This window comes from Crocodylus siamensis, chromosome 1, assembly GCF_052110815.1.
Source record: "Crocodylus siamensis isolate JL-2025a chromosome 1, ASM5211081v1, whole genome shotgun sequence".
In the NCBI taxonomy this organism is placed as follows: Eukaryota; Metazoa; Chordata; order Crocodylia; family Crocodylidae; genus Crocodylus; species Crocodylus siamensis.
The window spans coordinates 22,171,992-22,244,080 of record NC_143395.1 but is presented as its reverse complement, the minus strand read 5'-3'; positions in this window follow the sequence as shown (position 1 = coordinate 22,244,080).

Genomic DNA, 72,089 nt, shown 5'->3' with positions numbered 1-72,089 from the left:
CCACTGGCACCCCCCAGCCTAGCCAGGCTACCCAACTCCAATTCTGCAGGCCACTCCAGATACCACCAAAGCTGAAGCAGAGAAAGTAAATACGGGGGGGGGGGGGAGAGGGGGGAAGAGGGTAGTGTAGGTTTGCTAGGGAAGTAAGGACCTAAAAGCCCCTGGCCCCCGAATCCCCCCACAAACCCCATAAGCCCCCCGATCCTGCCAGACCCTCATGGATCCCATCAACACTCCATGGGCTGTAGCTGCCCCTTCATCCCCTGGTTGCTTTCCTGCCTGCCCCTCCACCCCACCCATGCATTGCACCTGACTCCCCAAACCCCTTCTGGGTACTGCATTCCCCCCACCCTTCATGGGTCATGGCTGCCTCCCTCCCCCATGCCCCAGTGGACTCCTGATTCCCTCCCATCTTTCTTGCCACCTGCAACTTCCCCACTAGCCCCTCCCTCCTGATTTACCTGATATCAAGTGGCCAGTTTGAATTGATTTAAAACTCCCCCTAACACCTGCAAATGTCTGTACTTAGCATTATGGATCCATTTGAACTGGATTAAAGGATGCAAGTGTAATCAGCACTAGCACTGTTGGTTAGGAAGAAGGGTAAGAAAGAGAGGTCAGATAATGTACACTGCCTGGATCATTAAGGGTATATTAATATACCCTTAGTCTATTAATATAATTTCCACTGATGTCTCGGAACTAGAGAATGTTTTACATAGATAGAAAGTGGTGATTTGTGCTGCTATGGAGCTTCAAAATCTCTTCAGTGGCATGTGCAAGCTAGCATGTAAGCATGGACCCATGTATTTTAAAGAAAAATCGTTGTCATCTACCTGCCAAGATAAGTCAGATCCTTAGTTTGGTATTTTTTAGAGCTAATATAGAAATACAACATTTCTCTGGTTTAGGTGAGAGTGATGTCAGATGGTTTGAAAAAAATGGAGGTCTTGGATGTGAGCAGGTAAAATGCCTTTGAGTTTAAAAATGTGATGGTGATACAGTATGAAATAGAGGTATCAGTTACACTTGAGATGGGCAGATCTTTCCCATCAGTTTCAACAACAGCACCAGCAGAACCAAATTAGACTTTATGATTCCCATTTGAAAATATTAAGCACTGCTGTGGGCAATCCCAGGTTTACCAAAATAATTTAGAAAAATCAATGCTTCATTGTCTTGTTTTACAGCAAATTAAGAGCATCAGTTAGCTAATATGACGTTTGTTTGAAATGTAAGGCATTAGGAAGAGTGATCTTCTGAAAGGCAATAAGAAGCACATAGATCTCTCACATAGTGGCCTGAATGAAAGAGCTGGTTATGAACCATATTGGTGCCACTGGAGTATTTTGTACAGTAAACGTAGTTTAAAATGACTTAATCATTTTGTTGCCAAGCCACTGTTAAAATGGATAATCAAAATGTACGAAAGATGTTTCTTTTAAAAATATGTGGTTTTGCTCATCCTTCAGTGAGTGGAATAGGAAAGGATATGATAGAGATATAAAATATTAAATGGCCTGGAGAGGGTGAATTAATGATCCTGTTTACCTTCTCGTACTACAAGAGCAAAGGGATGTCCAATAAATTTTAAACATAATATAATAATGATAAAAGGCAATACATAAAAACCCAACTAACCTGTGAAAAACCATGCCACAAAATGTCACCGAGACCAAGAATGTAATGAGGTTAAATATATATATATATTTGCCAGGGTAGTGAAAACATCCAGTTATATTATTCAGCAGTCTTCAGTCAAGGATGATTGTCTTCCATGATTATTTTATCTGTGGGTCTGAAGATGGTTGACAAGGCTGATCTGAGATCAATAGACTCTGTTGCAACTCTGGCACGTGTTTCCATTTGGCATGGGTGGCTTCAGATTCTTGATTTGGTCTGTGACATGGTGTTTTTGCTGCTCACACTTTTCCATCTCCTGTTGTCATCCGTAAGATATCAAAGTACTGAGACCCTTGCAGCAGACTCTTCCTTCATTTGGGGCAGTCCTGGGCAATAGTCTCCCATGAGCTGATGTCTATGTTGCATTTTTTTAAGTTAACCTTGAATATGTTGTTAAAATGCTTTCTCTGCCCACCTCTTCAGCACATGCCTTGACTGAGCCAGGAGACTAAAACTTGCTTTGGGAATTTGGAATTGAACATCCAGATGATGTAGCTAGTCTAGTGAAGTTGATGTCAGATGATCATCACCTTGATGCTCATGGTGTTTGCTTATGAGAAGATACTGATCTTGGTGCGTCTATCTTCCCACTGGATTTGAAGGATCTTCTTTAAGAAGCATTGATGGTATTTCTTCAATATTCCTTAAAGTGTCTCTTGTACACTGTCCATATTTCAACTCCATACTGTAATGTGGGGATCACAACTGCTTGATAAAGCACAAGCTTGGTTTTGGATCTCATGTTGCAATCTCCTACACCCATTTCCTAACATGTCCAAAGGTTGCAGTTGCACATTTGAGGATTTCTTTGTTGATTTTAGCCTTCTGTGGGAGATGGCTTCTAAGGCTCGGGGAATATTTAATTTTCTTCAGAGTTTTGCTGGGTACATCTACATGAGAGGCTTTGCTGAGCAGTAGCATAGTTTACTGTGCAGTAAGCATGTACATCTATATGTGCACACATTTACCACACAGTAAACTTTGCTACTTACGAGTAACATAGCATTTACTCATGGTACTTATGGTGCAGTAACCTATGTGTAGATGCCAACCAGGAGCATATTTTCTCCTGGTCAGCCTTGCCACTAGAGGGCCCTTTAAAAGTCTGAAGGTATTTTGAGCCCTGGGACACAACAGCAGTGAGCTTGTGGGGACCCCACACAGACCATGGACTACCAATGCCAGCCTACTTGCACTGCAGTGCAACTGCATGGCACCTCAGTACGGCACTGCTGTCAGGCCCATGCCATCCAGCCCTGCAGACCGCTGAAGGCTCCTGCCAGGCCTGACAGTACCTGGGCCCAGCAGAAGCTAACTCCTGGCCACTGGAATGAGTACCAGCTAGCTACAGCCAATCCCCTAGCAGCTTGCCTAGACCCTGCAGGTGCTACAGGTCATCATCACCTATAGACACATTTGGATGCTTATCTTGGTGGGATCCTATGATCCCTGCTGACTTCCTGCCCCTGGGGCAGGGGGCTGGACTCGAAGATCCTCTGGGGTCCCTTCCAGCCCAAATGTCTATGAAATCTCTGAAATCTCACCATGTGGCTTCTAGTCCCACTCCGTACCCCTGCTCTGGGCACTGCAGGCAGATGCCCCAGACCCAGCAACACAGATACAGCTGTGTGGAGGCCTGGAGAGCCAGCATGGGAGCCAAGCGCTGCCACCTGGGGCTCCAACTGGTTGTAGGAGGAGACTGGCAAACTTGTGGCACTGTGATCTTGTGGCACTGTGGGGTGAGTTGGAGGTGCACAAACAATTTGCGTAGGGTGGGAGCTCTAACACCCATGTCCGTGAGGGGCTGTCAGGCTGTATGCAGGAGTGAGGGCATGACCAGTAGGGTTGGCAGCACTGCATAAAGCTCAAGGCCTTATGGGCACGGTGAATCGCTGTCACCAACCACAACCATCAGTTGGGGAGTTCCTGTAAGTTTATACTCTTTATATAGCAACTCAACACAATACTAGTGTCCCAGGACCCAGGCTCCACCTATGCTGTATACAGCAGCACAGGCACTGGCCCTGTGCCTTCACCCCCGGCATGAAGTGCCCACTCTGCACCAGGGCTGGCAGGGTCGAGTTGAGGAAGACATGGGCATCATGGGCACTACCTGCTTAGCTGGACTCACACTGTTGAAGGCAACGTGGTCATCAACAATGGCCTGGAGTACAATGGAGTGCAAGCCCCTCCAGCTGTAGCATGAGCAGTGAACATGAGGCAAGAAGGTGATGGAGATGTGGGTCCCATCTAGGGCACCAAATGCTCTTGTGGAATCCTAGGGAAAAGAACCCAGGCACCACCTCCAGGGGGTCATGCATGTGGAGCACGGTGTGCCTCAGCACATCTTGGAGGGTGTTGCGTACCTCCAGGATGGCAGATTTTATCCAATCTTGAATATTGTCACTTCTGCTTCCTTTTGGGAAAGGTGGCTACCCAGGTAAGGGAAATGTTTAACATCTTTCAAGACCAGTCCTCTTATTATAATATGTGGAGGAGCAGGTGGTTGGTTTGGGGTCAGTAGTTAAAGGATCCTGTTTTTGTGAAGTTGAAGGCAAATTGAAGTATTTCAAAAGATTTACACAGCAATCAAAAGAAACCTGGAGCTCTTCAATTGAATAGGCACACATGACACAACTGAAGCCAGTAATGGAGGAGTAGGTTAACTTGGATTTGGAACATAACTGATTTGTTAAAGAGATTTGCATCAATGTGAAACTGGATCCTGACTCCAGATGGAAGTCTATCAGATGGAAGTCTATCATCAATAATCAACATTTAATTTCATTAAAATCACCCCATCTAAAAATAATCTTAAAAAAACCCACAAGCACTCAAATCACACAGATAAATTATTAAATACTGCACTACAAATTAATAATTTCAATTGCATATTTAAGTGGCATAATTAAAAAACCTATAACACTTACATTTTCTTTCTCCTTTTTTTTCCTTTCTTCAACCCTTTAAGAAGGGTGAGTTGCCTTCAAGTCACATTTAAATTATTTCCTCTTTTGGGAAAATCTACTACACTTTACTGTGATTCCAGTCCCAGATGTTGTCATGAGGTACTTGCTTAATTATTTCACTTCAAATGATATGTTAGCCTTAGCACTGCAGAGAACCATGCTACTTATTTTTAGTGCCTAAACATGGTTTTAAGTCTCAGGTTTAGAGCTGCAGCCCTGGCCCTACTGAGATCAGTGAATTTTGTTAATGATTTCAGTTAGGTCAGAATATCTAGATAGCCACATGTTGCAGAGAGCAGCTGGATTTTTCAGGAGACATTCCCTGGATATGTCTTTTCTCTTCTGATTGTATCCATAATGCGTCTCTGTTGGATATCAGCATCTATCATTTTCTACCTGCTTGCCTCCAGAAAGGAGAGTATATTCTGTCCACTCTTATTGTTCTCCCATGTAATTCATCTTTACTATTTTGAGCAACACTGTTCCAATTGACTTGCCCTGGTGTACTATGTCCTAGGAAGGAGAGACAGAGGGAATGGATTCTGGGGTCAACGGTGAACTCAATGTATTCTTGCTTTTCTTTTAGGAACTAGGCCGGGAAAAGAACCCTAAGGAATTATTTGCAGTCTGGGGGCTAGTATTTCATTTAATAGGAGCCAGAGCGGGCTAGGATAGTTGGAAAGACAAGTCTATCTCGCCAGTTCCACAGCTGCAAGTTTTCTGATTCTGTTAAATTTGCAGCTATTAATCTGTTTCCATATTTTTTTCTGTTTAAAAAAATACCATATTATGTGCTGCTTGTGCATCTTGAATAGATAATTATTAACTTGATTATAAAGTTGCAAATGAATGCCCTCATAGGGGCTGCTTTCGGGTTTCCAGAAGTGTCTGTACATTCTCTCTAGAGATAATTTCAAGTGTTATTCCAATAGCATAAAAAAGAAAAAAATAGTACATTTTCCACCAGCAAGTACTAGAACAGCTCTCTAACTGTTCATCTTAGGGTTTTCAGTAGAACCATATTAACATTTCAGATACTTTTTATCCAAGCTTGAGGCATAACTACCCTGAGACAACTTGTGCCTATTTGGCCCATAAAGTGAAAGGTCTCACATATTATTAAAAGCTATTAAATCATCCTCAAAATGGAAAAAAAACAATGTATAGACTGCAGTTAATAATATACTGTAAACATCTGATCTTCTTCAGCCTGCTGCAAAAAAACCCATATTTTTAACTGGTTAATAAGCATTAATAAACTATCATGATTTTATCATTTTGGAAAAAAATATAATTAAGTATGTAATGATAACCAGAAAATTAAAACCACATTTTAAAGTAATTATATAAAACTATTTCTTAGACTGTATAAAAAATACTTTTAAAAACATTCTAATATAGATATCAGTAAATTAGTTGCAACTGACACAGTAATGATCCTTATTAATCAGTAATTGCTAATTAACCTATTCAGAATGACATGAGCTATTTAAACACCACTACTACAATGTTACCACACTACAATGTTAGACAAAGTTTAAAGATTTAACTCAGAAAACTCATGTTTGATTAAGAAGCTCTATTATTCAGTTTAAAGTGGGAGGTTTCCCTGGCAAAAATGTACTGTGGTTACAGAAGATGAAAAAGAATGCTTGCACAGAAAAAAAGCATTTCAAATTCTCAAACTTTCTTTAAATTTAATTCCAGCTTCATGGAAATAAAAATGCTTCCCCGGTAACAGACTGGAGAGCCTATGCAGAATTTGGATAAGGAAGAAGGTGCAAGACCCCTTCCTGAGTACCTGTCACCTGGACAGCTAGAGGGGAAAGACCCAGATTCTGAACCTTACTCCAAAGGTTTTCTTTACTCTTTCATTTTATCCTGTGGCTGTTTAAGGTAAGTATAAAGCGAGTCTCCTGTTCTCTTTTGAAAGCAGTAGCTTATTGCGTATGTCCTGGAGAGGGTACTTGGCTATCAAGCTCACCCTGGTCACATCTAAATGAGACTAACTATGCAGTAGACTTGGGCTACTGAGCAGTCATTTAGTATTTATTTTTACAAGTACTAAATGACTGCACAGTAAAGACTGAACAGTCAGCATCTTGTGTAGAGGTGGCCCCTGACATACATACCTTTGGGCAGCTCTGACTGATGCACCTGAGGCCCTGATTTCAGACATATCACCAGGGGTCCTGGTTTTCTCCGATAAAAAAAAAAATCCCCAATTTTTAAATTAAAAAAGCAACCCAAAATCCACATATTTCCATGGTCAAAATGAAACACCACTAAATATATATAAATATACGTGTGTGTGTGTGTGTCTATACAAACATATACATATACATATACACACATGTTTAATGTGTGTATATGTATATGTACACAGATTAAACACACACATTAACATATACATATACACACAATCATGTTTAATTTGAATCATGGAAAAATATGGATTTTGGGATAACATTTTTAATCTGAAAATTGGGGATTTTTTTAATCAGAGAAAACTGGAATCTCTGCATATTACTGTCTTCAGTATTTCCTATTGCCTAACTTATATAGTCCCCTGCTTGGTGAGCTAGTTATTTTCATCCCATTCTGAGACTCTTGATTGTCCCTTAGTCTTGCAGATGAAGCCTTGCTAGGTCAAGGTTCCACATTCCATTCTGGAAGCCAGTCACTTAAAACATAGGCATTGCAATGTCTAAATCCTTAGGTGGATGTAGCATTTGGGCAACTATGTCTTTTACTGCCCTTAGTAATTATTGGCCAGAATTAAAAATCTTAAAACTTCTGCTTAAGTTTTTGGAAACATAAAACCAGTCAAATGAATTGTTTGTGGGTTTGTTTGGTTTGTTTTTTTTTGGAGAAGTCACAGTGTAGCTGAAGGCAATGGACATATGACTACTGAGATCACTGCTGAAATTAGCCATCATTCAATCTCATAATATTTGTTATGAATCTTTGCTTTCATCCAATAGAAATAAATCTGTAGCCCTTGTGGCTGCAGATAAAAAAAGTTGAAAGCATTACTTGTATCAGGATAATGCATCTACAGATGTGTTTATACTGTGGCCACTCACCACACCGTGAGTTTAAATAAGCCCGGTTCCCTCAGTCGTTCCTCATAAGTCATGTTCCTCAGCCCCCTCACCATTTTTGGTGCCCTATGCTAGACACGCTACAATTTTTCCACATCTTTTCTGTAGTGGGGCCCAAAACTGAACACAGTACTGCAGATGTGGCCTCACCTGTGCTGAATAGAAGGAAAAAATCACTTCCCTTGACCTGCTGGAGACACTCCTATCAATGCAGCCCAGTATGCCACTAGCATTCTTTGCAACAAGTGCACACTGTTGGCTCATATTCAGCTTATTGTCCACTGTAACACCCAGGACCTCTTCTGCAGAACTGATGCCCAGCCAGTCAGCCCCAGCCTGTACTGGTGCATGGGATTGTTCTGTCCTAAGTGCAAGGACTTTGCCTTTGTCCTTGTTGAACCTCATGAGATTTCCTTTGGCTCAAATCTCCAATTTGTCTAGGTCTCTGAATCCTAGCCCTATCCTTCAGCATATCAGCTACTCTCTCTAGCTTGGTGTCATATGCAATCTTGCTGAAGGTGCACTCTATGCTATTTTCCAGGTTGTTGATGAAGACATTGAACAAAACCATCCCCAGGGCCAACTCTGGGGCACTCAAATTCTGCAAGTTTACTATCCACCTTACATGCATTCATCTAACACATACTTCTATAGCTTGCCTGTGAGAATATTGTGGGAGACCATATCAAAGTCTTGCTTAAATCAAGGTACACTGCATCCACTGCTCTCCCCACATCCATTCTATTCCATCTCAGAGGAAAGATAGCAAGAGGGCACAGCAGCCCCCCTGGCTCTCCAGGGATCTAGCAGACCTCCTGAGGCTAAAAAGAAAGGCCTACAAAGGATGGAGGTTGGGATTCGCCTCCAAGGAGGATTATTCTGCACTGGTCTGGTCCTGCAGGGAGCAAACCAGGAAGGCCAAGGCTGCAACTGAACTCCAACTAGCTTCGAGCATCAAGGACAATAAAAAGTCCTTTTTCAGATATGTGGGGAGCCATAGGAAAAGCAAGGGCAATATTGGACCCCTGCTGAACCAGATGGTGCAACTGACAACTGAAGCCCAGGAAAAAGCCAACCTATTAAATGGGTACTTTGTGTTGGTCTTTCATCAGTCCCATGAGACGCCCATGCCCGTTAAAGGACAGGGAGGTCCGGGTGAGGGAGATCCCTTGCCCTCCATCAATGCGGACATCGTAAAAGAACAGCTTGAGAAGCTGGATACCTTCAAGTCAGCCGGCCCTGACAATCTACACCCCAGGGTACTCAAGGAGCTTGCGAGCATCATATCCCAGCCTCTGGCATGGATCTTTGAGAACTCCTGGTGCTCTGGTGTAGTGTCCAAAAACTGGAAGAAGGCCAATCTTCAAGAAAGGAAGGAAAGTGGATCCAGCTAACTATAGGCCCATCAGCCTGACTTCTATCCCAGGGAAGATCTTAGAAAAGTTTATGAAAAAGCCCATCCTTAATGGACTGGCCAACGCCAACATCCTGAGGGATAGCAAACATGGGTTTGTTGCGGGTAGGTCTTGCTTGATCAATCTCATTTCCTTTTATGACCAAGTGACCTAGACAAGGGAGAAGAGATTGATGTCATGTATCTTGACTTTAAAAAAGCATTTGATCTGGTATCCCATGATCACCTCTTAGCAAAACTGGCCAATTGTGGCCTTGGGTCAACAATGATCCACTGGCTGGGAAATTGGCTCTATGGTCAGATCCAGAGGGTGGTAACTGACAGAAACCAATCGTCATGGTGCCCTGTGACCAGTGGGGACCTCAAGGCTTTGTTCTTGGACCCATATTGGTCAACATCTTCATTAATGATGTGGACATTGGAGTCAGAAGTGGACTGGCCAAGTTCACTGATAACACCAAACTTGCTCAGCAAATGGTAGATGAGAACCTGATGGCATTTAATACCAAAAAATGCAAGGTTCTCCACGTTGGGAGGAAAAACCTGCAGCATCCTTATAGGCTCGGCAGTGCTACGCTGCCTAGCACTACAGAAGAAAGAGACTTGGGGATTATCATTGACCACAAAATGAACATGAGCCTGCAGTGTGATGCTATGACTAGTAAAATGACCAAAATGCTGGCTTGCATCCATAGATGCTTCTCAACCATATCCTGGGACATCATTCTTCCCTTGTACTCGGCTTTGGTGAGGCCTCAGCTGGAGTACTGCATCCAGTTTTGGGCCCCACAATTCAGAAAGGATGTGGAGAAGATTGAGAGAGTCAGAGAAGAGCCACACACATGATCAGAGGTCAGGAAAACAGACCTTATAATGACAGGCTGAGATCTATGAGGCTCTTTAGCCTGGAAAAGCGCAGGCTCAGGGGTGATCTGATGCCACCTATAAGTTTATCAGGGGTGACCATCAGTATCTGGAGGAATGTTTGTTCACCAGAGCATCTCAAGGGATGATGAGGGGGAACAGTTATAAACTACTGCTAGACCATTTCAGGCTAAACATAAGGAAGAATTTCTTTACTGTCCAAGCCCCCAAGGTCTGGAACAGCCTGCTGTCAGAGGTGGTTTAAGCACCTACATTGAACAACTTCAAGAGGAAATTGGATGCTTATCTTGCTGGGATCCTATGACCGCACCTGACTTCCGACCCTTTGAGTAGGGGGCTGGACTCAATGATCTTCTGGGGTCCCTTCCAGCTCTAATGTCTATGAAATCTATGAACTCTATAGAGCTAGTCACCTTGTTATAGAAAGCATAGGTCAGGCATGACTTGTCCATGGTGAATCCATGCTGACTGTTCCTAATCATTATCTTCTCTTCCAAGGGCTTAGAAATGGATTCCTTGGGGATCTGCTTTATGATTTTCCCAGATACTTAGATGAGGCTAACTGGTCTATAGATTCCTGGATTCTCCTTTTTCCCTTTCTTAAATATGGTCACTATATTTGCCCTTTTCCAGTCATCCAGGGCCTCTGCTGATCACCATGAGTTTTAAAAGATGATAGCCAATGGTTCTGCAATCTCATCAGCCAATTCCCTCAGCACTCTGGGGTGCATCTCATCTGGCCCCATGGGCTTGTATATGTCCAGATCTTCTAAATAGTCCCTAACCACTATTGGCTACTTACTTCCTCCCCAAAGTGTGCACTAGTCTGAGAGGAGTAGTTTGGGAGCTGACCTTGCCTATGAAAAAGTTCTTTTCCTCCATGTTCCTGTCCGCTGACAATGGGGTGCTCTCAGGTGACAGTATAGAGAGGTCTGGGAAGGATGCGAGTCCCCTGACTGTTAGTTTAGACCTAGTTAAGGACTACCTGGAGGGCTTAGATGTGTCCAAGTCAGTGGGCCTGGATGAACTTCATCTGTGGGTGCTGAGGGAATTGGCTAGTGTCATTGTGGAGCCATTGGCATGGCTGTTCAAGGACTCCTGGTTCTCGGGCCAAGTCCCCGAGGACTGGAAAAGAGCCAATGTGGTCCCTATTTTCAAGAAGGGGAGGAAGAAAGAGCCTGGCAACTACAGGTCAGTCAGCCTCACTTCTATGCTGGGGAAGGTCTTTGAAAAAATTATCAAGGGCCATACTTGTGAGATCCCTGCAGGGGAAGTGATGTTGAGAGGTAACCAGCATGGGTTCGTGCAAGGCCAATCCTGCCTGACTAACCTGGTCTTTTTCTATGACCAGGTAACAAAGAGCTTAGATGGGAAGGAGGAAGTCAATGTAACCTTCTTGGACTTCCAGAAGGCCTTCGACACAGTGTCCCACCCAATTCTGGTGGGCAAGCTGAGGGACTGCGGCACTGAGGAATGCACGGTCACATGGGTGGCAAACTGGCTCCAGAGGCGAACCCAGAGGGTGGTGGTGGATGGGTCGATGTCGACCTGGGAGGGTGTGGGCAGTGGAATCCTGCAGGGCTTGGTCCTTGGGCCAGTGCTGTTCTACATCTTCATTAGCTACCTGGATGAGGGTGTGGAGAGCACCCTGTTTAAGTTCGCTGATGACACCAAGCTGTGGGGTAAAGTGAATACACCGGCAGGCAGGGACTGCATCCAGGCAGACCTGGATAGGTTAGAGAAGTGGGCAGATCTGAACAGGATGCGGTTCAACAAGGACAAGTGCAGGGTGCTGCACCTGGGGAGAGGGGACCAGCATTATGGTTATAGGTTAGGGGCTCCCCCTCTCAACAGCACCGAGGCAGAGAGGGATCTTGGAGCCAGGATTAACTCCATGATGAATATGAGTCACCAATGCAATGAAGCAATAGGCAAAGCCAACCGCACCCTGTCATGCATCAACAGCGGCATCACTAACAAGTCTAGAGAGGTCTTGTTCCCCCTCTATGCGGCGCTGGTCAGGCCGCAGCTGGAGTATTGTGTCCAGTTCTGGGCACCGCACTTCAAGAGGGACGTGGAGAACCTGGAGAGGGTCCAGAGGAGGGCCACTCATATGGTTGGGTGCCTCCGTGGCTAGCCCTATGGGAAGAGGCTGAGGGACCTGAATCTCTTCAGTCTCCTCAAGATGAGACTGAGGGGGGATCTTGTGGCTGCCTACAACCTTATCAGGGGCAACCAACAGGGACTCGGGGAAAGTCTGTTCACCAGGGCCCCCCTTGGAGTCACCAGGAACAATGGCCACAAGCTGAGGGAGGATAGGTTTAGGTTAGATATTAGGAAGAACTGCTTCACTGTAAGGGTGGTCAGAGCCTGGAATAGGCTTCCCAGAGAGGTGATGCTCTCACCTTCCCTGGAGATCTTCAATAGGAGACTGGATAGGCACCTGGCTGGGGTCTTATGACCCCTGCCACCCCCAGTGCTCCTTCCTGCCCATGGCAGGGGGTCAGACTAGATGATCTCTCTAGGTCCCTTCCGACTCATTGATTCTATGATTCTATGAAGACTGAGGTGAAGAAGGGATTTTGAGAATATCAGCTTTTTCTGCATCCACTGTCACAAGGTTGCCTCCCCCATTCAGTAAGGGACCCGCACTTTCCCTGATCCCCCTCCTTCCAATATACTTGCAGGACTTGTAGTATTTAGTACCTCTTTTAGCCAGTACTAAATGACTGCATGGTAACTGCTGTTAGCACACAGTCCCAGTGGTGCATGGGTGATTTCTGACCCTACCATGCAGTAGGAGTAAGCTACTGTACAGTAGCTTATTGCTCCTTCATAATGGCATGAGCCTCATGGCTTGTCCCTACCAATGCTACATCACCACAGCAACAAACTATGTCATTGTAGCAACATGCTACAGTGACATAGTGTTAGTGGGCATGAACCGTGACGCTGCTGCAAACTTTGCTGTAGTGCCATGCTTCCTCGCTATCGTACTAAATGAGAACACAGTAACAGCTATGCCATTGGGGCACATGTAGATGTGTGTATTAAATTCTAGTCGCATGAGAGCTTCATGAATGTAACTCAATATCGGAGAGTTGCAAAAATCAAAAAAATTGGATAGCATTTGGGGAATTTTTTTTTTTATTTCGTCATTTATTTTTGGTAGGTATAACAAGGGGGGAAATAATACTAATTATTCACTACCATTAATATATCTGTCCTATGTGTGAGATATCCTAGCTGCAGTTTCATATCCTTCATTCACTCCACTGTGACATTTCTAGATATGGTGTTTCAAGGTTAATCAATTGCCATTTCACTCCAACATAGTTAAACTCAGAGACAGAATAAGAAGAATATAACTTCTTTTTGTCTCTGAATATTTTCAGATTGAATAACACATTCAACATACAAGTGAGATAGTCTGTTTTTGTGTAACCTATCTGATTCTGAGAATTGCATACTTAAGGTTTACAATTACTACCCATGAATTAACAGAAATCATTTATGGGAGAGTGTGCACTTCCTGTCTAATGCTAACAAGATATTATTGACAAAGATTAATTCTAAAGGTTGTTTTTTTCTTTTTAATGGGTTTACCCTGTGGGCATGGACCCCACATAGTTATTTAGTTTCAATTGTTGGATCTTTCAAAGCACTCAACAATCTATACATTGGGAATAGTGGCAGTAATTGTGGCCAGTCTGTCAAAACCATGAACTAATGAGCTTGGAAGGAGTGAAAATGAATCAATTTGTGTTTCTGAAGCAAATCTACTGGCTACACTTTTTGCCAATGTTTTGAGTTGTGATAAATATTGTAAACCTTAAGTGATATGACTGAAAGGTTTAGTTTCTTCTGGTGACATCTTTTGGAACTGTTGCTATATCTGGAAATAGCAGTCTGAATAGCTTAAGTTGTTTTACAACCTTAGGTTTTACCGCTTCCGGTTTTTTGTTTTCTTGCAATATTTACCTATGCTTTTAATTTCCCAAACTTTATTTCATCCAAAGTTTGATTGTGTTTTGGGAAGTTTCACTAAGTAAACAAGCTGTTGGTCTGCAGATAGATGTGTAAGGACAGATTTCTATTTGACTCAGTGAGTGACCTAAAGTGCAGCTGGTGACCAACTCTGATCCACCTGACTAAAGTGTAGGTATGATTCTTTCATCCCCTGCGGGCACATCTATAGAAGATGCTATGGTGCCGTAGTGTCTGTTTGCAAAATATGATGCCATTGCTATGTCACCATGGCAATGTGCTCCCTCATTATAGTTGCTACGGTGATGTAGGGGCCACAAATAACCATACACAACTGTCATGGCTCAATACGGGATGCTACTGTGCCATCTTTTAGTACTGCCAAAAGGAAATACTCAATGATGGTGCAGGAAATACTCAATGATGGCCACATGCTCCAGGACCATGCTTGCCATGGGTGACTACAATTACCCAGACATATCATGGGAGAATCACTCAGCAAAATCTGTGCGGTCTCAAAGCTTCCTCTCATGCGTGGATGACCTCTACCTGACTCAAGAAGTCTATGGGTCAATGAGAGGCAAAGTTCTGCTCAACCTGGTATTGGCTACTGGGGATGACCCAATCAGTGACCTAGTGATCGATGGAAAGTTGGGTGACAGCGACCATGAGCTGATCACCTTCATCATCCACCATAAAGCTGGCAAGTCAGTCAGCAACACAGAAGTCCTTGACTTCAGAAAAGCCGACTTTGACAAGTTCAAGAGGCTTGTCGGTCAGGTCCTCAGGGACCATGACCCCAGGGAGATGGGAGTTCAAGAAGAATGGTTGCTTCTCAAGGAAGCAATCCTCAATGCACAAGCTAAATCTATTCCAACACAGAGGAAAGGCAGCAAGAAGGCACAGCAGCCCTCCTGGCTCTCCAGGGACCTAGCGGACCTCCTGCGGCTAAAAGGGAAAGCCTACAAAGGATGGAGGATGGGATTCACCTCCAAGGAGAATTATTCTGCACTGGTCCAGTCCTGCAGGGAGCAAACCAGGAAAGCCAAGGCTGCAACTGAACTCCAACTAGCTTCGAGCATCAAGGACAATAAAAAGTCCTTTTTCAGATATGTGGGAAGCCATAGGAAAAGTAAGAGCAACATTGGACCCCTGCTGAACCAGATGGGACAGCTGACAACTGAAGCCCAGGAAAAAGCCAACCTATTAAATAGGTACTTTGTGTTGGTCTTTCATCATCTCATGGTAAGCCCATGCCTGCTATGGGACAGGGAGGTCCGGGTGAGGGAGATCCCTTGCCCTCCATCAATGCGGACGTCATAAAAGAACAGCTTGAGAAGCTGGATACCTTCAAGTCAGCCAGCCCTGACAATCTACACCCCAGGGTACTCAAGGAGCTCATGAGCATCATAGCTCAACCTCTGGCACAGATCTTTGAGAACTCCTGGTGCTCTGGTGTAGTGCCTGAAGACTGGAAGAAGGCCAATGTGGTGCTTATCTTCAAGAAAGGGAGAAAAGTGGAGGTCCCCCAAGTCTTTGTCCTTGGACCCATATTGTTCAACATCTTCATTAATGATGTGGACATTGGAGACAGGAGTGGACTGGCCAAGTTCACTGAGAACAGCAAACTTTGAGGCAAAGCATCCACACCAGAAGACAGGCGGCTGATCCAGGCTGACCTAGACAGGCTCAGCAAATGGCAGACAAGAACCTGATTGTGTTTAACACCGAAAAATGCAAGGGTCTTCACCTTGGGAAGAAAAACCTGCAGCATCCTGATAGGCTTGGCAGTGCTACACTGGCTAGCACTATGAAAGAAAGGGACTTGGGGATCATCATTGACCACAAGATGAACATGAGCCTGCAATGCGATGCTACGGCTAGTAAAGCATCCAAAATGCTGGCTTGCATTCATAGATGCTTCTGGAGCAAATCCCGGGACGTCATTCTCCCCTTGTACTCGGCCTTGGTGAGGCTGCAACTGGAGTACTGTGTCCAGTTTTGGGCTCCACAATTCAAAAAAGATGTGGAGAAGCTTGAGAGAGTCCAGAGGAGAGCCACGCACATGATCAGAGGTCAGGAAAACAGACCTTAAGATGACAGGCTGAGAGCCATGAGGCTTTTTAGCCTGGAAAAGTGCAGGCTCAGGGGTGAACTGATAGCAAACTATAAGTTTATCAGGGCTGACCATCAGTATCTGGGGGAACGTTTGTTCACCAGAGTGTCCAAGGGATGATGAGGTAAAATGGTCATAAACTACTGCAAGAACATTTCAGGCTGGACATAAGGAAGAATTTCTTTACTGTCCAAGCCCCTAGGGTCTGGAACAGCCTGCCATTGGAGGTGGTTCAAAGACCTACACTGAACACCTTCAAGATAGGATCTTGGGATCCTATGACCGCAGCTGACTTCCTGCCCTTTGGGTGGGGGGGCTGGACTCGATGATCTTCCGAGGTCCTTTCCAGCCCTAATTTCTATGAAATCTATGTAACAAAGGCACCATACAGCCATGTGTAGACAGACCCTGTAAGCACACAGGTGAGCTCAGTGTCGACCTATGAATATAGGGTTTGTTTCAATCCAGGAGAACAGCTGGAGCTTTGCTTAGGATAGGGAGGTTCATTTGTAATTTATTTTCTCCATTTTATTAATTGATTTTTCATTACAAACTTATTCCTTTTTCTCTCTTTCAGAAATGTATAGGACAGATATTCAAATATCCTTATAAGGTAGATTAGGTAATTGCTATTATCACAATTTGAGAAAAGAAAAATAGAGGCAGATATATGATTGTCATTTATCCTTATGCTGCAAGTTAGCATAAAAGGCAAAGTTCAAACTAGGAACTAGTGTTCCTTCTTTCAGTGTGACCTCATGCAACCATATGACTCACAAATAAGTAACATATTTTTGTTTGCTATCTAATAAGTAAATGCAGGTTGTGAAAAATTCTAAATTGATGGCCTTGAAGACCGAAGCCCTGCAGTAATGTGCTGTACAGGTACACAGTGAGTGTGTCTACACAAGACTCTTTACTGCACATTGCTCTTTACTGCAAATTGCTCCCAGTCAGCTTAGGTAACATGAGGCCACAGGGGGCAGCAAGATCTTTCCCAGCTATCAGGCAATGCCTCCCTTTCCTGTAGAGATCAGGATGAGTCCTAATATCCATGTGGCTATCAGGCAGCATTCCACCGAAGACAGACAGCTCTCCCCAACCCCACAGAAATCAGGACCAGACCCCGTGCCCCCTGCCAGCCTGAGGCTTGCATCCAGGAGAGCCTGGACTTGCCTTTGGTTGCTGCAGGTGGAGAGAGTAGGGCAGGAGCTTCCCTAGACAAAACTGCTCCCATCAGGAGCAAATTTGCTCCCCATGGATGCACATTCAGATGTGTGTGGCAGCACAGTTCATTATACCTGAATTTTCTGCACAAAAAATTCAGGCACATTAATTGTGCATGTAGATGCCTCTAATATATATGACAGTAATTAACTGCTTTGCATTCATGTACTGCTGTGCATTTGTAGGAGGATCATATTTAAATGTTTATTTTCCCTTCTCATTCAGATCTGGCCTTCTCTTCACAACTGAAAAAAGCTTCATTTAGTGCCACTGTTATGATTGGAACATCAATTGTGAGTTGTTTGCATTACAGTCATACACAGACCTCCAGTCCAGCAATTATGTAAGGAAGCAAACAAAAGTCACATTTTACTCCTAAAACCCCTGATTTAGCAACTGGGTGCTCATGGTCAGGAATCTACCATCCGGCCTTACAACAGGCCTAACTAAAAAATGTATCAGAGCATCAGCTTGCTTTGGTGAAAGTAGACACTTCTAGTAGTAACTTCTTGGAGCTACATTTGACTTTTGTATTTGAACTGGCAAAAGGTCATGTAAGACCCTTAGTAATTCTCAGAGCTTTCCACTACTTTTACTTAATTAAACATTACAGTGCTTGTGCTTCACATAGTGTTTGAATCCCCGTGTAAAGACATATTATTGTCTAGTTATATTTAAATGTCATGCCTCTGTTTATTTGCAATATAATTTTTTAAATAAATGTATAGAAACTTTTCAACTACAACAGAAACTATTTTGGACAACTGTTATATAAAATAACTATGACTCAGATATTGTGTCATGAAACTGAAATTAAAATTCATAGAAACTGTGTAAAGTCTGTTTTTTTCAGATTTATTAAAATAACTCATAGGGTTCATCCAATTGAGTGCATGCATCTGGTATGCAGTGCTGCATACCTCATGCACTGCACGTGCAGTCATTCCCCGGTCAGCTAATTTTCTGCATGTCAGGAGGAGGAGGAGGGGTAGACACCAGGAAATTCTGATGTCAAAAACCCTGTGCTTAAACAAAGAAGGCTGGCACATGTGGTAGCAGCTTGCACTGTCCAAAAAAACAGAGCCTGGCTAGCTGGACCCATACTCTAGCTGCCAGCCAAGCTCCCTGCTGCACATCATTAGAAACAATTTCCAGGCTCCCAGAAGACACAGCTTAATTGATAAAACATTAGTGTGATGGAGATTGTTTGCCAAAAGTTAGACTTGTAAACTTACTGGAACTTAATGAAAATATTCAGCTGAGTATTTTTTAACTTCTCTTTCTTTGAAGTGAAGACCTGTTTCCCCTGTCACTTTTCTATAACTGTTCTCAGTAGAATTTGAATAATGTGTAATGTAAAATATGAAAATTGATGTTGAAATATTTGTTTATATGACTAAATGTTCATTCAGTTCTTCATCAGAGATGGATATCCTTTAGCTCCTAAATCTGAATAATCCTTCAGCAGTTTTCTCTTCTCTTCTAATGGGGCCTAATGAGGGTTTTTTTAAAGCCTTAATTTTATCCAACCCCTTCTACCAATTGCCTTCATACTTGTAGATTTACTATATTCTTCTAATTCACTGCCTTCAAAGTAGTTTTGAGGGCATCATCTGCATAATCCAAATACATAAGACTGGAGCAACACCTAGATAATGTACAAGTTTATCTACTGAGGGTACAGAAAAAGTGACATTTTTTGCCTGATTTGACCACAAAAAGCAGTTTGTAGCAGTGACCAAACACAAGTGTATGGCTGAAAAAAGACTTTAAAATGGCTGATTGGGTGAAAAACTGAACCCACATTGCATGAGGTATCAGATAAAGACATTTTAAAATGTACCATCTTTTGTAATTTGCATCTGTGGAGTGTAGCAGGGCACTGTTTGTGCCTGCCACTTTAAGGGCCTGGAACTGACAGCAGCAAGGTGCCTGATGAGGGCAGCCATTTTGAATCAGGGGCTGCCCATATAAACAGGGTAGTTCTGCTGTTGGAGGCCAGGCAACAACATTGCCTGGCCGGAGGGCTGCTGGAATCAATCTGGAAGTAAGGGAGGAGGTGTAGGGGATGAATAAGAGGCTCTTGGTCCTGGGTATGACCTAAAACTGCACCCTGCTGGGAGTGGGTGGCCTGGTGGGGCTCCCAGTGGTGTGGGAGCCCCCAGGAAATGACAGGTCAGATACCACCCCAGTGAAAGGTGGGTTGGGGCACCTTAACCCTTAGCCCTCACAACTGGGTGGGTTACCCCTTGTTCAAAGGGTCTGAAAGGTGGACCTTAGAGGAAGAGTGTGAGGCCATGAACTCAAACCTGTCTGACATTTCCCACAACTGGTCAATGCTGGGGTCAGAACTGGAAGGGTCAAAGGGCCAAGGGGCCCACTGTGAGGAACACCCAAGAGCTGAGGGCCTGGGGTTCCTACTGGCCTGGGGTTGGGCCAGGGCTAGTAGCCCAAGGTCCCAGGGGGGACCACACCCATGAGGGGGAAGCAGCTCAGGGATCCATATTGCCGAGAATGAAGGCAGATCAGGCCGCCAGAATGGAGGGTTTGAGAGGGGTTCAGTAATAGGATTCTGGGGCCCAGTGTGAGGCCAGTGATGATGAGAACATCTAGATGCCATCTGCAAGGCTTGGGCTGCGATGTAGGGGAGGAATGGAGCCACAGATAGCGCCCCCTGGCATTGGGGCAGGAAATTGGCAGCCTTCTGCTTGATTAACATCTATTAAATAATTAACAACAAGGCGTGAAGAATGAGAAGGCAGGCAGTTAACCCAGAAACAGGTGGGTGGGCCACAGTTAAATCAGCCCCAAGCAGGCCCCCTGTTACATGGAGTTCTGCTAACTTGCTGCTTTTTTTCAGAATCAGAGGGGGGAAGGGATGAGAGGGATTCAAGTCTGTGGGGTTTCCAGCCCCAAGAGGATGGGGTGGGTGTATTGGAGCCCTCCTGAAGTGGGGGGCTCCAATTCATTCACCCCACTCTTCAGCACTGCCTGGGGAGCCCCAAGAATGAGCTCCCTCCACTGCCTTTCCCCCCTCCCATTCTGTAAACAGCAAGGACTGGCAGAAAGCCTGGACATTGCTATGGGAACCTGGCTGCAGGTTCCCAAGTACAGCTAGATTCCCCTCTCCCCTGGAACTGCCAAAAGCAGTTTGAAGGGAACAGGCTGAGGCTACACACTTTCAGTGCATGGTTGTCATGGGATACTTCAATTACACAGACATCTCATGGGAAGAGTGCTCCACCAAATCAGAATGGTTGCAAAGCTTCCTCACCTGTGTGGATAAGCTCTACCTGACCTAAGTAGTCTATGGACTGACTAGAGGTAAAGCACTGCTCGATCTTGTACTGGTTGAAGGGGATAATCTAGTCAGCAACCTAAAAATCAAGGAAAAGCTGGGAGACAGTGACAATAACCTGATCACTTTTACTATCCATTGCAAAGCTGGCATGTCAGTTAGCAATCCAAAAGTCCTTGACTTTAGGAAAGTTGACTTTGATAAGCTCAGGGGGCTTGTTGTTGAGGCCCTAAGGGACCATGACATAACAGGGAGAGGAGTGCAAAAGGATTGGTTTCCTTAAGGGAGAGATCCTGAAAGCACAAGAGATGTCCATCCCATCTCAGAGGAAAGATATCAAAAGGGCATAGTCACCCCCTTGGCTCAGCAGGGAAATCATGGACCTCCTACACTAAGAAAGAGATGAGTATAAAGGATGGAAGATATGAATCACCACAAAGGGGGTTACTGTGCACTGGTCCATTTCTGTAGAGAGAGAACCAGGAAAGCCAAGGCTGCAACTGAACTCCACCGGGCTATGTGTATCAAGGACAATAAAAAGACCTTTTTTAGATATGTGGGAAGTCAGAAAAAAAGCAAGGTTAACATTGGACCCCTGCTAAACCAAAGGGGACAACTGACAACCAGGAAAAAGCTAACCTGCTTAACTGGTACTTCACATTGATTTTTCATCAACCCAAAGGGATTGCCCTACCTAGCATGATGTGGGATGGCCAGGGTGAGGGTGAATATATACACAGCATTGGTGTAGACCTTGTAAAGGAACACCTTGAGAAGCCGGACACCTTCAAGTCCTGACAGATTGCACCCCAGAGTACTTAAGGAGCTGGCAGAGTCATAGCCCAGTTACTGGCAAAGATTTTCAAAAATTCCTGGTATTCAGGTAAAGTACCTGAAGACTGGAAGAAGGCCAATGTGATGCCCATCTTCAGGAAAGGGAGGGAAGTAGTGCCAGGGAACTACAGGGCAATCAGCTTGACCTCAATACCTGGAAAGATTCTAGAAAAAATCATCAAAGAATCCATTCTTGATAAGCTGGCTGATGGCAACTTCCTGAGGGAAAGCCAGAATGGGTTTGTTGCGGGTATGTCTTGCCTGACTAATCTCATCTCCTTCTATGACCAGGTGACATATCACCTGGATAAGGAAGAAGAGATTGACATCATATATCTGGACTTTAAAAAAAGCCTTTGATCTGGTGTCCTACATTCTCCTCTTAGAAAAAATGGCCAACTGTGGCCTCGGCTACATCACAGTCCAATGGCTGGGGAATTGGCTCAGAAGCTGAACTCAGAGAGTAGTGGTCAACAGAAGTGAATCATCATGGCCCTTCCTGACCAGTGGTGCCCCCCCAAGGCTCCATCCTTGGATTTGCTCTCTTTAATGTCTTTATCAATGACATGGATACTAGTGTCAGAAGTGGACTGGCTAAGTTTGCCGATGACACCAAACTTTGGGGTAGAGTGTCCACACCTGAGGATAAGCTGGTGATCCAGCCTGACTTAGATAGGCTGAAAACGTGGGCATATACAAACCTGGTGATATTCAATACTGACAAATATAAGGTACTCCATCTTCCGGAAAAAAACCCGCAGCACGCTTATAGGCTCGGCAATACTACACTCACTAGCACAATGGCCAAAAGAGACTTTGGGTCATAATTGACCACAAGATGAACATGAGCCACCAACGTGATGTCACAGTTGGTAAAGCAAGCCAAACTCTGGCTTGCATCCATAGATGCTTCTCAAGTAAGTCTCAGGATGCGATCCTCCTGCTGTACTTGGCCTTGGTGAGGCCACAGCTGGAGTACTGCATCCAATTCTCAGCTGCACAATTCAAGAAGGATGTGAGAGTCCAGAGGAGAGCCACGCGCATGATCAGAGGGCAGGAGAACAGGCCTTATGATGAGAGGATGAGAGTCATGGGACTCTTCAGCCTGGAAATGTGCAGACTTAGGAATGACATGGTGGCATGATACAAGTACATCGGGGTGTGCATCAGGATCTGGGGGAACACCTGTTCACCAGGGCACCCCAAAGGATGACAAGATTCAAAGGTCACAAACTCCTCCAAGACTGGTTTAGGCTGGACATAAGGGAAAACTTATTTGCTGTCCAAGCCCTGAAGACATGGAATTAGCTCCCTCCAGAGGTCGTGCAAGCACCTACTCTGGACACTTTTAAGACATGTTTGGATGCTTATCTTGCTTGGATTGTTTGACCCTAGCTGGCTTCCTGCCCTTGGGGCAGGGGGCTGGACTCAACGATCTCCCGAGGTTCCTTCCAGCTCTAATGTGCGTGAAATCTATGGAACCAACAGTTTGTTGGAACTTCTGTTTGGTCTGGAGTAAAGTAAATCAGAAGAATTTGCAAAAATCATTTTCAGTGGTTAAGGACTATGCTAGGCTTAAAGTAATAGAGAATAATATGCTGGATACACTGGATCTTGACTGGTTTGTTTGTTTGTTTGTTTTCACTGGGAATATGACCATGTGGCTATAGGGTTTGTAGTTTATGATTGCCCACAGAAATAAGACGGCTGAATAGTCTGCTCTACCTATTTGTTCTTTTTTTGGCTAGGAAGAATTGCTACAGCCTTGTATATCAACCATTGCTTAATCTGGATGTTGTAAAGTGCAATATTCTAACTTTTCTCTCAGAGTACTTCTTATTAAAGGATATTCAATTTGTGTTCCCCTTGAGCTGATCATTATCCTGCATTCCCTTGGATTACTCTTTTTCCTTTCTTAAACACAGGCACAATGTTTCCTATTCTCTAATCAGATAATAGCAAATTTGATTTATTAAAAATCCTTGCTATTGGACTTGCAATTTCACATGCCAGCTCTTCCAGTATTCTGAGATGGAGATTATCCAGGCACCCCAATGTGAACACATTAAGCTCACTGAGTTTTGTTTTCACATAGATGAGATCATTTCCATTTCCATTTTCTTATCCTCATTCCCATTATCCATGTTGTCTTCACCTCCTTGCTCAGCATCACCATTCTTACCGAAAACTGAGAAAAGTTAATTTAGTTTGGAGACTTTGTCTAAACTGTCATAGAATGAGTAGAGGAGAGAAACGGATAACACTATCCCCTTATTTTTCATTGTTCCCTTTTTATTTATAAGGATGTACAATCTTATGTTATTTATGTCCATTAAATGGCTACATGTGGCCTGTGAGTAGTTAAGATGAGGCTTATGGGCCCTGGAGGCTGCATTTCCAAGTGCCACATAACAGGAAAAACCCAGGGATTCACATGTTGCCTGAGCAGCAGAGAGGCTGTGTGGGTCACGGTGTGGGAAAGGGCATATGCCACTGTGGAGAGTTGGGGGTTCCACTGGCACAGTCTGAGCACATGTGGAGATTTCCTGCTCCCACTGCTGAGGTCGCCTCTGGCTGGCCCCAAGGGAGTGGGGCAGCTGTACTCACCCCATGTCTCAGCACTTGTCCCCAGATGTGCTCTTCCACCAGTCCCCAAGCAGTGTAGACCTCTTGAAACCTACTCACTCCAGGGGGCTGCAGACTCCTGACTGAGAACTGCTGCTCTAAGTTAACTCTCAATGGATGAAGTATTAGACTACAGTGCTTTCTGTTAGAGGACTTTATCTAACTTCTGTGCCAGAGCCCATTGAGAGTTCATTTAGACAGTGATCACTGCCATCCCAGGTGGTGTTGTACAGGGCTGTGCTGTAACCTTGGGCAGAGCTTGCTTACTCTGCCTGAGCACTGTGCCAGTCTTTCCCTCTTGGCTGGCACTGACTTGAGTCTCTTTTCTGCAGCCACCTGTGATCAGCCAGCAAGGGTGGTGGAAGGGGGATCTCTCTTCCCACAATTTCTTGCCCCCATAGCATACTACAGCCTGGCCAGGGGAGAGAGCATGGGGGACGGGGTCTGAGGTCTCTCTCCCTGCAGCAGCCCTGGTACTGTGGCAAGCTGCTGCCTGGACAGGGCTGCTATGGGTTCACAAGTCCTGAAACCCTTCCCCTCAGCCTCCCTAGCTAACAGCAGCCTGCCGTGAGGCCTGGGCTGCTGTGGGGACACAGAGCCCAGACCACTTTCCACCACAGCCTCCCCAGACTGGCTGGTAAAACTGCCTAGCTGGGGGGAACCTGCAGGGGTGGGGGTTTCTCTCCCTGCAGCAGCCTTGGCCCCACAGTTTGTCACTTCCTGGCTGGAGGGCTATGGAGGAGGAGGGCTGGGCTCTTGCCCCCCCACTCCCCTGACAGCTGCCATCTAGGGTGCGGGGAACTGGGAAGAACGACCATTTCTGAAGCCTTCTGGCAGGCATGTGGGAGCACCCCCAGTGGCCAGTGGGGACAGGCTATGATCCCCACTTCCATCGAACACCAGGCATGTGCTCACTTCACCTGCTTTCTGACTTCTATTTCTTTAAGTAAAGTGCAGTATAGCACTACCAACAGGGGCTTTTTGAACATCTATACTTAGCCTATATCTTGGACTACACTGATTAGCAGTTATTACCCAGCTGAAGCTCATCTGGAAGAGAAGAATTTATTCCATTTACAGAATGAAATACTAATGAATTCCTGCTCTGAAGTCCTTCACTACATTAAGAGACTTCCCTATTTCACCTTAAAGGAAATAATGAGGAAAGGAGGAAATACAGAAATTACTTCAAGTTGGGTGAATTGAGAGTTAGATGTGCAGATAGCAAATACAAAGTCCAAACAAAACTGTTATGCTGGTACTTTCAAATGTTCCTTCCTTTTACCAGCATATCTACATTCTCAAGCATGGGGAAAGAGCAGCATAACTTCACTGCCTGCCAAAAGGCATTAATTTTGAGTATAGAGGTTAGTGTCTCTAGAATCTTAAAAGATAAAGTTCTTTCATCCTTTAAGAATGGAAAAATCATCCTTAACTACACAACTGCAGGCATGTCTACACATGTGCTTTAAAGCACAGTAGACTATTTCACTGCACATTAAAGCATCACATAAAAACCTGTGACATTACACTAATGCACAGTTAAATAGTCTACTGCACAGTAAGCATAACTAAAAAAGCTTACAAGTATGCTATTGTTCATTAGTGCAGCCTAATGTGCATTAATTTAGTACTTCACATTGGAGGTACTAAATTTAACGTGCATTAGAAAAGGCATGTTACTGAACATATGGCTGTGCCCTGCATTGGTGTGCCTGCTACCTAGTCAATCAGAATATGGAAACAACCCAACCAGCTCAATGAGGCTTTGAAAGAGTTGTTCATGGATATGCCATCTAAAATTGGTATGCTTGTCAAATCATAACTAATCAACTTATTAACATTTTCATATTATTTATGAGGGGTGAATCTTGTTGTTACCTGTTCTGACCAACAAGGTACTCAGAATCTTTTGCATTGTTTCCATTTGAATGAGAAACTGATGGATGCAGGTATTCTTATAAATAAATAGGATTGCATCATAAACAATGTACATGAAAGCCAGTTACCATGAAAATAGTAGGTATCCAACAATAGGAATTAGTTACTTTGCTGATAGATCCAAACTACATTCCAGACAATGTTCTAACCAAAAGTTCACACTCTTAGCATTTTTCCTCAGGGGGTACACTTTAAATGCTTCTTAAGTTGTCTTCACAATGCTCTTTTGGTGCACTCCTGTGGTGTGTTAGTGGCTTTTTCAGAAACACATAGCTGTAATCAAACCCCGTTTTTGTAATCAGGCTTCCTAAGAAAACTTGTGGGACAAGTTTCCCTAGCCACCGCCCAAGCTGGCATGTGATTTAGTCCTTGCATAGCAGTTTATATAATAGTTTCAGCTGTAACTAAACAAAGGGAATTTTAATTGTTCACTCATTGAACCTGAATGGTAAGGATTGTGCTACAATAAATTTAGTAATTAATTGAGATACTTAAAAATGGCTGAGGAACAATTTAAAGAAAGTTATGATTTTTCCAAAAGTTTTCCACAAACTTAAGAAGAGTGACCACCTAGAAAAAAATGCATTCAGTGGATAAACTATAGTCAGTAAATAATTTGCAGCTAATTTCTGTTAATAAAGAGATAGACAAAGTGCAGGAGCCGTCCCCAAATGGGACCCTACAGAATAAGCTATTAAACCAGAAATGTGCCCTGCTGTTATAATGATGCATTCTAATTCTTTGCTTGTGTTTTTTTCCTCTCTTCTCTTTGCCAAGTTATTTAATCCCCTGGTCTACAGAGATTCAGAATTTGCTGTTCTGCAAGGTATTAATTCAAAAACAAATTGTCAGGGTTTAGAACATTATAGTCTCACAGCTGGAACTACACAATGCAGGGTGGGAGTATTAATAAAATGTATTATTCTGGGTGTAAGAGAGTATGTGCCAGCTTGGACATTAAGTATCAGAGTTGGCCAAACACGTTATTGGGTAAAATTGCCATTTTATTAAAAAGTTATTCAACCTTCTTTGCTACAATCTTGATTGTTTACACACCATGTACCTGAAGTCTTATTTCCCTGAATGTTTTCAATTCAGATTTATTTTTCATTTTCAACCAGATCCATACTAAACATTCTGAATCTTTGATTTAAAACAAAGGATCATCACATAACATTCTAGCTTGACTTGTCAGACTTCCAGAAGGAAAAGTGTTGTTTCCTTTTATTAATTTACCTAATATTTTCTTTTAGGCATTATTCAAGTCAACATATTATCCATGCTGCTTCTTCCACTGATCCTTTTTCTGTTTTACTTCACAGCAAGACAGGCAGAATGCAGTGGCTGTTCTATATTTAAATAAGTGATAACTTTGCTAAGTGCTGAAAAGTAGCTATGTTCCACATAACTGAGTTTTCACTTCTTAGACGACATGTGTCATTTTTTCCATTTGCCTGGTATATGTTAGGTTGAGAAGCATGAATCTCTAAGTCATTCCTAGAGAGTTCAGCGTTGCCTTATTTTGTTTCAGTCATGTGAGCTATTTCATCAACTAAAATTAAACTCTTTCTCTTTCATTTCAATATTTCTCCTTGGATACAAATTCCATAGGATTCTTGTGTAATTCAATAAATAAGTTGGGTGACAAGCAATAAAAATTCACTTGAGTTCTTTGGATATATTTCTTGATTTTTTTTTTGTCAAACTGTATTTGCAAATATAGCTAGGTAAATCCATTTGATATAATGGAAACAGTTTGCGTTTAAACTGATACAATAGAAGGCAAATTTGAACTTCTTGTATGCAATCTAGATTGTCTGCAGTGTCCAAGACAAAGATCCACCCATTAAACATTAAGAATGACATGGAATTTAGTTTGTCTACTCTATTCACAGTTCATCCTGCACCGTGAATGAGGGGGTTATCTTTTAAAAATGAGTAAAAATATTATAATTTTCATATATAAAGAACAAAGTCAAATTCAAATGCACCCACTTAACATTGCATTCCTTGATACTGTTATTGCTATTTTTTGCCTATACCGAATTCAAACAAAACCCATGGAATTAAGCCCTGTTGCCCAAGAATCAATATAGCTTCCTTCCCCACGTGTCTCTTTATTTCTATATTTTCAGCACCTTGTCCTGCAATGATAGCCATACTATCAGGCGTGTGCTTATGCATATATTTAATAGCTTCCATGCAAGCTTAGATTTTAAAATCAATCTTTATATTTAAGAACAGAAATAGCTGTCCAGTCTGACCTCTTCTATATCACAGGCACCAGAATTGCACTCATTTACCCTTGTACTTGTTTATCTTTCAGCAAGACATTAATTTTGAAGACATCAAAAGGTAAGAGAATGTATCTCTTCTCTTGGTAATTTGTTCCAATCATTAAGTATCCTCTGTTTAAAAAAAAAAAAGGAATCAACTGCAAATCCGAATTTGTTTGGTTTCATTCTTCTGTTCTTGTAATATATCTTCCTGCTTGATTAAATAACTCTTTAGCACCTGGGATTTTCTCCTATGTGAGGATAATTATGCACTGTAAGCAAGTCACCTCTCAATCTTTTCTTTTATGATCTAAATAAATAGAGCTTTTCCTTGGGCTTACTTACTTAAAATCAAAACCCAAAGTTACATACCTAGGCTTGTGATTCAGCGCAAGGAAGAGAGAAGCACCTCAGAAGGGTGATCTAAAAGCCCACGTGCTATGAGCAGAGCTGCCTAGAGCTAAGGACCCTGGCTGATGTTACACTTATGACATGATTAATGAGTTAATCATGTCCTAAGTTGTTGTTGTTGTTGTTGTTTGTCCTTTCAATTCAAAGATGACCATGACATCACTGGTTGGTTTGGTTTCTGTGAGTACATGAGTAGTTGATCAGGCCAATTTGTGCTTTGAATGGTCTGTGACACACTGAGCAAAAGATGCCACTTCGAGTTGCTTGATCAACTGCTGTTGCCAGATTTATACTGCTTGTGCTTCTGCACTGCTTTAGCAGTTCTCATCCACTCATAGACTGTAGCTCCAGTATGGATGAGGCTTCTCCAGGTGGGATGAGCATGAGCAAGGTCTTCCTCAGACTTTATCCTTACAACGTTTCAACATTGACCTGACTTGAGGGAGCCCTTGAAATGTTTCTTCTGGCTTCCCTGAGAGCACTTCCCCTCCTTTAGCTTGCTGTAGATCTTTTCTGGCAATTGCTCATCTGACATCCTGGTGACATGGCCTTCCCATCTCATCAGTGATTTCCTCCACAAAGTATGATTGCTTGGAATGCCTGCTTGTGTGAGAACCTCAGTATCTGGGACCTTGTCACCATCTTATTTTCATCAGTTTCCTCAGACAGCCCATGTGAAAGCAGTTCAGATTCATAGCATGGCATCTATACACCAACCAGGTTTCTTATGCTTATATCAGGATTGACAATATAAGGGCTTTTTAAACCTTCGGTTTTGTTTGTTGACTGATGCCTCCATGCTTCCACACATTTGTATATAGTCTGCCAAAGGCCATGCTTGCTTTGGCAATGTGAACTGCATGTGACACTATACTTGTGTGATAGGTTAACTTGTCCACTGCCTGGAGGGTTTGGCCATTCACTGTGATGGTAGGCTCTATGTAAAGCTTTTCTGGTATAGGCTGCTGCATCACTTATGTCTTCTTAGCGTTGATTGTAAGACCAAAGTTGTCACAAGCTGAAGAGAAATGATCCATATCCTGCTGTACGCCAGATTCAGATTTAGTATTCAGGGAACGGTTATCAGCAAACAGAAGATCAGAAACAGTTACTTCCTATAACTTGTCCTTGTCTGTTGTCTCCTTAAATTGAAGAGTTTTCCATCAGTCTGGTATCTGATGTTAATCCCAGTCTTCGTGGATGGAGGAAGAAAATAAAATTGTGGGGGGGCTGAGCATGTGTGCATGCAGGCCCCCTATCCCCAAGAGAAAGTCTGCGGGAGGAGGAGAAAGGTTCATGTGGGGTGGGGGGAACAGCGTTGCCCAGTATTGTACCACACTGGCTTTGGCTACCTCCTTGCCCTGGCCCCGGCCCCCCGGCCTCAGCTGCTTCCTGGCCCTGGCTGCATTGGTCCCAACTGCCTTCTGGCCCCAGCTGTGCTGGCCCTGGCTGCCTCCCCGCCCTGGCCACCTCCCCACCCTGGCTGCGCTGGCCCCAGCTATCTCCTGGCCCCAGGCACACCAGCTCCAGCCAAACCAGCCCTGACCTTGGCTCTACTACTGCCCACATCGTGGGGGGTGAAGCCCCATTAGCCACCCTTCCTCTTCCTATGCCACTGTTACAGTCAGGAAAGGCATCTGTAAGCATATCTTCATACTGAAGAGGGGTGGGACTGACACATACCCTGCTGGACTCCATTAGTGATTATAAATGGTTCAGATGACGCCTTCATGCACAATGAGAGCAAGCTTGTTCAGTGTGTTGGACAAGGTCATTCAGCAGAACTCTGGTAAGGATTTTGCTAGCTATTGACAGCAAGAAGATGCCCTGATAGTTGTCACAGGATTGTTTATTGCCTTTCCACTTGTACAAGTGAACAACAGATGCGTCTTTGTACTCCTGGGGTGTAGTTCTTTGAGTCCACATCGACTGGAAGAGGTCGGTCAGTTTCAGAGCCATCTGTGAGTCTCTGAAGGATATCTGATTTTCCTGGGTGTTACTGGAGTTTACATCAGTTGCTGCTAGTTGACTGCGCAGTTCTCCAACAAATGCCTGTTTCATATTCTCCTGTTTTAATTTGGAGACATTGGCCTTTTGGGTGCTTTTTTGCCTTGTGGTCATCTACTAGCATGTAACAGGATCTTCAGATTGGAGACTATGGGCTCTTGTAGATGACACAGGGGTTTAATTCTCCCTAAATAGAAGCAGTGTTGTTGGGTTTTTTTTTAAAGTCTTCTTTAATTTAGGGTGAAGTAAACCCCCATGTCATGTACACTAGTGTCAAAGCCCAAACCTTACCTGCCTCTTCAGTGGTGGGGAGGGGAGAGTGAGTTGCTGGTGGGCAGAGCAGTTCCTGAGCTGTAGGAGTGAGGGCTGGTGCAGCAGCACCCCCGGCTCCCAGCAGCACCTGCCCACAGGCACCTGGCTCAGGCAGTCCCAGGGGGCACCGCAGCCATGGAGGGAAGCACTGGGTCCCCACATAGCTTAGGCAGGAAGGTGATAAAAAATGATCGGGCTTGCCGCTTTTTTTTTTTTCCTCCTTCTGTGAAGCTTGCCTTCCCAGGTTGCTGCCAGATTGCCTGCATGATCTGCTTGCAAAGGCCCTGAGCTGCAGGGAACCTGTTGCTTCCCTCTGTGGCTGTAGGGTCGGAAAATAAAACTCCTCAAAGGTGCTTTACTTTGCAGAGCCCCAGAGTCATTTAAGGTGTATTACGCCACCAATTGTGCTACAGTGGCTGGAATTAATGTGCAATATGCTGCTGAAACTGCAAACAGCAATGCCATTAAAGCAGTGCAAAAGGCATTTAACCCACTTTAAAACCACTAAAAAGCATTGTCTACAAATGACCTGTGAGCCTGCGGTCAGTCCAGTATGTTCTGCGGTCAGGGTATGTCCTTTGTCATTCTGACTTTCTGCCTGTCTCTTCTCCTGATGATGATGTAATCAGTGAGATGCTAGTGCTTGGAGCACAGGTGCAACCAAGATGTCTTGTTGTGGTTTTGCAGACAGAAGACTGTTGGTCATGTGGAGGCTGTGTTAGCTCACTTCCCCAACAGAAGGAGCCCGTTGCTATTGTATTGCCCAAGGCCATTTTTTCCACTGATGCCTGGCCATGCCTGGTGATCTGTGCCAACTCTAGCATTAAAGTCACCCAGGATGATAAACTTATCTGCCTTCAGCATGTCTTCAATAAGAGACTCCATGTCTTCATAAAATGTGTCCTTAATCACATCTAGGTTGGTCAGAGTAGGTGCACAGACACTGATGACGGTTGAGCATCTTTGCCCAGACAGTGGAAATCTCATTAGCATAAGTCTGTTATTCACTCTCTTTGGGAGATTTCTAAGCTTGCTGACTAGCTGTGTTTTGATGGTAAAACATTGAGATAGTGGCCACTTAGGTGAAGAAGGACAACTTACTGAAAAAGGAACTAGCTACACATTCTTCTGGAGTGGCTGTAGTAAAGAAGAATGACATGAAGGTGGTGTTGTTTTGGGTTTTTTTTAATTAGTCTCAACTAACAACCTGGCCACATGTTTAAGCAATTAACGGTGTGATAAAACAAGGAATAAGTCACACAGTTATTATTAAACAAAATATGTGTAATAACTTTGTATGGTTCCCATCCTGCCTTAAACTGAACATGTGGCTGCTCGCAGCCTTGGGATTGCATGAGAGCCCTTCTGGTCTCCAGTGTACTCACAAGGCTGGGAGCACTAGCCCCGCAAACACCAAACCCCTAACTTGCCAGTACAGTTGGAGCCCTATTCATGCATGTATGATATGACAAGAGATGCAACTGTTGGGTTTGTGGATCCGATCATTGCATCTTTAACTGAATATCTGTCATGGGCCTAAGAAACACAGCAAACAGGGATGTATCTGAAAATATGCTCTTATCTAGGCACAGAAATCAAAGCTTCAGGTAACTTCTGTCTCCTATACAGAATCAAAATCCTGAATCTTCTTGTGAGTGTAGGGTATTTTGCAGCAATTTGTTCTCTTGAAGGTTGGTATGTACATCTTTTGTATGGAAGAAAGGTTAGGGTTCGTCCCTTTCTTTCAAAACATGGCAGCACCAGAGGACCCCTGATTCATGAAATAGGAGATTCAGGTTTTCGGCCTAAGGCTTAGCCAGGCTATTGGCTACAGCCTAGAATTTAGGACTCTCCTCTCTTATGTGACCACCCTCCCCAGAATTTTTTTCTATAAATCTCATGTTCCTGTCTCACAGTGACTCAGTTTTAGCAGAAGAGGGAAAAGGTATGGTTTCTCCTATCTGAACTTACCCTATTGCCTGGTGGTGAGGGAACTCTCTTCAGATGGAGAGATTTGGGCTGGAGTCTTCTTTGGCTGAGTGAGGAAATACTCTCACCACTAAACGCTTATATAAAAATGTGTGATGGCACCACCACCACAACTGGCCACGTATGCAAAAAAAGCAGATATTCGATATTAGCCACCCATGTCCATCAATATGTGTTAGGTACAGTCAGAGCATCCTCATTGGATCTGCTCCTCCACCTCCATAGGGGACTTAGACACCACAAACACATCTACATATCACCCTACTTCACCATAGCTATGTGCTATGTCCCTGTACAACACGCTATGGTGAGATAGAGATCATGTTAGTCTACATGCGACTGGAAGCTACTTTGCTGTAACAGTACACTTCCCCATTTTAATAACCCAATACAGCAAAGTAGCAGCTAAAACTAACTGTGCTATGCATGCAACATAGTATGGGTATTTACTGTGCCATGCTTTATTAATTCCAAAAGGAAGTACTAAAGCACAGCACGGTAACAACATAACCATAGGGAAACATGTAGATGCGCTTCGCTATGCCTAGTTATTGGATACTAATAGGGCAGGTATTAGGTGCTCAAGATGGGACCGTCTTGGGTATGTATTGTGCAAAAGGCAGAACTTTTAGATAACTTGTGAGTTTAGGTGCCTTCAACTTAAGTAGTCACTAGGTAGCAGATTTTGGACTTGTTTGTCTAAGAGCTACCTATGTCCTATTTTATACACCTAAATCCTTTCTTTGGATCCATCTTTCATTCCTTAAATAAATTTTTTGTTGCTTCTTTTCTGCACCCACTGCAGTTTTTCAACTTCCTTTTTAAAAGGCAGATAACAATATGTAGCATTCCATGTTCAGTTTCATCAATACCATATACATTAACCTTGCTTTTCATATTATTTTTCTGTATAACAATTAGTATGCTAGTTGTTCTATACAATTAAGTGCTGGCTGAGATTATTCTAACTCAACTATATATATTTTTTTCATTATTTTGCTCATTTTTTTGATTTATAAGCTAATTTACAAATTGAAAAGGACATTATTTCCATGTGATTTACTAATGCGTTTATTATCCAAATGTGCATTTGGAAATTTAGTCATACTTGATCCACTAATTATTTCTAGAAATTCTGTTAATTAATAAACAGGGAAGCGGAGGCAGAAAAGACAAAAATGATAGTGATGCTAAATTTAGTCCTCATGAGGCTTTTCAAATAATTTACACTTCTTTTTGGAACAAAAACTGGCCACTCTTCAGAATGCCTGCTTGTATTTTATTAAAAGAAACAGAATATCAGTTTTTGCTGATGAATTATTTTTGCACAACAGCTCCGGGAATAATTGTTTGAAAAATAAACATTTAATATGAATGAAGAATTATTGAAAGCTACAATATAGAGCTCAGCAGATGTTGAAAATGGTCTTTTTATTGTTTCTTTTCAAACTCTGTAGGTTAGTACCCATTAGCTTGTTGGTCTTTGGAATATATCTCTGTAGAAAACTGTTATTGAAATGCTTTGTCACTGAGGCGTAAGAATTGATATTGCATTGCATTATCCTTGTGATGTTTCATGTGTAATCCATTGCCACCATCTTCATTTACCCTAGTGATGCACTTAACCATCTGCACTTTTGAAAAGACAGTGTTAAATATGTAGGAAAACCCCCAGGCTTTTTTTTGGGTGGGGGGAGGCAGGTTATTGCATTCACTCCCCTTCCCCAACCATTTCTGACTTTTTCTCTCCCTCTCTATTCCCTATAGATAAGTATAAGTAAGCTAAGATGTAGGATAAGCTTTAAACATTTTCTTTTGGTAGCAAGTTTTTAGTTTTTGGATAGCCACTGTTTTATATTGTATTATTATTGGGTTTGTATTGATTTTTATTGTTTCATATGGATATTATATAGTTTAGGCCTGTGTTTGTAAGTGAACCAAAGTCATGTCAAGTTTCCATTTTATATGTCAAGCCTCCCTCTTCTGTCCTCTGCCTGGGCATCTCATGTTGCAACAATATGATTCATTGTATCCCTCCCATGTAAATTGGTTCTCTGATGAATGAGTGTGATTGGAAATGACTGAAATACAGTGGTAGCAGGCCTCTGCTGAATAGCCTGTAATGACTAAGCCATCATCTCACATTGATTCATCCAGGAACCACAGACCTCACCCAGGAATAGCGACAAGACCAGCATTTGGAAGACAAAAGACCCTGCAGAACCAGCAACCCTCACAATTACGGACACCCGAAAATGCACATTCCTGCATGGAGCACACATGCTCAGTACTCCAGGGGCTGACCCTTGTCTGGGCATGCCTCCTGTCACTAGGGTCACAGAAAGTCTGCCCCTATAAAAAGGGGCAGTGAAGACAGACCCAGTGGGACACTCTCTCCATCTGGACCAGCACCATGCCACACCACCCATCCACCCAGAGACCCTGCCGGCAACCCCCCTCTGGACAACATCTACTGGACAAGGACCCATTTCCAGCCTGGATAGGTAGATATTACCTGCACACCTCCTCCTACAATTTGGACTGACTCTCTCTCTCAGTCTCTCTCTCCTCCTGGACTTCAGTGGCCTTCAGCCCCTCCACTAAGCCTCTCTAACCCCTGCTGCCATTGTGTGTATGCGTGTGTGTGTGTGTGTGTATGTGCGTGCATGCAAGGTGACACAATGTCTTATTGGTTCCCATCTCCCCTTTTCAATAAAACCACTGTCATTTGCAACCCTGAGTTGGGTCATGTTTTACTGAATCCCAGTCCCTTCCTTATCTTAAATTCCAGCCTCATTCTCTCTCTGTCTCTTTCTTTCTCTCTCAGCTCCAGTTCCCGACCTCTCTGCTAGTTCCTGATGTCCTCCCAATTCTATCTCCCATTTCCTGCCACATCTCAGACTCTCCTTGCTTTCCCTGCTGCCTGCTGCTTTTCCTGTGATTTTTCTGCTGCCCATCTCTCTGTTTTCAGGCCACCCCCCCTGCAGCTTCCCAGCTCCTATTAACTGTCCTGCAGTTCTCTCCAGCTTCCAGCACCTACTGCTGCTCTCTACAACTTCTCTAGCTGCCCTGGAGCCTTCCTCTGGCTCCCCACACCCAGATCCCCTCTTTAACACCCACACTTTCCCTTAGTCCCATTTTTCCCTCTCCCTACCTATCTTTTCAGCTCCCCCGTAGCTGTGCTGGCATTGCTTACCTGTTCTGCAGACTTTGTGCATTGTCTTTTAATCAATTAAGGTCAATTAACGTGAAGTTACCCCCAAGCCTCAGTTCTTCAGCCCAGGCCCCTGTAGCCTACCGGTTCTAATCCTGGTCTTAGTAATTTTCACTCCCTACACTTCTACTTTCTTACCTTAACCTTTCCCCAGATATCCCAAGTACACCAAGCACATACATACATACATAGATACATGCATACATATCACAAAACCCAACTGAAGACCTCACTTGTGTGTATGTGTAGGTGGGTGGTATGTGTGTAAATTAGTGAATAGATATAGATATAGATATCATTGTGTGTGTGGTATGTGAATTAGTAATCCACGTATGAGTATTGGATGTGCAGGTGTTGGTAACTGGTACCTGATTCTGTATAAATTTAGATGTGTATGTGCCTGAGCTGGTAGTATGAGTGTGTTGCCGGCACAAGGTGCCCGAGGGAGGCAACAATTGGGTTAGTTGCCCGGTGTGCGTCATGCCAGATAAACACACTGGGGGAGAAGCAGACAGAGTTTATTTGAGCTCAAGTAAAAGGCACAGGGAGACTGTATTGTCTCAAATCCTGCACACCTAACCCTGCAACAGCGAGATCTTTATACCCCGGTCAGTTTCACTGTCAGTGATTTTCCACCCGCTGGCCCCCCTCTTTCTTCCCTTTTCCTCCTCCTCTCTCTCTCCGAGCGGTGCCCTTGCATTCCACAGATAACAGTTTTAGCTCGCCTGCTTTCCAGAAGGACAGGAGATTTGCAGGCGCCAGAGAAAGGGTTGCAAAGGTTGGGCGAGGGGGGGCTTTGGCTCTTCTGAGCCTGGAGCAGAAGGACTTCCTCGACACTCGTGGTCTTCCATCCCTCTGAGTTACCCAGGGTTATGCCCAGTGTCACCAACAGCTCCCCCCTTTGAGAATACTCAACAAAGTTTTGGCTGAGTTTTCTCATATTCTGAAGACAAAAAATAATTGAGTGTTTGAGGATTGGAATCTTCAATGCAAGGGTATAATGAGGCGCTCGGGGAGGGGGATGCACAGACTTTGTGCAGGAGGGCATTACAGCACGCAAATAAGAGGAGAGTAATTAAACAGAACACAACACTGGTGATCAGGAGGTGAAGGATGCCCGCTCCTAGGCCTCCTAGGCAACCAGCTCCAGAGAGAATCAAAGACAGTGGGTTCACGTTCCTGACTTTTCCACAGCTCAAAAGCCTGTTCAGCTGACAAAATGTGTTTGTTTATACCTTGGGAATTTTCTGGGACATAAGTACAACATTCGTTCCCAATTAGAGCACATACCCCGCCCTGAGAAGCTAAAACATAATCTAGGGCCTGACGGTTTTGAAGAGATAATAAACGAAGTTGATAAATCTCGGAGTTAAGGCTCTTTTCAATAGCTAAAGTGTCATTAGGAAATTTTGTAAGAAACGCAGAAAGTTGACGATACAGCTTGGCTAACCGGCCCACTCCGTATGCTGGGAGAAAGATCATGCCAAGTCTGTCTCGTGATGAATCCAGTTCTTGTGTCCATCGACCTTTGCCGCTGTGTGGGAAACTAGTAGGACAGGGTGAGGTCCTTTCCACTTCTCTTGGAGGGGCTCATCCTTCCAGGTCCGAATGAGCATGGAATCTCCGGCTGTAACGAGTGGACTGGAGCATCCAGCAGAAGAGGCTGCAAGTCTTTAGTGTACCTATGGAGAGAAGAAAGAACAGCAGACAGAGAGCATTTATACCATGACAAAATATTATATCCTATTTCCCACTCCCCTACTAGAACCGGCGTCCCATTCATAGGCCATGCCCTTCCAAACATAATTTCAAAGGGGTTAAGCCCTAATCTTCCCTTGGGGAGGGGGCAGGGATACGAAGCAAAGCAAGGGGCAAAGCATCGGGCCATCGCAGAGAGGCCTCCTGGCAGATCTTTGATAGATGACGCTTGAGGGTCTGATTTGTACGTTCTACTACACCACTAGCTTGTGGTCGCCATGTAGTATGGAGTTTCCAGGGGATCTGTAAGGCATCTGAGATGTTTTGGATGATCTTTGAAGTGAAATGTGTTCCGTTGTCAGATTCCATCCACTGGGGAAGTCCGAAGCGGGGAATAACTTCCCGGACAAATTTTAGAGCTACAGTCTTGGCTGTACAATTGCGACATGGAAAGGTTTCAGGCCATCCGCTGAATCGATCTATTATAACAAGGAGATACTTAAATCCTTGAGTTCGGGGGAACTCAGTAAAGTCTATGTGCAAAACCAGTCCAGGGCCTGGAGTAGGTTCCAAAGTGGCTGGAGGTGCTGAGAGACTGGGTCGAGGGTTATTCTTTTGACAAATCGAACAGCTGGCCTGTATTTCGGAGGCCAGAGGTCGAAGTCCAGAGGTTAGAAAATATTTGTTCACCAACTGAGTGAGAGCTTCTTTTCCAGCATATGTAGTTTGATGTAGCCGTTGCAACACCGGCTGGGTCAGGCTCTTTGGTAGGAGGATCCTCCCGTCCGTGGAGCAGAGCCATCCCTTCTTTTCTTGGAGACCAAGCTTGTCGGCTAGTTCTTTTTCTTCATATGAGTACTGGGGATCTGGGAGCTCCCCCACTGATGGAATGAGAGCATGCATAGGGATGTCAGCAGGTCTCGGCGTCCTCAGGGTGGCAGCAATTTTAGCTTCTCTGTCTGCCCGGGCATTACCCCTGGCTACGTCTTGATCCTCTTTCTGATGTGCCTTACAGTGCATTACTGCCACTTCCAAGGGAAGTTGAACAGCTTCCAGGAGTTGGAGAATTTGGGGTCCATACTTCACTGGGGAGCCTTGAGCTGTCAGCAGTCCCCTTTGTTTCCATAGGCCAGCATGGGCATGCAGTACTCCAAAAGCATACCTAGAGTCGGTATAGATGTTGACTCATTTCCCTTTTGACAGTTCTAGTGCCCGGGTCAGGGCCACCAGTTCAGCAAGTTGAGCAGATGTTCCGGCGGGCAAACCCTTGGCCTCAACAACGTCATGGAGGGTCACAACAGCATAACCTGCCCTCCTTTGCCCTTCTACAACAATGCTACTGCCATCAGTGTACCACTCACAATCAGCATTCAGAAGTGGCTGATCCTGTAGGTCTGCACGGCTGGGGTACTGTGAATCTATGAAGTATAAACAATCATGGTCTTGTTCTTCCGTTTGAGGTAAGAGAGTAGCCGGGTTGAGGGAGGGACAGGGCTGCAGAGTCACTTCAGGGTTCTCCAACACCTTAGCTTGGTACCGAGCCACTCGAGCCTGGGTGAGCCAGAGAGCCCCCTTCGCGTCTAGCAGAGCCTGGACCATATGTGGGGTATACACCTGCACGACTCCTCTCAGCATTAACTTTTCAGCTTCCTCAAGTATTAGGGCAGTTGCCGCAACTGCTCATAAACATGCTGGCCATCCCTTGGCAACTGGATCAAGCTGTTTGGAGAAATAAGCAATGGGACGTTTCCACGCCCCCAACAATTGAGTAAGCATTCCCAGAGCCATCCCTTTTCGTTCATGCATATACAATTGGAAAGGTTTTAGAAAGGTCCGGTAACCCCAGGGTGGGGGCTTCCATTAGTTTCCTTTTTAGTATCTTAAATGCCATGTCGGCTTCTGGAGTCCAATAAAAGGGGTCATGGTCTGCCCCTTTCACACAGTCATATAGTGGTTTTGCCCATAGTCCAAATTCAGGGATCCATATTCTGCAAAAACCTGCCATGCCAAGAAATGCCCTGAGCCGCTTAGGGTTGTTTGGAATGGGAACCTGGCATATAGCCTCCTTTCGCTCGCTTGAAAGCTGGCGCTCCCCCTGTCTTATGTGAAATCCCAGGTATCGTACTTCGGGGAGAGCAATTTGAGCCTTATTTCGAGCCACCCGATATCCTCGAAGCCCAATAAAGTTCAGGAGGCTTACCATGGCGTTAAGGCAGGAGTTTAAATCTATGGCAGCAATTAATAAATCATCCACATATTGTAACAAGAGAACTTCATGCTCATTATTCCACTCCTCCAAGTCTTTAGCTAAGGACTGGCCAAAAAGGGTAGGAGAGTTCTTAAATCCCTGGGCTAATACTGTCCAACAAAGTTGTTTCTTAACCCTTTTTCTGTCCTCCCATTCAAAAGAGAATATCTCCTGAGAGGGGGGGGTCAACTAGAATCGTAAAGAAAGTGTCTTTCAAATCAAGAACTGAGAAATGAGTATACTGCCCCCCTACGGAGGCCAGCAAGGTATACGGGTTTGGGACGAGAGGATGAATAGTTTTAACCCATTCGTTAACCGCCCTTAGGTCCTGCACCAGTCGATATGTGCCATCAGGCTTTAGTACAGGCAAGATAGGAGTGTTCCAGGCCGACTGACACTCTCGCAGTATGCCGTACTTTAGGAAACGGTCTATAGTCTCCTGCAGTCCCTCTCTGGCTTCCCTTTTGATTGGGTACTGCTTGATTCGTACTGGACCTTTTCCTGGCAGTAGTTGGATATTAATGGGGCTTTGATGTGTAGCCTTTCCAGGGACCCCCTCTGCCCACACCAAAGGGTATACCTGGTCTTCCCACTGGTTCCACTCCGGGGGAGCGTTCATAGCCGAGGGTTCAACTGCGAGGGTCATTATCCATGCATTTTCAGGGGGCAATGTGAGGGTTATTTCATCCTGGGTAAAATGCAGTGATGCACCTAATCGACAAAGCAGGTCTCATCCTAGCAGGGGTGTTGGGCAATCTGGAAGGTAGACCAATTTGTGAGAAAGAGCCCGGTCTCCCAGAGCTCATTCTGCAGGAGCATACACTGGGCACTGAGTCTTTTTTCCCGTGGCACTCACCACAGTGAGAGAGTCCACTACGGGAAGTTGAAGAGGTTGATTTACAGTGGTCCGTGCTGCCCCAGAGTCTATCAAAAAATCAATTTCTGAATTCCCCACCCGCATTTTTACTTGGGGTTCCGGGGGTGGGGTGGTCTGTTTCCCCTGACACCCCTACTCCTGTCCTTCAGCTGTCATTACAGGAGTGCAGTCTCTCCCTTTCTCTGGGCATTCATTCTTCCAGTGTCCCTCTTGCCGGCATAAGGCACACTGGTTCCGTTCCAGGCATCTTCTTGTGGGTCAAGGCGCCCGCGCCCATGACCCCTTATACCTCTGCCTCTCCCACCTTCTTGTGGCCTTTCTATGACTCCAGCCTGTACTGCTGCTACTAGCATTCTAACTTGTCTCTTGTCCTTTTCTCCTGTTCTGAGAGTATACGCCCTGTTTGCAGTTTCCAGGATTTGTGCTACAGACATACCCATTAAGTCTTCCTTCTTTTGTAACTTCCTCTTTATATCAGGGGCTGCACGGCTGGTAAAAATACCCTTTATAATTGCCTCCATCGCCTGATCATCAGGGTCTGCACTGGTATTTTGCCGAATGGCGTCTCGGATGCGCTGTAGGAATGCAACGGGACTTTCCTTCAGCTCCTATACTATTTCATACGGCTTTGCCCAATTATTATGTCGGACAGCCGAGTGCCTGACCCCATGAATAAGCAGTTCTTTGTAAGAGGTAAGACAGGTATGATCCACAGGATTGTTAGGGTCCCATCTAGGGTCTGCTAGGGGAACCACATCTGCCGGAACAGGAACATTGACAGGATCCCTTTCATGCCTCCGCTGTGCTTCCTCCCTGGCTTTGGAAATAACTTGATTCCGCTCTACTTCAGATAATAAGGTTCGCATAAGGATGTTACAATCATCCCAATCAGGCTTGTGACTACCTAATCATCCCTCAAAGACAGAGATAAACTTACTCGGGCTAGTTGAAAATTCTCCAGCCTGTGATTTAAAAGAACGCCAGGTCCACTGGGTTAAAAGGTACATGCGTGTATACTTGCATGGTCTGGACTGCACGCCCATATGCCCCAGGCTGGGCTATTACAGTTTCAGTAAGTAAAGGATAAAATCCTATTGAGGGAGGGATCTCTGGGACTGGGGGCATCTGACCTTTATATGGTGGAGGTATTAAAGCCGAAGGGGACGCCGACTCTGGCATTACAGTAATGGGGGGGGGAATGCTGAGACTCAGCACTAACAACTACTGATCCTGTCAGAGTCAAATTACACTTCTGCAAAATATCTGTCTTGTTCCATAAAGCCATAAACAATTGTGCATACAAATGTTCATTCCACTTACCCGTCTGCTGACAAAACAGGAGTAATTGGAGAATTGTATTGTAGTTAACTGACCCTTCCGGAGGCCACCTTTCCTGACCTCCAGTTGATATTGAGGCCATTTCACTGTACAGAACCTTTTAAAGATCATTTTTAGTCATTAGATCTGACTTAAACAGTTTCCAATTAGTCAGAATGCATTCTATGGGTGTACACTGTGCCCTGCCAACCGTACTCTGTCCCTGCCCATACTCTAGGGAGACACTGGGTGTCCCCAGGTCTTAACAGACAATGCTCAGACTGCTGAGCTATCCTACCTTATCCGAGGGACCGGTTTCACACCGTCGCCCACGATCGCTTCTCCACTATTAGAGCACGTTGCACCGTTGTGCCCTCCGAGGTCGATCAAACCACATCTCTGCCGAGGCCCCCGATAAAACCACAGGTGCACGCTGGGCGTCGGTTGTTGCCGCAAGTCGTCGACCCGAGGAGGGATCCGGGCAAGGTGAAACGTTAGCCTCGTGCCCCACGTTGGGCGCCAAAACTGTTGCCGGCACAAGGTGCCCGAGGGAGGCAACAATTGGGTTAGTTGCCCGGTGTGCGTCGTGCCAAATAAACACACTGGGGGAGAAGCAGACAGAGTTTATTTGAGCTCAAGTAAAAGGCACAGGGAGACTGTATTGTCTCAAATCCTGCACACCTAACCCTGCAACAGCGAGATCTTTATACCCCGGTCAGTTTCACTGTCAGTGATTTTCCACCCGCTGGCCCCCCTCTTTCTTCCCTTTTCCTCCTCCTCTCTCTCTCCGAGCGGTGCCCTTGCATTCCACAGATAACAGTTTTAGCTCGCCTGCTTTCCAGAAGGACAGGAGATTTGCAGGCGCCAGAGAAAGGGTTGCAAAGGTTGGGCGAGGGGGGGCTTTGGCTCTTCTGAGCCTGGAGCAGAAGGACTTCCTCGACACTTGTGGTCTTCCATCCCTCTGAGTTACCCAGGGTTATGCCCAGTGTCACCAACAAGTGTGTATGCCTAGTAGAGGTGTATGCACCTAGTAAGTGTATGTATGCTTAATTGATTTTTATGTGTGCATGTGCAATTGTACACCACACCCTCCTCTCTAACAGTGCAATATTAAGATCCTGAGCATTGGCTTGACCCCTCAGGGAAACATATACAGTGTGGGCACATCTACATGAGATACTTTACTCAAGATTAGTGCAAATTACTAGGCAGTAAGTATCACCTACATGTGTAAACCCTTACTGCACAATAACGTGTGCTAATCACAAGTAAATTTGCTACATATAAACCCCTAAGTGAAATAACCTACAAGAATGAAATTTTAGCTATCTCAAGTCAAAAACAATATATTTTGTTACATGTTGCTATTTCTCAACATTCCAGTGTTGAAGATGGGCAGACCATATGTTAAATTGAAAACATAAAAAACCCTTAAAAAACATAATAAACCCAGCAATAACAAGAAAAAATCACTACAAATAACCATTTGGCATTCAACAATGAGGGAACTAATTACTGCTTGTAGGCAGCTCTGCAAACCAGCACACTGTAAAACTATGCACATTTCTATGCTGTATGTTCTACAAAAGTTGTAAAGAGGAGGGGGTGGGGGGCAACTTAATAAATCTACACAATTCACCATAGATAATATGATAGATTTGGTAGTTCAGTTCCAAGAAATCTCAAAACTCTTTAGCATGGAAATCAGGTTGGAAATCAGTCCAGAAATCCTCTCATGAATTTTATAAAGCTTCTGAGTTTCATTTGGCACCAAAGGAATCTAATAATTGATTTGGTCTTTATACATATACTGCTAGTTCAGAAGACAACAAACAGGGCAAGTGAAAGTCATTACCCAGTCTTTATTCATCCCTTACTCAGGCAAAAGTCCCAATGAGGTCAATAAGGAAAGTTTCTAAAAAGCATAAAAATGAGATAAAAGATTATTTTATTGCTTGGCAGCCTATCCAGTAACAATGAAGCAATAAGAATCAAGGAAAGGTGATTCAAGTGGAACAAGTAGAAAACAACTTTTGGGATATGTGGTATGTACAGGTGCATATAACTCTTGTAATGAGGAACAAGCATCTTATCTTCTGTAAAACATAATGATCAATAATGTTTTGTGGGCAGTTTAGTCAAATCAAAAGAAGTCAAGCATTAGTTTTCCCATATGTTTTCTTTATTTTATATATCTTTTTATTTTTTAGTTACTTTAATTTATTATTATAGAGCATAAGTTTGAAGTTAAACAGTTCCAGGATAATATTCACTTTCTTTGTGGCCTTTCTAGCACTCTTTTCCCATCTGCAGAAAGGAAATCTTAACCCATCCTTCTCTTAGGGTTGGCTTAAGGGTTAAAAAAAAAAATGATTGAATGCACAGTACTTTGAAAATGAAGTCTTTTGTCCTTGTATTGATTTCAAAAGCAACTTGAACCACCTGTCAAAACAGTTAAAAATGCCCAACTCTTCCTCCTCTCACCCACTGCACGAGTGTTGGTTAAAGAAAAAAAAATCTATCATTGTCTGTACTTTAATTCACAACAAATTAGGACTCCTTTTATTAAGTCAACATGTATGTTTCTCTACAAGAAAATCAATTGTTCTCCTAACTCTATTAGCATAAGAGGTTCCATGATGCCACTTGTTCTGCTTGATAAATCTTCAAGTCTTACTTCAGTGGGGCTTTTACCCAAGCAAAAGGACTGAGTAAATGAAAACAACATACTGCAGGCTTATGGAACCTTTACAAATTCATGGAATTTGCGGGGCACTGAGGGGGCAATCTGCCGCTCCGACCCCTTAGCCCGGGAAGTCTGCTGCTTCCCAGGGGCCCGCATCTGAGACATTGTGGAGAGGATCCCGCAGCTCCTCCAGCCTACAGACTACAGCAGCCTACCCCATGCTCCTGATTCATGTGGGCACCAATGACATGGCTTGGAGCACCACAAGCCAGGTCATGAGGCGCTACAGGGAGTTGGGAGAGGGGCTTAGGGGTCTGGGAGCTCAGGTGATGTTTTTGTCAATCCTCCCAGTCTCGGGCTATGGGCTGAGGAGGGAGAGGAGGATCCATGCGGTGAACCAAAGACTGCGGTGCTGGTGTTATCGGGAAGGCTTTGGCTTCCATGACCACAGCCCGTTCTTTGTAGAGAGAGGCAGCGAGCTGCTGGGAAGAGATGGCCTCCACCTCTCCCCCCTGGGGAGGCGCCTCTTCTCAGCAAGGCTGGCTGACCTGCTCCACCGGGCTTTAAACTAAGCCCGCTGGGGGATGGGGGGGACTACTGCCCCAGCCCTGGCACAATCTGTGGGCAAGGCAAGAGCCCCCAAGGGCACACTTGCCTGCCTGTACAATAATGCCAGGAGCCTGGGCAACAAGCAGGAGGAGCTCGTCCTCCTGCTCAGTGCAAAGAAATATGATGTCATTGGGAAAACGGAGACCTGGTGGGACTCCACCCATGACTGGACCACGGGGATAGAGGGCTATACCCTGTACAAGAGGGATCATGTGGACAAAAGGGGCGGGGGTGTAGCTCTCTATGTGAAGGAAAGCTCCATGTCCCTGCAAGCTGATGTTGGCGACCGGCATGGACAGTTAGAGACCCTCTAGGTAAAAATTTGTGGTAAAAACAGCACAGGGGACACAACGGTGGGAGTCTACTACAGACCTCCCACTCAAAGTCCCGAGCTTGACCAGGAGTTTGCCAAGGAACTGACTGGAGGCCACTTGCTCCAGGACCTTGGTTTTCATGGGTGACTTCAATTACCCGGACATCTCGTGGGAAGATCACTCAGCTAAATCTGAGCGGGCGCAAAGCTTTCTCTCATGCGTGGATGACCTCTACCTGACTTAAGAAGTCTATGGGCCAACAAGAGGCAAAGCGCTGCTTGACCTGGTACTGGCTACGGGGGATGAACTAATCGGTGACCTAGTGATTAATGGGAAGTTGGGTGACAGCGACCACGAGCTGATCACCTTCACCATCCGCCGTAAAGCTGGCAAGTCAGTCAGCAACACAGAAGTCCTTGACTTCAGAAAAGCCGACTTTGACAAGCTCAAGAGGCTAGTCAGTCAGGCCCTCAGGGACCATGACCCCAGGGAGTTGAGAGTTCAAGAAGAGTGGTTGCTTCTCAAGGAAGCAATCCTCAGTGCACAAGCTAAATCTATTCCAACATGGAGAAAAGGCAGCAAGAAGGCACAGCAGCCCCCCTGGCTCTCCAGAGACCTAGCGGACCTCCTGTGGCTAAAAAGGAAAGCCTAGAAAGGATGGAGGATGGGATTCACCTCCAAGGAGGATTACTCCGCGCTGGTCCGGTCCTGCAGGGAGCAAACCAGGAAAGCCAAGGCTGCAACTGAACTCCAACTAGCTTCAAGCAACAAGGACAACAAAAAGTCCTTTTTCAGATATGTGGGGAGGCGGAGGAAAAGCAAGGGCAATGTTGGACCTCTGCTAAACCAGATGGGGCAACTGACAACTGACGCCCAGGAAAAAGCCAACCTATTAAATAGGTACTTTGCATCAGTCTTTCATCAGTCACATGGGATGCCCATGCCTGCTATGGGACAGGGAAATCTGGGTGAGGGGGATCCCCTACCCTCCATCAATGCTGACCTCGTCAAGGAACACCTTGAGAAGCTGGATACCTTCAAGTCAGCTGGCCCTGACAATCTGCACCCCAGGGTACTCAAGGAGCTGGCGAGCATCAGAGCCCAGCCCCTGGCACGGATCTTTGAAAACTCCTGGTGCTCTGGTGTAGTGCCCAAAGACTGGAAGAAGGCCAATGTGGTGCCGATCTTAAAGAAAGGGAGGAGAGTGGATCCGGCTAACTACAGGCCCATTAGCCTGACTTCTATCCTGGGGAAGATCTTAGAAAAGTTTATTAAGGAGGCCGTCCTTGAGGGACTGGCCCAGGCTAACATTCCAAGGGACAGCCAGCATGGGTTTGTTGCAGGTAGGTCTTGTTTGACCAATCTCATTTCCTTCTATGACCAGGTGACCTATCACCTGGACAAGGGAGAAGAGATTGATGTCATATATCTTGACTTCAAAAAAGCTTTTGATCTGGTATCCCATGATCACCTCTTGGCCAAACTGACCAGTTGTTGCTTTGGCTCCACCACGATCTGCTGGCTGGGAAATTGGCTTCGTGGTCGGACCCAGAGAGTTGTAATTGATGGCAGTCACTCATCGTGGTGCCCTGTGACCAGTGGGGTCCCTCAAGGCTCTGTCCTGGGACCCATCCTGTTCAACATCTTCATTAACGATGTGGACATTGGAGTCAGGAGTGGACTGGCCAAGTTCGCCGATGATACCAAACTTTGGGGCAAAGCATCCACGCCAGAAGATAGGCGGGTAATCCAGGCTGACCTGGACAAGCTCAGCAAATGGGCAGACGAGAACCTGATGGTGTTTAACACCGAAAAATGCAAGGTTCTCCACCTTGGGAGGAAAAACCTGCAGCACCCTTATAGGCTCGGCAGTGCTACGTTGGTTAGCACTACAGAAGAAAAAGACTTGGGGGTCATCATTGACCACAAGATGAACATAAGCCTGCAATGTGATGCTGCGGCTAGTAAAGCGACCAAAATGCTGGCGTGCATCCATAGATGCTTTTTGAGCAAATCCTGGGACGTCATTCTCCCCTTGTACTCAGCCTTAGTGAGGCCGCAGCTGGAGTACTGCGTCCAGTTTTGGGCTCCACAATTCAGAAAGGATGTGGAGAAGCTTGAGAGAGTCCAGAGGAGAGCCACGCGCATGATCAGAGGTCAGGAAAACAGATCTTACGATGACAGGCTGAGAGCCATGGGACTCTTTAGTCTGGAAAAGTGCAGGCTCAGGGGTGATCTGATGGCCACCTACAAGTTTATCAGGGGTGACCACCATGATCTGGGGGAACATCTGTTCACCAGAGCGCCCCAAGGGATGACGAGGTCGAATGGTCACAAACTCCTGCAAGACTGTTTCAGGCTGGACATAAGGAAGAATTTCTTTACTGTCCGAGCCCCCAAGGTCTGGAACAGTCTGCCAGCGGAGGTGGTTCAAGCGCCTACATTGAACACCTTCAAGAGTAAATTGGATGCTTATCTTGCTGGGATCCTATGACCCCAGCTGACTTCCTGCCCTTTGGGCAGGGGGCTGGACTCGATGATCTCCCGAGGTCCCTTCCAGCCCTAATGTCTATGAAATCTATGAAAATAATGTAACATAGATGCTCCTAGATATCACCAGTCCCACAATCTGTTCTATGCTGTTTGATTAAGCCATCTTCAGAAATAAGGCATGATTTCTAATGATGATAATGGAATCAACCAACCAATGGGAGTGGTGGACTGAAGGCTCCAAAACTGGATTTTTTTCTAGAAGATATGCTTCACTTAAGGTACTAGCTTAGTTCCAAGGGAAACTGGGTGGAGTTCTACATGTCTTGGTATATGGAAGTTCAGGTTGGATGATTTAATATTCCCTTCTAGCATGAATGTGCAAATATGTTCTCGTTTATTTTCTCTACCTTTTTGCTATATAAGATGACAGGCAATGATATATTTTAAGGTCTTCTAAATAACTTTGTTATGAGAGAGAATTTTGGAACGTTCCATTTTCTGAATAAATATGACATACTTAACAGTCTAATTTATAATGATAGAATTGGTTTAACACTATGAAATACTGTGTGTTGTGTATTCCCATTGAAGTCAATGGGATTTAGTACACCTCAAATTTTTTCAAGACTTGGCCAGTACGTCAAAGCAGCAGGTATTAAAACTATTGATACGTACTTTCAATTAAGGTTTCTTTCAAAATCCTGATATTAGAACTGTTAAAATCAATCAGCCTGATAATAACGAACCCTGACAGGGGACAACATACACAAAAATGGCTGATGCGTCCCAATTCTTATGCTCTTCAGTCTTTCCCTATGGCTGAACTATGTATGCATTGTAAGAACTGTAGTCCAAATGAGGAATATGGCACATTAACTTTAACTCCTAAGAGAAAACAAATATTTCAGGTGGATAGCATTTCTGTAAAATCTGAATTTTCTTATTAAGAAATCTTGATTTTACTAAAACCGCATTTTTCATTAAAAAAAAAAAGATGTAATTCTTCTAAACCAGTTGTCTTTTTTTCTCATTATTTGGGGGAAAAAATGACATGATTTTTAATGCATTAAATCCTTTTGTAGCAGCCAGTTGAGTTAGTAGATACTGATCCTGATCAAGTGACAACAGTGTTGACTGTTATTCACTGTAAACCATGTCAAGTGATTGGAATCAGATAATAAATACTGGTCCTCTTAACAACTCTCATGCATGCCACCACTTTGTTATATAGTATCAGATGTAAAATACATATTTGGCAAAATAAATCATAGCAGGTGTTCTCACTCCTTGAGAGCAACCTGGAAGATTAGGGGAGGGGGAGGAAAGACAGCAGGGAAAGAAAATCACTGTGCTGACACTGAAACTTACAGATATTATAAAAACAAAACAAAACAAAACAAAAAACCCGAAAGTGAAGTCATTCATGTAACTTATTACCCCAAATTCTATTATACTTTCTTGCATACAGCATGCTTAGGAACATGCTACGCACCTTGTTTTTGCAAGGCAGAATGAAGATCTTCCCTTGCACTAAACTTCATGTTGCACATTGCAATTTGAGCTGCTCCTATGTTGATTGGTGATAGTGCAAGCTCAAGCTGGGAAAGGTCACAACTTAAAGCTAAAAACCTTCTCCGCCTGTTCCCTACCTGCACATCTGTGACTACAGGACTGGTGTGATAGGACAGGCTTCTATACCTGCTCTAGGTCAGAATAGGGGTTTTGGGACAGGGGGACAGGACAATGAAACTGGGAGGTAGACAGTTAATGGAAAGGAAATGGAGGTGTGATGAAACAAAGGAAGGGTGAGGAAATGAAGGAAGCCAGCCACTAAAAGATAAAATAAAAACAAGTAAAAAAATAAAATAATAATAATAATAAAGAAGAAGTAAATTAGAGGTATCTTGTTTAATAAATTGGGGCTTGGTTTAGGGTCTTGGGGGTTCTGGTCATACTTTTCTGGGTGGCTGGGAGGTGGGGGTGGTGAGGGAAGGTGTTTTGGGGGGAACTATTGTCCCTGCCCCAGGAAGGAAGCCTCAGTTCATGGGGACCTGATTTAGACCCCTACCTTCATTCCCTGCTTTGCCTCTGAGATCCTGCTCCTGCACCCAGCCATGTCCCTTAACTTGGATAACTAGCATGTGCTCTACAGGCAGTTTGCATAGGGTTATGCACCTGGTGCTGCAAATATCTCACCCCCAGAGGTGAGAGAGGGTGTTGGCTTGGTGCCAGAATTTGCCCCTCAGCAGTAGAGCTCAGGGAGCAAATTCTGTTGTGTCCACCCAGAACAGAAGGATGAGGCAGGAGACTGCATCTTGGAATGCTGGAAGACTGCAACTTGGACAGCTCATCTGTGAGCCACATATTAATGGGACAAGAGCATGGTAACATGGATCAAGATAAACCTGCTCTAGAGTGGTGTACCTTTAAGCTGCCTGAAGGATGCTTAAAATTAGCTTTACATGTTAATGTATGGACAATCCAGGGGTTAAGAGCTCCAGGAAACGCCAACAATTAATGTGTGACAAAGCCCTTTGAGTAACTGAGTATGAGCAGTTAGGGAGCAGAGCTTGTTCATTGTTCTTTGAGTCATGTATAGATTTTACTTTCACTGGCACCTTATCTGTTCTTACCATGTTTCCCACATTCAATCTACACTGAGTTTTCCAGCAACTGATTTTTGGAAAAAGGGCATGTTGCATGCAAGAAAATACACTATTTCACCTGTAAGAAATATAAATGGAACTTACACAGCTTCAATGTGTCTAAGCCACTAAATGTGACCCTGTTCCACACTATGCAACAGCCTGAATTCTGTGAAGACATCTAGGGTGTGCTTATTCATCACCATATGGTGACATTGTTACAGTACTAAAGTAATAAAGCATGGTGCAGTGCAGGTGGTTACTGCACTGTGCATGCAGCACACAATTAGATTTCACTTTTACATCCCTGTAGGGTGCGCTGTACCCTGGGAGTGCGCCAACATGGCCATGTAGGTGGCAATCATGTGTGGACACATGTGATTGCTATGTCACCATGGTGCACTTTATGGTGACATAGCACATCACTGTGTTGCATAGGAAGATGTGTAGATACACTCTTAGATTCCTTATATTACTCCATTTTAGCCTAAAAGGTTCTCTACATTTCTAGATGCAGCCTACTGTACATATGAAGAAGCAATCCAGATTGGCTATGTCAGTGTCCAAGTCTGTTTGCAAATTCAGTTTTGCTGCAGAGGTGAATATATATATTTTTAGAAGTCCCTGAAGCCTTAGTTGGATAAAAGACTTGCCTGGTGACTATGAAGCTGCAAGCTTTGTTTTTCCTTCCTTTTTCCTCAGGGTAAAGGCAGTTGTCTAGGATACGAGAGAATCAGGTTCTAGGGGAACCTCGCCCCAAAAGTTTGAACTTACATCTCCCAATTCACAGGACAGTAGCTTATAGTTTCATAGTTTCTAGGGTCAGAAGGGATCTGAACAGATCACCAAGTCTGATGCCCTGCCCTGGGAAGGAACGAGTGCTGGGATCATAATACCCCAGCCAGGTATCTACCCAAACTCCTCTTGAAGACTCCCAAGGTAGGGGTAAGCACCACCTTCCTTGGGAGCCCATTCCAAAACCTGACAGCCCTAACCATAAAGTAATGCTTCCTGATTTCAAGTCTGAACATGCACTCAACCAATTTGTTGCCATTAGTCCTTGTTATCCCAGGTGGTGGCCAGGGGAACAGAGTCTCACTTATTTTTGGTTCGTCCCCCCAGGTGAGTTTATACATGGCCACCAGATCCCGTCTCAGTGTTCTCTTGTGGAAGCTGAATAAATTCAGGCTTTTTAGTCTATCTTTGTAGGGCCTGGCCTGCTGCCCCTTGCGCATGCAAGTGGCCCACCTCTGGACCCACTCAAGGTTAGCCACATCCCTCTTGAAGTGCATCTCCCAGAACTGGATGCAATACTCCAGCTGTGGCCTGACCACCACTGCATAGAGGGGAAGAATCACCTCCCTGGACCTGCTTATGATGCATCTGTAGATGCACAACAAGGTGTGGTTAGCCTTACTGACTGCTTCCTCACATTGGTGGCTCATATCCATCCCGGAGTCAACAATGACTCCAAGATCCCTTTCAGAAACTGTGTTGTTGAGAAGGATGTTCCCCAGCCTATAGGTAAGTTGCAGGTTCCTTCTCCCTAGATGCTGCACCTTGCACTTGTCTGCATTGAATTCCATTGTATTCTCATCCAACAACCTCTGTAACCTCTGTAAAGTTAATGAGTAACTTAATTACAAGTATAGGCAGTGCTGAGAGCATCCCTTAATACTTTTCTTGCACTGGCTTATTGGATGGCTAAGACAGGAATATAGTGCCAGAAGGAAAAGCAACAAAAGGAATGAGCACCTCATTCTGTGGTGGAAAAGGGTGTTCTTATTCCCAATATTGTTTATGAATTTTGCATTAGTCTTTGGACAAAGTGTATAAATATCATTCAAGTTACATCTGCTTGAAACTCCCTTTCAGTGGGCACGTTTCATGATACTGCAATGTAGTGTTGGTGGGCACTAACCATGATGCCGCCACTGCTGTGCAGTAGCAATGAGCTAATGTGCAGTAGCTTGTTGCTACTGTGCAGTAGGGTCAGAAACAACCTGTGTGCTGCCAGGAATGTGCAGTACCCATGGGTACTGAATAGGCATTTAGTACTTGCTAAATGACTGTGCAGTATCAACTGTGTATTCGCGCACAGGTGCAGACACACCCAGTGAGCTGTAAAATATATTACACAGTACAATTTGAAAAATCTTCAAGTGGTAGCCCTCATTGTATTAGGTCCTGTCACTAATCCACCTCACCTTATAGGACATCAGCTTTCTCTCTCCATCACTATTTCTGTCATGAAACCACATTTCTCCTGAATATATCTCCCTACTCATCCACTTTGCAAAGAAGGTGAAGTACATAATACTAACTGATGGTGATATTTTTTCAGATTATTCTTACCTGAAGATTATTCTCTCCTCTTCTGTGTTAATGAGGTATAATTTGGAATGCTACCATTATTTACAATGGTATTTTATGAGTGTAAATGACCTGTTTTATATAAATTTATCATTAAGTAAAATGAATAAACAACATTGGGAACAGGAACCTAAAACTTCAGAGCAGTGCTCATATCACTGATTCACAGAGGCAGGTTTTCTTTTATTTTCTCTCCTTCTGCCCATGAGTCTTTCCCTCTTGTTTGGCTGGTCAGCTAAGGCTCATGATGCCACACCGACAGCTGATCACAGTGAAGGTGGAACCACAGCATTGAAGATCAAAGAAAAAAAAACTGCAGAGGAGCCAGGAGGAGCAAAGAATGGCTCCCACATCTGCCTGGACACACCTTACAGAAGTGTGCTGTGGTAAATTGGCTGAGCAGGTACTTGGTGCCCAGAGAAAAGGTCCAGCTGGAAGGAAGATGGTGTTCCCGGCTGGAACAGTGAAGCCAGAACAGGCAAACAATCCGGTGGTGGAGACTTGTTGGCTTCCTCAGAAGGGAAGCACCAAGGGAACATTGGGTGAGTGAGGGCCCAAGGAGTCGCTAATGGAGCCAGAGTGGATTGAGGGCAGCAGCTGCAGTGATTGGGACACTGGAGAAGATGATGAGGATGGAACCCTGACCCAGGCTCCAGGTACTGAACTCAGGGAGCAAATGACATTTCAAGGGGGGCTGGAGGCCGGGAGGAGTCCACTCCACTTAAACTGAGAGCAAAAGAGGGGCTGCGGGAAGCACTTGGTGCGAGTACCATCACTAGCTAAAAACTGCAGCCCCTAAGAAACCGAACAAAAAGGCGGGGACTGAGTACCGGCCCTGATAAACAACACTGTGGTTGATGTTAGGTGGGGTGTAGGGGAGATAGAGCCCCAAGAAGAAACAACCACGAGGATGGCCGAGGGAAAGCACCAGGGGAGGTGGGGCCAGACATTGTCCTCCCAATAGAAACTGACTTATCATCAAAGATATGGCAGGTGAGACCCCTGGGTAACTGACATGAGGACACTCCCAATAGCCTGGCCATGTAGCCCAAGAAGCTACAGCTAGGTTCGTGAAGAATCCAAAGTTGTGACGCTTGGAGGAGAGGCACGGAAAGCTACAAATCGGTGCATTGGCTGGGAATGCTGACACAAGGGTTACCCTGGAGGCCAATACAACGATGGAGATGAATCTAAATCCCTAGATTGATTTGCTAGGGCAAACATTGCATGCTGTAGCTCAGCTGCTGGAGGTCCAACAGCAACAAGCCATACAACAACAAGACTGAATGGGTCGAAACCGGACAGCCTTTTGAATACATCATATGATTCTTGAGGATGATGTAGAAGCCTACATCTAAGCACTTGAGAGGGTGATGGTCCAGGCAGGGCTTGACAAGCTACAATGAACCAGCCAGCTTGGGTCACTAGTAGTAGGAAAGGCACAGGCTGCTTATGGAGCCTTGCCGCAGGAGGAAGCCTACCACTATGAAAATGTTAAGGCAGCAATATTACAGCAGTTACAGCTCACCTCAGACCACTATTGGCCCCAAAAGAGCAAGGAGGACCACAGACCCAGAAATTTAATAAGGTTGCTAAAGGAGCTTTTGGATAAATGGGTCCCTCCAGGGAAGGTCGATTGAGTGGCCCTGGCAGACCAGACACTGTTTGAAAAGTTCATAGAATATCTGGATGAGGACACTCAGCTATAGGTGCACCAGCACCTTCCCCAGACTGCCGCTGAAGCCTTAAGAATAGTAGAGGCTTTCACCACCTCAGAAGGGGAGTCACTCAGACAGCGGAGCTATAGGAGTGCAGGGATTACCCCTAAGAAGGAGGACAAGCCCTGGCAGGCATCTGTGTACCAGGTGAGGTGAGGAATTTTCTGCTATTGGTGCAGCAAGATTGGTCACGTTTCCTGAGTAGATACCCTAGGGACCACAGCAAGATGGAGACCTGCTGAGGAGGCTACAGGGTTGAAAGAGTAACATGATGCACATGAACCAATTGAGGAAATGGATTGCAGTTTTGGATGCAGTGAAGAAGTAGAGGGGTGGAACCATCCTGTGGTGATGGTGTGGGTAGCAGTTAGGTTGCTTCAGGCCACTATGGATACTGGTTGCTCCCAGACACTAATACGGACAGGGACAATCCCAGAAAGTGTTATCAAATGGTGCCCTCCGATCCAGATGCATTGTATACATGGCGAGAGGGAGCAATACAAAAGGGTCTTTGTGGACATAAGAATCGCCAGCTGCAAGGGCAATTTATGTGTCATGATTGTTCCTCAGTTAGATGGCCAGATGATTGTGGGGAGGGATTGGCCACCCCTCTACGAGGTGTTAGAAGAAGTACAGGTAGAGGAGATAAGATGTAGGAGATGGCCCTGAAGGGAAGGTTGGGTAATGGAAGAGGATTCAGGTTCCTCCGGTGAGGAAAAGTGGGTTAGTCTTGGGACTGGAACTGAGGGCGTGCACTTTCAGACAGCCCAGGAGGAGGAGGATAAGTTATGAAGGATCTGGGAGACAGAGGTTGCTCAGGTAGAAGAAGAGACTGTGCAGCCTGGAACAGACATAAGTGACACATATTTTTGGGTACATAGGGGCTTGTTATACCAAGTAAAGAAGTGTCTTGTCTGAGGGGAGTGGACCTGGCAGTTTGTAGTCCCTAGGAGGCTCTGCAAGAACGTGTGGGGTTAGGCATATGCTAACCCAATGGGCGGCCACCTCGGGGCAGACAAGATGGTGACCCAGATAGGGCAGTGGGATAAGGGTTGATATTACATGGTGGTGTGAGGCCTGCCCAGAATGCCAGAGGGTCCAAGAGAGATGACCCCCATGGGCACCACTACAGCTGATGATGCTCATTGAGGTACCCTTCGTCCAAATAGCACTAGATGTAGCGGGACCCTTAACAAAGAGTAGCACTGGACACCAATATATATTAGTCGTCATTGACTATGCCACGCACTACCCAGATGTGGTTCCACTGAGATCAGCAACAGGCCCATAAACTGTGGAACAGTTACTAAAATGGGTGTCCCGGGTGGGGGTGCCAAGAGAAATAATTACAGACCAGGGGACAATTTTTATGTCCGGGGTTATCCAAAACTATATGTCAGCTATTGAAGATACGGCAACTCCGCACCTTGGTGTATCATCCTCAAACCAATGGGCTGGTGGAATGCCTGAATGGCATGATTAAATGACTATTGTGGTGGTGTGCCCAGGATGAACTGAGAAGGTGGGATTTGATACTAATACCTCCCCTCTTTGCACTGACATACACCTCACAGGTGTCCATGAGGTTGTCCCCATTTGAATTAATATATGGGCATAAACCACAAGGATTACTACAAGGGGTAAGAGAGGAATGGGAAAATTCAGGATGACCAAGAGTCGAAATACGATACTACCAACAGGAAATGATAGAACGGCTGGTGAAAGCCAGCCAGCTCACTCAGGAGCACTTGGCCGAGGCGAAACAGAAACAACAGTAGGAGTATGATACAGGGGCCCGTGCTAGAGAATTTCATGTTGGAGATAAAGTCCTCGTACTACTCCCCACTACAGCCAATAAGTTGTTGACATGATGGCAAGGCCCATTTGAGATCATACAGCAAGCCGAGCCAGTTGACTATGAAATACATCACCCCAGGCATAGAAAGGAGCAATAAATTTATCATGTCAACCTGTTGAAGGTGTGGCAGGAGTCGAAGTGTTGGCTGTTGAGCCCAGAAGACCCATGGAAGGAATTAGGACCTGAGGCAAGGGAGTCACTGGAAGGGCAAGAACCACATGGTCAACCAATATAAGGACCTGAACTTGACGCCCAACAGCACACCCAGTTAAAGAGGTGAGTGACAAAGTTCGATGAAGTATTTGACGAAAAACCCAGACGGGCCCAGGGAATACAGCATAAGATCTACACACCAAAAGGGACCATCGTGCAAGAAAGGTAGAGGCCTATCCCCCATCACTGGCATGACAAGGTCCAAGGGGCATTATGGAAGATGTTGGCTCAAGGGATCATAGTGCCTTTGCGCAGTCATTGGCAGAGTCCGACGGTGATAGTGCCAAAAACGATAGAACACTTAGAATATGCATCAACTTACGGAAGGCTAATTAAGTTGCCAGATTTGATGCCTTCCCCATGCCACATGTAGAGGAATTGCTAAAACAGATAGGAAAGGCTCGGTATATTTCCACTATTGACATGGCCAAGGGGTACTGGAAGATCCCTGTGGCAGAAAAGGATTGGCAGAAATGGCCTTCAACACTCCCTAGGGATTGTTTGAGTTTACAAGAATGCCTTTTGGCTTACATGGGGCTGCCACAACCTTTCAATGGCTGATGAACCACATTTTAGCCCCACACACAATGTACGCAGTCACATATATCCATGATGTAGTAATTTACTCACAGATGTGGGAGCAGCACTTACACCACGTAGGGGAAGTGCTACAAGAAATACACCAGATGGGCATGATGGTGAACCCCAAAAAACGGGGTGCAGAAATGAATTATTTGGGGTTTAGTGTAGGGCAAGGTAGGATACGCCCTCTAGCTAGTAAAATAGACATAATAAGAAGATATCCACCTCACCTCCACAGATGAAGCGACAGATGTGGGCTTTTTTAGGACTGGCAAACTATTATAGGAGATTCATCCCTCACTTTGCGGAAAAAACAGCAGCCCTAACAGATGCCATCAGAGGGAAGGTACAGGGCCCTATTGGATGGACTCCAGAGATGAAAAGGGGTTTTGAAGACATCAAGAAAGATTTGTGTAGCAAGGTAGTCATCATAATACCTGATTTTTCTAAAACTTTCATACTGCAGATGGATGCCTCCAAGATAGCCGTGGGTGTGGTACTGTGCCAGGAGCAAGGGGGCATGGAACTCCTGATCACCTACGCAAGCTGAAAGTTAAATGATGCAGAAACCAGGTATTCCACCACTGAAAGGCAGTGTCTGGCCATAAAGTGGGCAGTAAACTACTTTAGTTATTACTTAATAGGGTGAAAGTTCAATCTAGTGACTGATCACGCCCCTTTACAATTGCTAAATAAATATACCCATGATAATGCCTGGATAACATGGTGAGCTGCAGCCATTTACATTTAATGTGAGATATTGACCAGGGACGACTAACCACATTGCCAATTTTCTGTCAACGTGCACTGAAAGTGAGAGGACGGAGAATGAGATACCCCAAGACAACTTAAATGTGGGGGTGGGATTGTGGTGGAAACTTACCAGAGTCCAGGGACAGGCAGCGGGATGCCACACCGACACCTGATCACAGTGAAAGTGAAACCATAGTGGCTGGAGCTGCCATGGATGAAGTTCAAAGAAAAAACTTCAGTGGACCTGGGAGGAGCTGGGAACAGCTCCTACGTCTGCCTTGGCATGCTTTATAGAAGCGTGCCATGGTCAACTGGCTGAGTGGGCGCTTGTCACCCAGAGAAAAGATCCAGCCAGAAGGAAGCTGGGAGGACTGGAAATGGTTTCCCTGGCTGACACAGTGGGGCCAGAGCAGGTGAACAATCCAGGGTGGAAACTTGTTGGCTCCCTCAGAAGGGAAGCACCAAGGGAACGCTGGGCTAGCGAGGACCCAAGGAATCACTAACGGCACCAGCGTGGATTGAGAGCGGCAGCCGCAGCGACTGGGACACCAGAGAAAACAACGAGGATGTAACCCTGACCCAGGCACCAGGCACCAGGTACCAAACTCAGGGAGCAAACAACGTGTCAAGGGGGGCTGGAGGCTAGGAGGAGTCCATCTCTGCCTAAATTGAGAACAAAAGTGGGGCCACGGGAAGCTCTCGGTGTGAGTACCATCACTAGCTAACAACTGCGGTCCCAGAAACAGAGCCAAAAGGGGAGGCCCCAAGTACCGGTGAACAACATCATGGTTGTGTTAGGCAGGGTGTAGGGAGATGGAACCCCAAGAAGAAACAACCATGAGGACGGCCAAGGGAAAGTACCAGGGGAGGCGGGACCAGACATCATCCTCCCAATAGAAACTGACTTATCATCCAAGCCCTGGCAGGAGAGACCCCTGGGTAACTGACCCAAGGACACTCGCAATAGCCTGGCCATGCAGCCCAAAAAGCCACGGCTAGGTTCGTGAAGAATCCAAATGCGCGCTGCTCAGGGTAGAGGCACAGGAGGATACAGAGGTATTACTAAAGCTTCCTAAGAGGAAACAGAGGGTGGAAAATGATGCATCTTGGAAGTGTCCTATTATCTTATGCACTGACAGGTGAAATAATATCACTTATCTCAGTCTGGTTGTTTTAATTTAGAACAAAGAACATCCAAGCAGTGGTGAAACTACTTGGCCCTTCTTTTATTCACTACTTTTCTGTAAGAAAATGATGGACCAAATTGCTAGACAGCCATTAAAATGTTCTGATTGGTGTATCAGTCATTTGGCGAGAGACATTTTCTATACAGGGAATTAGTTGCCACAAAATGGGGAGCTGACCATTGTATAGTGGAAGTAGTTTGTATGGATTTGAACAAGTCACAAGAAAGGCAACTTTCCTGAATAAAGAAACTGTGGAATCCCCTTCACTGAATGTGTTCAAGAAGTGGTTAGAATGGCATTTGTCTGGGCTATTTTAGGAATCATTCAAGCTGCGTTTGTTCATGTTGGACTAAACAAACCTCAAGATCCCTTCAGCTCTACAAACCTATGATTTCACCTGCAAGGCCCTCTAGTAACATCCATGATATAGAACATCACAGTGAAGCATATTATACAACACAAACTTAAAGAAGAAACCAAAACCCAGCTACTTCAAATGAATTAATGACAGTCACATCCCTGACAGATGTTGCTTTACAAGTCACCGTTATTAATGTAATAGCAAATATTCTAATAACATGCCACTGTGTAGCATGCAAAACACACTGGAGACGTTGATCTTTAGTAACAGAATTTTAAAATATGTGTTTGTTTTTTAATATGAATCTCTGAGGAGAATATGGAATATTAAAACCACTTTTCTAGGGAGCCAAAGTAGGAACTCCATGTGAAGAGATCTGCTCCTACTCTGAAGACTGATTTTCCTTCATATTCCATTCCTAACTTTCTTTGCTTTGCTCTGCTATGATACTAACAGTGTCTGCCATTGCTTATAATAAATTAAGTTAAAAGGTCTTTTTTCCTCCTGCTTTAACTCTCATTATAGTTTTCTTATTCATCTATAGATCTCTTTAATTTCCTTTCAAATGCTATGTTTATTTTTTTATTAGATCTTTCTCCAGGAAAAAAAAGGAGTGAGTGCTCCTGGCACCCTTTGTCCATAATTGGATTGCTCACTTCAGTATAATTAGTTGAGCATTATACACATAATCTATTTGAGTACTATTGATACAAACCATGGACATGGCAGAATATATTTGTTTTATTTGGAAGGAAGGGGGATGATGGCATCCTGGAACTGTTAAGGCATTTTGGAAATTTGACCTAATTTGCAATTTCTGGGGAAACTTCAGTATCCTTTAAAATGATTGTATTTTATAACATTAAGAAATAGCACAACGATCATTACAATTCAGTTCAAAATGCTAACCATGATATCATTAGACTCCAAGTGCTGTGTTCTTTTAAGTCAAGTGAGTTTAGCTAGCCAGATAATCTATTCCTCACATGAGGCTTTAGAAGGTATTCTAATCACAGATACAAACTGTAGCCCTTCTTCTGTGAAACTGAAGGCAAAAAAAGGGTTCATCTTTCAGCTTCTCATCCCAATTCCAAGCAAGTAAGCAGAAGCTAAATAAAACCTCCCACCTTTTTAACTGCTTTCATATTAAATATATCTTTTTTTTCTTCCCCTGTGTGCATCCCCAACTTGTTCATCTCTTCAGTCTTCATTTACTGATTTGAATAACTGCTGGAAAAGAAAAAAAAATACCACCTTATAATACCACCTTATATAGACTGCCCTTTTCATTATTCAATGTGGGGTATAAAATGCTGATTACATGAACTACATCCAGATCAAGGAAGATTATTACTTTAGAGATTCACTTTGGTCTCAGACAACACTGAGACTTTTTCATATATTATTGGAAGAAAGAGAATAGAAAGATCCAATAAATATTTCTGGATGCTGCTAAAGCCTTTTTTCCCTTAAAATGTCCTCAGAGTTGGAACTGGATTTAAACTTTGAAATCTAATAAGACTTTTTATGATATTCTCAGCCAGAGGATCAGCATCCTTATAAATGGGTGACTAGGGTCCACTGTGATTATGAATCAGGCTAAATACTTGTGTCCAATGTTATTCTCTAATTACCAACTTTCTCTTTATTCAGTTGTTACATACTGGGTTCACCTACCCGTGCCCTTGACTGCATATTTCGTACTACAGAGTCATTTAGTACTTGCTTTAGCAAGTACTACTGTGCCATCCCACCAGCACACGGTTATTTTTAGATGCTAGACATGCCCATCTCTAACTCTGATACTGTGAGCATTCGGTCTTTGTGTAACTTCATGTGCATCTTATTTGGTGTAATACAGTGTGAACTTTCTGGTTAACATCTTTTGATGCTATAAAAATAATAGAAACAATAATAGTTTAACAAAAGAAAGAGTAAATAATGAGAAAATGCAATCCAGCTACTTGAATATACATAACAATTAGAGCTGTGCTAAATGTTCACAGTGAACAAGGTATTCTGGTAGTGTATATTTAGGTTATGCCAGAGAGTCTATAGAATCTAGATTCTAAGGAGTCAACTTTTATAGTAAACTTCGTTCAGCTGCTCTCCTCTCCCCAACCTCTAACCATTTTGTTTATCAACAGGTTACTTGGAATAACAACGTAAAGAATGAGAGGATCGAATTCAGACCTTCTCTTGCCTAGTTTCAGTTTGAGGAAGAGATGTGCCTTGAAATGCAGCAGAGAAACTGCCCCCAAAAGGGCTAATGTTTTTAGGTAAGGAAGGTTGAAGAAAAATTAAGCTGCTTTGGTATACGCTCAATGTATACAGGTATAGCAAAGTATATCTATATACAATGAGATACCCTAACTGTATATAGGTGGGGCATGAAGTGAATAAATAATAAAAAAAAATCAAAGAAGCTGAGGACTATCTGTAACCACTTGTCCTGGGGAAAACATGTTGGCTTAGCCCAGAAGCCTTTTCATCCCTATGTCCTCCTGCTTTATTCCATGAGGGGCCAGGAATAGGTTGAGGGTGTAAAAAGCAGCTTACTTTAGGCCTCCTAAACCTAAACTGGGAGTGGTATGTTCTGGTGTTTCCTGGAGCAGTATGGGCAGCCTAAGGTAAGTAATTTGGGGGAGGGGGAGAGTGATTTGCATGATCAGGGGAGCTTTGGGTCTTTAGAAGCTCTGGTGGGTACAGCAGTGCTTGGCAGGTCCACGAGGAGGCTTTCAGGTCTGTGAGGATTTCTTGGTCTACCAGGGAGGGAACTGTCTGGTCTGGTAGTGGGCTAGCTGGAGAGCTAAAAGTAGCCCAGCCTGGATCGTGGCAGGGGGTCAAAATGGCACAGCCCTGGGGTTCTGGTGAGTGGCTGGACTTTCCTAGCCCTGGGGATACGCTGAATAAATACAGGTGTTCAGTAGACAACATTAATTCATTTTAGATTGGTTTAATCCAGGTCAATCTAAAGTAATTTCACCTTTAAAGTGACCTAACTTAGACTGGCCACACCATTTTTAGGAACATTTAAGCCCTGTGAATGCCTGCATGCTGGAGCAGTTTGATTGACCTAAGCTTGGTTAAGCTATATAAATGTAACACTTGTATGTACGTTGAGGGTGCATCCACATGAGCCCTCACATGCCTCTTGCCACATCTCAAAGCAGTTTGAGCCATGGTAAGAGGCACACTGGGAACAAAAATAAACAGCCCCCCAAGTTGCATATTTGCAGCACGGGTCCAAAAATTGACATCTATCTATCTATCTATCTATCTATCATGATCTTTTGTTTTAATTGTGGGAGAACATGGAATTTGGGGTATTTTAAAAAGTAAATTGGGGATTTTTATATCAGAGAATTTGCAGTTTTTAAATAGGGAACATCAGGATTCCTGCTAGTAAGGCAAGTGGCAGGACCCAGGCAGAGGAGCCTCCTCAGGGATGGCACCTGGGACCTAGCTGGAGGTGGCTGACCTGCTTGACATTTCAAAGCAAGCCACCACACTGAGAACATCTTCTGGGCCATAGCTGGCCAGATAGCAGGGCAGCAGCACACATGGCAACAGTGCTGCACAAAGGCCAACTGTGCAGTCATGGATCACTTAACAGCTGGCCCAGAGATGCAGGTGCCTCTGTGGTGGCTGTGCAGTCCCCACCTGGGTCTCATAGGCATACAGCCTTTGGGCCGCATGCTGTCGCAGGTGGCAGCTGGTCATAGCCAGGCAGCAGTCCCTACTTCCAGACTGCTGCAGTGGCTAGAAGGTACAGGGAACTCTAGGTTAGGGATACTGCAGCAGTACAGCTGACACAAGGGGCTACTGTTCTGAGATACCAATTGGCCGGGCCCCTGAAGCTCCTGTCTATTTGTCTCATTCAATTACCCTGGGTCCTAAGGCCCATCAGGCTAACTAGTAGCCCCTACTGTATGGGGACTAATGGCTGAATGAAACAACAAAATTCTGCAGACAACAGAGGCAAAACAGGTTAGGAATGTTGTGTGGGCCAATGGGTCAAAACATGAAAATGAGTGCTCTTGAGGGGGACAGTGAGTAGAGCCCCCTGGGTCACCTCCACCAGTCCTTGAAGGCATTGAAGGAGCCAGTGGATGCTGCCCAGTGGTGCTCCACTTAGAGGCATGTGTGGAACAGTGAGAGTGTGCAGTAAGATCTATCCACTTCCAACTAGTTAGTGAGGTGGCTGAACTCAAGAGCATTGAGCAAATGGGGGTTCAGGAGGGTTGACAGTTTCTGAAGGGAATGATCCTTGGGGCACAAAAGGAGACTATTCCATTATGCAGGAAAGGGGGAAAGGAGACAAAATGTCCCCTTGGCTGAATATGGAACTCCAGAAAAGACTGGGGGCAAACAAAAAGATTTACAGGCAGTGGAAGTGGGGGGAGGCAGCTACCACAGAGGAATATACCTCCCTGGAGTGCTATTGAAGGGAATCAGTTAGAGAGGCTAAGGCAGGACTGCAGCTTAGGCTGGCTACAACAATCAAGGACAATAAAAAGTCCTTCTACAGATACATAGCAAGCAAAAGGAAGGTGCCAAGTAATATAGGGCCCCTCCAGGACAAATCAGGACAGTTGGTGGCTGACGTGAGGAAAAAGGTGGAGCTCTTCAATGAGTTCTTCGCTTTAGTATTCCTAAGTGCTGGCCAAGAAAATTCCCCAAACTTGAACATAGATAGATGTCTGTGAGGCACTAGACTGCCAATGGTTAGTACTTAGTTAAGAAGCACTTGGAGGGGCTGGACAGGTACAAATCAGCAGGCCCAGAAGACCTCCATCCACAGGTGCTGAAGGAATTGGCCAGTGTCATAGCTGAGCTAGCACAGTTGTTTGAGCACTCATGGTGCTCCATCCAGGTCCCTGAGGACTGGAAAAAGGCCAACGTGGTGCCCATTTTTAAGAAGGCGAGGGGAGATGAGCCAGGTAACTTTAGGCCAGTCAGTCTTACCTCTATCCTTGGGAAGACACTGGAAAAAATGATTAAAGAGTGCATTTGTGAAGGTCCAGCAGAGGAAATGATGCTGAAAGGAAACCAGCATGGTTTTGCCATAGGTAGATCCTGCCTGACAAACCTTATAGCCTTTTATTACCAGGTCATACACTGCCTTGACACAGGAGCTGAGGCAGATGTCATCTACCTGGACTTTAAGAAGGCCTTTGATACAGTTTTGCATCTTATTCTCATAAGAAATCTAGTGTGCTGTGGAGTGGAGGCTTACACAGTCAGGTGGGTGGCCAACTGGCTTAGAGACTGCACACAGAGTGTGGTGGTGGATTGGTCATTTTCAGCCTGGAAGGAGGTGGGCAGTGGTGTCCTGCAGGGTTCAGTCCTTGTACCAGTGTTATTTACTATCTTCATCAGCAATTTGGATGGGGGTGTGGAGAGCACTCTGTCCAACTTCACAGATGACACCAAGTTATGGGGCAAAGTTAACACACAGGAGGGCAGGGAGTGGATACAGGTTGATCTGGACAGGTTGGATTAATGGGTAGAATGAAACAGAATGCAATTCAACAAAGACAAATGCAAGATACTTCACCTCGGGAGAAGGAATCCCCAGCTCACCTATAGGTTGGGGGATGGCCTCCTCAGCAGCTCAGTAGCTGAGAGGGATCTTGGAGTCATAGTTGACTCCAAGATGAACAGGAACCGGCAGTGTAACCGGCATTAGCAGATGCATTACCAATAGATCAAGGGAGGTGATGCTCCCCCTCTATGCAGCATTGGTCAGGCCACAGTTGGAGTACTGTGTCCAGTTTTGGGTGCCACTCTTCAAGAGGGATGTGGAGAATCTGGACAGGGTTCAGAGGAGGGCCACTCACATGATTAGTGGCCTCCATGCAAGACCCTATGAGAGGAGGTTGAGGGATCTGGATCTCTTCAGCCTTCACAAGAGACATCTGAGGAGAGACCTTGTAGCTGCCTATAAGTTTATCAAGGGAGGACAACAGAGGATTGGATAAGTGCTATTTACCAGGGCACCCCTAGGAGTAACTAGGAATAATGGGTACAAACTAGTGGAGAGTAGATTCAGGTTAGACATTAGGAAGATATTTTTCACAGTAAGGGTGGCCAGAATCTGGAACAGGCTGCCAAGAGAGGTGGTACTATCACCTAACTTGGAGGTCTTCAAGACGAGGCTTTATAGGCACCTGGCTGGGGTCATCTGACCTTGGTCCTCTTTCCTGCCTGGGGCAGGGGGTTGGACACAATGATCCTTCATGGTCCCTTCTGACTCTACAATCTATGAATCCATGAATCATAGTTCAGGAGGTCTCTAGTATGGCTGACACCACCCAGAGGCAGTTTCTGTCACAATTGGGGCACCTCTACCATCAATATCTCCAGCTGGGGCTTCCAGAGGAGGGTCTTGATGAGCAGGTCAGCATCCTGGGTAAGTGTTGCAGGGGATCTAGAGGCAGAGACCAGCCTCCAAGCCTGGAGGAGGTCCTGGTAGAACTGTGGCAGCCCTAGGAGCTCCTGCAGGGTGAAGCCCCACAAGTTGAGGAGCTGCTAGTCTTACTGGGCCCCCAGAGGTGGTGGAGTAAGGTGCACTCCAGGTGGCCTCATGCTGTGCACCTACTGACACTGTATGACAATTACTGAAAGGCCTTAAGGCAGAACATCAGGACTTGGCTCTGGAAGCAAACCAGGCCCTGGCTGCCCTCCAACAAGAGGAGGCTCAGGACCTCCACAGTGACCCAGTGCTGTCCTGGCCATAAAAAACTCCAGGGCCCATTTCTGGAGCCTGGACAGGACCTCAAGAGACATCAACAGGGTGTGGAAGCAGCGCAAGAGCATGGACACGACTAGCTGGTTCAACACCAGTGCTCTCCCACACAGAAAGAGACACCATAGTAGTCCCACCCGTGTCCAGAGCTGCTCCACCACCCTTGCCTCCAGCTGGTGCCAGTTCTCTGGTGGGGAGGGGTCCTTGGGGGATAAGTAGACCACCAGTTATAGCAGTGAGTTCATGCTTCAGTGGATCGCTCACAGCATAGTGGGGAGTGAGTCCACCTGCCACCCATCACCCACCATCAGGCCAAAGCTCTTAACTTAGTTGACCTGGGCAGAGGAGGCTGCCAAGTACAAAGTCTAGAAGCCCCTCACCTGTGCCAGGTTGCCCAGGTCATGGACGGTGAGAAGCATGTCATCAGCATACATTGACAGGACCAGCCACACCACCAGCTCCTGGAGCACCAACCCCACCACCCACCTCTTCAGGAGAACAAGGGCTTCAGGGCCAAGGCATACAGCTGACCTGACAGTGAGAAGCCTTAACATACCCCTCACCTGAATGGGATGGCTTGTTTGGGCTGCCAGCTAGATCATGAATTTGTGGCAGAAGAAGTTCACATGGCGGAGGCTGGGATCTTGGCACCCCATCAAGAGGACCACCACCAGGGAGATAACCCTCCCCAGGTTTTGGAGCTGGGAAAGCAGTCCCAGTTATAGGACCTGGGGATACAGGGTCCCCAGCTCTTCTAGGAGCTTGAGAGGGACATATCTGTCCTCCCCTCCACTGCCTTTTGAGTGACAGCCTCCAGGCAAGGAAAAAAACCCTCTTATCATGAAAGAAGGAGACTGCGAAGACCTAGGGGGCCCCCACCATCCAAGCCAGGGCCCACAACCAGGTCTCAGAGTGCAGGTTTTCCTGCTCAGGTAGTTGGCACTTCACTCCATGACTTTGGGTCAATGTTGAAAGAGGAAACCTGCTCCCTGAGCTGGAAGAGCCAGCAGTGGAGGATCCAGGCTCTGCAGCTGTAGCTCACCTTGCAGCTGCCTGTGCATAGCTGTGGTTCCCTCACTAGGGGTCCACCTTGGTGGGGCTAGGGCTAAGGCCAGGGACAGGCTGAGTGGGGATGCTGTCTGTGGGGTGCACTTGGTCCCCTCAGGTCCTGGTGGGCTAGGCTGGGGGTTGTGGCCCTTGACCTTCCCACCCCCAGCTTTGGAGGAGGTTGAATAAGAGCCCTTCCCATTGCCCTTGCCCTGGGTTCCTGGTGGGGGATGGGATTGGGAGTCCCTCTCAGAGGGGTCTGGCTGGAGAGGACACCAGTTAACAGGGTCTGGCTCCCTGTTAGAATCCTGCTTGCCCCCACAAGGAGTGGTGGAGGGGCTTTATTTGTTGAAGCTCAGTCCAGAAGCCCCTCAGGCCTCCAGCCAGGCACTCAGCAGGAGAAAAGCAGGCAGGAAACAAGGCACAGGATCAGATGCAGTGAGGCAGCTGTAAGGGAGTGCAGCAGCAAACGGTCAATTAGGGAAGTAATCCAATGCAGATGCGGTGCTTTGTGGTGCAAGGTGATGTGGCAAGGAATCTCTCCCTCTCTCCAGAGAGGGGGCAGCAGAAGCAGAAGCAGTGATAACAGCCATCCAGGTCATCTACACAAGGCATGTTTCAGGTAGGTGAAGGTGAAGGCTGGGGGTGGCCTACTATGGCAGCTGGGGCGGGCAAGACATCCTTAGACACCAGTAATCATGGTGCAGGTGGGGAGAGGAGGCATAGGCATTGCAGGCCCCCTCTCCAGCTGTCCCCCAACTGCAGCTTGGCAGAGGGCTGGGCAGCAGGATGGAACAGGAGTGCAGAAGCTGGGGTGTGGTGCTGGGGTGCTTCCTGAAAAAAGTTCCTGAGAGCAAGATAACAGCAGCAGCAGCATAGGGCAGGAAAGGGAGTGGCCAGCTTCCTCCCCAGATGCTCCTGAGCTAGCAGCAAAATCAGCAGAAGAAGCAGAAACAGAAGCAGCAGCTTGAGGCAGGAAAGGGCATGGCCAACTTCCCCCAGACGTTCCTGAGAGCAAGTTAGCAGCAGCAGCCTGGAGCAGGAAGGGGCATGGCTAACTTCCTCCCTGGAGCTCCTAAGAGCAAGTATCCCTGAGCTCCTTGCCAGGGCAGCTTTTTATACTTCTGGGGACAGCACAGGCTGAGGGACAGGCTGCTCTCCCCAGGCTCTATCTCTCCCTGGCTGCAGAACAGAGAGGAGCTGGGCAGTGTCATTTTGCCCCAAGTGCCACAACTTGCCCCACTCCAAAGTGCACACCCAGGCACATGCGCTAAGGCAAAAATCCCTGGCACAAATTTGTACCACTCTTATTTCAGCTGCTGAAAATTCATGTGCCTTCATGTGTGGACATGCCTTGAGAGGATTTTGGTGGGAAGTTCTGAACTGCTACAGGGGAATATTGTTCTCTTTTCCTCATCAGCCATCCAGAACCCACAGAACAGGGCCCCAGATAGGAGTACACTGGGAGAACTGTTGTAGGTTGACTTAAGTGTATGATATTTTTCTCTTGTGTTTCTTCCCATAACGTACAGAAAAAAAATCTGCACAATAATGTCTAAGGCCAGGGTGAATCACTAATAAATTACTTGAGCCTCATGAAATACATTTGGTCAGTATTTTATATTTCACAGTAAATAATGAAATGGTTACTCATCTGAGGTGATAATTGTGGGACTAATGAGAGTTCTGGGCAGGAAGGAATACTTTGTTTTATTTACTGGATTTATATGCCACCCTTCCCAACAAAGGCTCAGGGTAGCTTACAACATGTGAATAGAATAACTTATACAACAGGAAAACAATAAGACAGCAAAATAACTTAAAAAGAAACTAAAAATATCATCAGTAAACCAGAGTCCCCTAGACAATATTAAACCAGAGTCCTGTCCCGTTTCCCCCCCCCCCCCCCAGCCAGGTTAGGTGTGTTAAAATGCCTCCCCAAATAGGCAGAGCTTAAAACACTTTCAGAAGATGTCTAGACTCAGACTCTGGAATGGCAAAATATAGAGGGAGTTCCAGAACCTCCTTTCTCTGTGCTTCCCTTTAAAGGGGGGAAATATTTAACAGAAAACATGCATTATCACCAATCTACTTCTTGTGCTCAACCAGGTGTGGGCAATTATTTTATGGGGAGGGCCTCTTACCAAGTTTTGGCAAGTTGTTGAGGACTGTATGCATAGCTTCACCCCTTGACAGGTGCCCTGCCTCCTGTTTGCCATCTTGTAACTGGAAGTCCTGCTCCCTAACACACAATCTTTGCCACCAGAAGTCCCACCCCTTGCCCCTGGAAGTACTCCTTTCAGCAAGGGGGTTTCCCATCTTGGAATCCGAAAAATACCAAATTATATTCTAAAAATCAAACATCTACAACATTCATTAATTTGACTCCAAAATATATTTTTGTGTCGATTTACATGTGTTTATGTAGTGTATATAGAGGTGATTGCACAATAGCTTAAAATGAAGTATTACCCTTGTAGATTGTGGGAAAATGGGTGCATGAGGGTATAGGTTTGTGGGGGGATGTGGGTGTGTGGGATGTGGGGGAGGGTGTGGGCATGTGAGGTTTGTGGGGGTACATAGGTGTGAGGAGATGTGGGGTGAGGGAGAATGAGTTGTGTGTGTATGTCTGGGGTGTGGGTGGCTAAGGGGTTTGTGGGGAAAATTTGTGAGGGGAGGGTGGCTGGGGAATGTGAGGGGTGTGGGGTCTGCATGTAAGACAGTACAAGGGGTGTGTGGATGCATGCGTATGGTGGGGTGAGCATGTGGAACACGGCTTATGCACACACGCATACACAGAGTCACACACACACACACACATACACTGTCCCTCCTTCATGGCTCTCTGTCTCCCCCTCCTTACCTTGCTCCCTCCCTCATTGCACAGATGCATGCACACCCCACCTTCCTTCTGATCCTTGCCCCAGGATACTGGCATAGGCCCTCTGCTCCCATGGTCTGGCCATGCAGCTGCAAGCCTTGTGGTGCAGGAGCAGCCAGTGGGTGGGCAGGGAAGCACTGAAAGCAGCAGCAGGTGTGGGAGGAGTAGGAGTGAGTGGGTGAATGGGAGAACAGTGACAGCTGGGCATACCAGTGTTCCGGGTCAGTGAAAGTGAGGCCCAGAGTGGGATGACAGGAGCATGGGGTCCCACTTGGCAGGTGCTTTATGGATCCAGGCCAGATCCCCTCTGTCCTGGCTGGTGCAACCCAGCCCAGCTTCATAGACCCCTGTTAGCCCATGGCCTGCACTCCTGCCACCCCACTCTGGGCCTTGTGAGCACTGGCCCCAGGACACTGATGTGGCCCCATGCTCTTGCTCAGCTGTCACTGTGCTCCCACACACCCACTCACTGCCACTACCCATCTCCCTACCCCCCTACTCCCACTTTCCCAACTTTTCTGCCTGCCACGGTGGTGCTCTGTCACCACATGGTTCCCAACTGCGTGACCATGACTGCAGGATTCAGCAAAAGCTGGCCCAGCCCTAAGGAATGGGGCAATTACCTGTGGTCCCCCCTACCTGCCTCCTCTCCTATCCGCATTCTTATCTGAATTCCCTTCTCTAATGCAGGGAGGCAGGAACAGTCCCAGGCCAAAAGCCTATGCTTGGGGTTGGTGGGGTTTGGATGGGGGGGGGGGCAGCGCGGATCTTGTTTCTAGGTCCTGTCATTGGCTTTCCCTGGGTCCTACTGCCCCTGGCTCCTGTTATCTTTGACAGGCAGCTAGGAGCAAATAAATATTAATTTTCTAAATTGTTTAGGGCCCTCAAAGGCTGGATAGAATGGCCTGGTAGGCTGGATCCAGCCCACAGGCTGTATTTTGACCACATCCGTCTTAACTGTTGTGGTCCCAAACTGCATGTGTTGGTCTTAATGAAAGAAATATAACCTGATTTGTGGTTGTGAATTACTATTCTGCCACCTTAAGGGTAATGGAGAGAAGAGTAGGAGTAATATTAGCTCATATAAAACACAAAACTCATGCAATTGACTGATAGACCTCAATTAAGACTGACTTAAAATACAAGATTAGTATAGGAGCAGGTGCTGAATTTCCTTTGATTAAAA